Source organism: Enhydra lutris, unplaced genomic scaffold (assembly GCF_002288905.1).
Source record: "Enhydra lutris kenyoni isolate GAN:26980312 unplaced genomic scaffold, ASM228890v2 scaffoldscaffold56, whole genome shotgun sequence".
In the NCBI taxonomy this organism is placed as follows: Eukaryota; Metazoa; Chordata; class Mammalia; order Carnivora; family Mustelidae; genus Enhydra; species Enhydra lutris.
The window spans coordinates 7,753,788-7,805,287 of NW_019154140.1; the positions used below are offsets into that span (position 1 = coordinate 7,753,788).

The 51,500-nt window shown below is 47.7% G+C and overlaps 3 protein-coding genes across 6 annotated transcripts; all 3 read right to left on the reverse strand.

Moving 5' to 3' along the window:
* Positions 1 to 1,162: 1,162 nt before the first annotated feature.
* Positions 1,163 to 5,992, reverse strand: LOC111158000 (desert hedgehog). The gene is made up of 3 exons (XM_022519772.1): positions 5,398 to 5,992; positions 2,446 to 2,707; positions 1,163 to 2,166 (listed from the first exon to the last, which is right to left on the reverse strand). Exons 1-3 carry the CDS (start codon positions 5,698 to 5,700, stop codon positions 1,541 to 1,543), a joined length of 1,191 nt encoding a protein of 396 aa, XP_022375480.1. The 5' UTR covers positions 5,701 to 5,992; the 3' UTR covers positions 1,163 to 1,540.
* Positions 5,993 to 8,112: 2,120 nt separating this feature from the next.
* LOC111157868 (limb development membrane protein 1 like) lies at positions 8,113 to 21,625 on the reverse strand. 4 transcript variants are annotated; one of them, XM_022519568.1, is made up of 17 exons: positions 21,134 to 21,623; positions 17,656 to 17,740; positions 16,541 to 16,574; positions 15,378 to 15,517; positions 15,074 to 15,177; positions 13,871 to 13,997; positions 12,848 to 12,916; positions 12,643 to 12,707; positions 12,253 to 12,325; positions 12,078 to 12,161; positions 11,905 to 11,981; positions 11,053 to 11,130; positions 10,863 to 10,936; positions 10,537 to 10,627; positions 10,369 to 10,435; positions 8,897 to 9,058; positions 8,113 to 8,693 (listed from the first exon to the last, which is right to left on the reverse strand). In XM_022519568.1, the coding sequence occupies exons 1-17, from the start codon at positions 21,203 to 21,205 to the stop codon at positions 8,626 to 8,628; spliced, it is 1,470 nt and encodes a 489-aa protein (XP_022375276.1). In that variant the 5' UTR covers positions 21,206 to 21,623; the 3' UTR covers positions 8,113 to 8,625. The 4 variants fall into 4 exon arrangements, with proteins under 4 accessions (XP_022375276.1, XP_022375278.1, XP_022375277.1 ...); XM_022519570.1 differs by having other exon boundaries at positions 8,115 to 8,693; positions 10,863 to 10,876; positions 21,134 to 21,625; XM_022519569.1 differs by having other exon boundaries at positions 8,115 to 8,693; positions 16,541 to 16,571; positions 21,134 to 21,624.
* An 11,408-nt stretch (positions 21,626 to 33,033) lies between these two features.
* LOC111157712 (tubulin alpha-1B chain) lies at positions 33,034 to 36,660 on the reverse strand. The gene is made up of 4 exons (XM_022519350.1): positions 36,419 to 36,660; positions 34,812 to 35,034; positions 34,521 to 34,669; positions 33,034 to 34,192 (listed from the first exon to the last, which is right to left on the reverse strand). The coding sequence occupies exons 1-4, from the start codon at positions 36,419 to 36,421 to the stop codon at positions 33,212 to 33,214; spliced, it is 1,356 nt and encodes a 451-aa protein (XP_022375058.1). The 5' UTR covers positions 36,422 to 36,660; the 3' UTR covers positions 33,034 to 33,211.
* Between the last annotated feature and the right edge of the window lie 14,840 nt (positions 36,661 to 51,500).

Sequence of the window (51,500 nt, forward strand, 5' to 3'; positions counted from 1 at the left end):
GGCACCCCCCTCGGAGCTTCCTTTCTGGCTCAGGAGCACCTCACTGTCTGAGTTCCTGCCTATCTGCTGCATTGGAACCTGAAGGTTCTCGGAATACCCAGCCCGGGGAAGCAGAGCCAGGAGAAGAGGATAGGAAAGAGGAGGGATGGGGTGTGGGGTGGAGGAAGCCAGTAGAAACAACAACTAGGACAGGCGATCAAGAAGAAGGTTCCAGGGGTGCCTGGGTGGCTCAGTGGGTTAAAGCCTCTGCCTTCGGCTCGGGTCGTGATCCCAGGGTCCTGGGATCAAGCCCCACATCGGGCTCTCTGCTTCGCGGGGAGCCTGCTTCCTCCTCTCTCTCTGCCTACCTCTCTGCCTACTTGTGATCTCTGTCTGTCAAATAAATAAATAAAATAATTAAAAAAAAAAAAAGAGGGTTCCAGTTGTAATGCCTATATGCTCCTTGCTTGGAGAGCCTCCCTATCTTCCCCTAAACACACACACCAGGGCTTGAAGCTGTTCTCTGCCCCCAGCCCTTCAGGAGAGATAGGTTCCAGCCCCCTGATCCCATTCTTTCTCTTGACCAAGAGTGTGTGGGGACTATCAGTTATAAATTAACTGGGGATTCCCACGGATCACCAGTTGATCCAGTGACATCCCAGAATAAAACATCACCCCCATTTAGACCCTGGCACCTGATTCAGGGCCTTCAGGGAGGGACCAAGACTGCAGTCTACCAATCATGGGCCAGAATTCTCTGAGTATCAGTAATGCAATAGCCTGTGACCTCGCTGGAGCCTCTGTAAATGAGAAAGGACATGTGCAGACCCTCTTGCTCCTTCAACAACCCTGGCCCCTCCAACATTCGGTATGCAAGCATGCGGACAGAATGCTGGTCCTCTCTGGGTGGGAGAAGGGACCAGCAGCCTAGAAAAGCACACGACTCTGGGCTCTCTTTGCTGATCACTTGGGACGCCCCCTCCGATGGGAGGAAGCAGGCAGGAAGACCTGCTGGGCAAGGAGGGAGGAGTCGGAAGTAAGGTATTGACTCAGAGTTGGTCCCCTTCTCCCCTCCTCTCGAGGTGAATCCCCCTCTGAACAGAGATATTTTCCAATAAGCTCCTGCAAGCCTTCCCTTTATTAGGCCACCTGTAGGAAAATGTCAGACATCAGATTGGCTGGCTGTGTCAAACAGTGTTAACGCCGGGCCCTGGACCCTCACCTTGCCAGGCGGGGCAAGCAGATCATTATATTACAATTTATATAAATAGAAAATAAAATAAAATAATTGGTTGGGGCTGAGGCACTCGGGAAGAAGAGGTGAAATAGTCCTCTTCAAGGAGTATCCACCATCGACCCCAACTACCTATGACCGGGGATCTCCTCTCCGCTCCGATGGAGGTTGCCCCTAAACCAAGCAGTCCGGTCTCGCGTCCATTTTTCTCCCTATCCCCTCCTCCCTGCCTTCCCGAGTCAGCATCCTCTGCTGCCCACACCGCCAGATCTCAGCCCATACGGCCGGGTTTCCGCAGACGCCTCGAGGTTTCTACGTCGGACGCATTCAGCCCAGTAGCTCCTCCGCCAAGCGATAGAGGAACCGAGAGTACCAGTGCATGCCGGTGGGCTGGACTGCCCCGCCCGGAAGCAGCGCCCCCAGCGCGTGCAGCAGGCGCAAAGGAGCGAAGGCGCGGTGTGCCCACTGGTGACTCTCTAGAACCGCGTAGCACGAGGCCAGGACGTCGTTGACCAGCAGCGTCCCGTGTGCTGTGAGTGGCGCGAACACGCCCACGGCTTCCTCGCGCGCCACGCGGGCCACGCGCGCCGGCCGAAGCGCGTCCCCGCCGGGCGCCAGCACCGAGTCCCCCGCGCGCAGCCGGCGTGCGAACACCGGCGCAAAGTCGCCCGGCGCGGGCGCGGGCCCTCGAGCAGCGAACACCAGGTGCCAGGGCGTGAGCAACAGCTTGCGCGGGGGCCGCTCGGTCTCCACAGCCACGAAGGAGGCCCGGCGCTGCAAGTCCCGGTCCAGGAAGAGCAGAACGGGCGTGGGCACCACCCGGCCTGCCGCATCTGCCGCCAACACCCAGTCACCGCGGTGCAGTTCTCGAAGCCCCTTCCGCTCGCCGCTCCGCAGGCGCACGGTGGCGTTTCCCGGAAAGCAGCCGCCTGCCCTGACGGCCAGGGAGTTATCTGCAAGGAACAAGCACAGCGATGATTGAATCAAGACCGGAGGTTCCGGGATGTTGGTACGGATTCTCAAAGATGTGGGTCAAGCCCAGAGCAGACCTCGCCAGTCCTGGGATATGTAATTTCTCACGGATCTGGCCCCAACATGGGCAGAGATACAAGGATGGTTTACAACACTAACGGCCACTTGGTCTCCCCTAGGGTCGCACCAGAGCTACGCAGCCTCAGTTTCCCGGAAAGAGCCCCCTTTGGGCGGACTTCACCACCCACCCCCTACTGTACCGGCTTTGACCGACACGTGGACGTGGTTGCGGGACTCGTAGTAGACCCAGTCGAAGCCGGCTTCCACTGCCAGGCGCGCCAGCAACCCATACTTATTGCGGTCGCGGTCAGACGTGGTGATGTCCAAGGCACGACCTTCGTAGTGGAGAGAGTCCTGAGCATGGTGGCCGTCCTCATCCCAGCCCTCGGTCACCCGCAGGCGCACTCCCGGCCACATATTCATCACGGCAATGGCCAGCGCGTTCACCCGCTCCTTACAGCGCTGGCGGGGAATCAAAGAGTCAGTCTCCTCACTACCACGACCACCGCAGGGGCAAAAGGGACCTGAAAGGGAGGGTCGATTCTTCTTTGTTTTCCTGGCCCCACACCACTTCCTCCCAGCTTTTTAGTGTCCTGGAGAAGTGAGAACCCGAAGAGGTGGCGTCGTCAATACCCACTCCCGTTTCAGAGCATTGTGGGAGAACTGTGGGGTCACCTCAGAGATTGAGAGGGCTCCGGTACCTAACTCTTTCCCTACTTTGAACCCCTGCCCCTCACTCGTTATGGGATCTCGGCTCAACCGGGGAGAGGGCAGGAGTTGAGAGGGCGGGTGGAAGCTCTGTCAGGGAGGGTTGAGATGCCTGGCTCCCCGAGAGGAGCCCCTGTTTGGGCCTGGCCCCCGCCCCAAGCCCCGGCTGCCCTCCCTCCGCCTGATTCATCTTTTGTTTCGTTGCCTTCCCTGGCACCGGGCATCGCTTCCTTCCTTCCTTCCTCCTCCTCCTCCTTTCGGCCCCTAGCATTAACCCCTTCGTGGTGCGAGTACCCTCCACAGAGGTGCCCAAAGCGTAGCCGTGCGGGATCAAGGCTACTGGAAAAAGGGTTTGGATGGCGGGGGCTGCGCGAAGTACAATGGCCATTCTCCGGGATGACTTAACCGAGCGAGAATCCCGGGCCGAGGCCGGGGACGCGCCGGGAGAAGCGGACTCAGCAGCTCCATCCACAAAGGCGCTTTTCAGCCGCCCCGGCTCCGGGAGAGGAAAGGGCAGAAAGCCGCGCCCCCCATGCCTGCTCCCGCCCGCCAGGGCCCCCTCCCCCAGTGCGACCAGCCCTCCCAATTCCAGCTCAGGCTCTACCAGCCCTGAGTCCCCGTCTCTCCATCTCTGTTCCAGATGCAGCCCAGAAAGGCGTGGTAGTAGCACCTGAGATTAATGGGAGCTGCCCTAGCGCGGAACTGGGGGGCCCCCTGCAGGGTGGGAGTGGAGAGGAGGAAAATCAGCGGGCTGGAAGCCTGAACCCGGGGGAGTGAGACCGCGGTTATCTGGGCAGCTCTAGCCTGCGAGCCGGAGACCTTGGCGCGCACCATACCACGGACGCTGCGGGAGGAGGCGCAGAGAGGACAGTTTCCTTTTCTTCTACCCGCTCCGACCTCTCACCTCAGACTTGGTTTTCTCCTAAGTGCCAGAGGGGCATTTCCCTCCTTCCCTTCTTCCCGCGTTTTGTACACCTCCGCAGGGTTGGAGAGCAGGGGAGGGGAAGACAGGAAAAGTGGTAACTTCATCCAACTTTTTGTCGTTTTGTCCCCTAAGGAGGCCCTGAGGCCTTGACCTGCGGGGGCAGCAGCCCAGTGCAGAGCCAACTCAATGGAGGCCTTTTGCAGCCAGGGTGTGGGAGATAAGCAGGACGGAGGGGTTCCCAGGCCTTGTCAGAGCCCCTACAAGGCCTGTCCCTTGTTCTGGCCCCTCTGCTGCAGGTGGCAGCCAGGGAAAAGGGCCACAATATTCCATGGCCAAGGAGGGAAGGAGTGTCCCCTTCCCAATCTCTGAGTAGTAGTAGAAGGAATTCTTTCTCCCCTGGACAGGTTTTCCTAACAAAGTAACCTGGAAAACTATGGCAATTAATCAGAGGAAATCCGTACCCCTCCCTCTCCCCCCACCTTTCCACTCCATACACAATTAGGTGGTGTAATGGAAAGTGTATAGACTTAGAATCAGGAGTCCTGAATTCTAGTCCCAGCCATGCCACTAATTAGTTTTAAGACTTTGATTAAATCGCTTTTCCTCTTGGGGCCCAGCTCTCAGCCGCAAAATTGAAGTGAGGAGGTGGAAGAATGTGATTTCCAAGTTTCCTTCCAGGTCTGACATTTGAGATCACTGGCCAGAGGTGGTCCTTCACTCCCAAGGCATTGCTCACCTCATCCTAGGTCAGCAGGGTTCTAGTTGCCGTAGATGCTCAATACATGCTAGTTGAATTTAATTCCAAGGAACACCTCTGAGCTAAGCTGAACTTGAAGGATGTGGGAACACTTTGATTCTCAGGTGGGCCCATCTGTTTTTCCCACTGAGAACTACTTTTCACCCAAAACAGTCATTTAGACTCTAGAATAGTCTTGCCTTGGTTCTAGGATCCCCCCCCCACCCCCATGCTGAAGACAATTCCTGCCCGGCCCCTTCTCAGGTACATGGCCTGGTGACCTAACCCTTGGCCACCTCTTTCCCAGCCTCCTTCAATCTCTTTAGCCCACAGATCTTTTCCACAATCAGGTCAGGAGCCAGGCTAAGGGTAGAGCTTTCTGTCTGCTGCCTCGCCAGCTCCTGGCCCCCAGCTCACCCCAGCCCTTCCTGCCTGGCTCGGTAGCTGACCCCCGGTCCACGCCTCAGCCATTTCCCGTCTCGCCTGCCGCCATCCTCTTTTCCCCGCCCTCGCTGTCTCTCCCAGCTTCACTCTCACTAGTCCCTCCTCCCCTCCCCATTCCAGCTTCTCCCCGTTGGAATCTCTCCTATCACTGAGCCCAGTGAGCACAGGTTTAGGGTTTTTTTATTTTTTTGTTTTTGGTGGGGGAGAGAGGGATGGTGGAAAGGTAGGGAGAGGAGATCTTTGGAATTAAGGTGTCTATAGATGAAGCCCAGCTTACCCTCCCAGGCTGCCACAGGAGTTGGCAATGCCCTGGCGCAGGTGGGAAGAGGTCCTCCTTACCTCGGTCATCAGGCGGTCTGCACCACTATTCTCCTCATCCTTGAAGATGATGTCGGGGTTGTAGTTGGGCACCAGATCCCGGAAGCGCTCAGAGCCCCTTGCCACTCTCCCCTCGGCAGGCCCACTGGCGCCCAGGGTCCGCTCGGGCACGCTGGGCACAAATTGCTTGTAGAGCAATGGCACCAGCTGCTTGCGCACGTAGCGGCGCCGGCCAACCGGTCCCCGGCCCGGCCCGCAGCTCTGGGCGGGCAGCGCCAAAAGTGCCAAGCAGCACAGGGGCACCAGCCTGGCCGTCAGCGCCATGGATGCAGAGGACTCGGGCCAAAGGGGACGTTCTTGTCCTCACCAGCTCGCCCGTCAGTTGGGCATTTCCCCAGGCACCAGAGAGTGCAGCAGGCAGAGCTGCCCCCAGAGTGCCCTGGAGCTCTTGTGGCTCTGCGCACCTGGCTGCCGCTAGCTCAGCCTACATGCTCCCGGGGGGTCTGGAACCTGCTACTGACGGGCCATCATAGCAGGGAAGGGGGGTCGTGGGTGAGTGCCAGCCCAGCCTGGCTCTGCTGCCCGGCTCCTGCGCTGCCAGAACCCGGCTCCGCCTTAAGTGGCCCCTGGCCCCGCCCCCCGCCCTTCTCCCAGGACCGTCCCGCCCCCTCCCACCGGGGCGGGGGCTCTAGCCGGTGACCGCTGGTCCATTTCACGACTGAAGCGTGTTCCATCCTAGAAACCAGGCAGGCACCTGTCTAAGAAATCCTAGTAGCTTTTCAGTCCTTAGCTGCCTGGATAAGCATCCTTCTACTTCCAAGCCTAAGCTTGGCACCAAACCACCCTCCTCTGATACTTGAATTGGATCTTTACTCTCCCAAAGCCTATCCTGGCAGGCCATTGTCCTCTGCTCCCCTTCAGGAAGTATGGGTTCCAGTTTCCACCCAAGGCTAGCCAATCCCTTTGGGCATACAACCAGAAACTTTCTTCTCTGTGGTCCTCCCAAAGCCTCCCCCACTTTCAACTCTCTTTGTCAGTAGTAACCAGAACTGCAAGGGGTGGGTACCAGGGGACCATTTTCTCTGGTAACTTTGCAGCCTTCTTCTGAGAGCTTCCCCCAGAATCAGGGACAGCTCTCTGTAGTTATAATCTGGTTCTGGACTTCAAACGTCTGCCCCCTGTCTTGTCCTTGCCAGACATCCAATGGCTACTTCTTTTCAAATGTATAACCTGTCAACTGGAAGATTCTGGAGGGCAGTGGATAATTAAGGTCATAGTCTTAACAGGCTAAGGGGCTCTTCCCTTCACCTTCCATCTAGGCACCTCTCTAGCTTTCTCCCTCTGGACCTCCTGGGGCTCTGCTTCCAACCACTCAGGTCTCCTCTCAGAGGCCTGGAGCCTGCAATACTTCACCCACCAATTCACTATTGTTCAGAGGCTTCTGCCTTTGGCTTGGGTCACAGTCCCAGGTCCTGGGATGGAGCCCCACATCGGGCTCCCTGCTCAGTGGGAGGCCTGCTTCTCCCTCTCCCACTCCCCCTGCTTGTGTTCCCTCTCTTACGGTCTCTCTCTCTGTGTCAAATCAATCAATCTATCTATCTATCTATCTTTAGAAAAAAAAAAATCACTTTCTCAGGGGGCCTGGGTGGGCTCAGTCAGTTAAATGTCTGCCTTCGGCTCAGGTCATGATCCCAGGGTCCTGGGATCGAGCCATAGATTAGGCTCCCTACTCCACGTCGGGCCTGCTTCTCCCTCTCTCTGTCTGCTGCTCCTCCTGCTTGTGCTGTCAAGTAAATAAATAAAATCTTAAAAAAAGAAATCACTTTCTCTAAGAAGGCTTCCTTGATGTCCTGACACTGCCCAGCTGTTTCCCTGAGAACCAGGAATGAACTGCCAACCATCGTGGTGTTAGAATTATGTCACCCTTACTAGACAAAGCAATTCTTAAATATGAAACTGTTTATCATGAATCCCTACAGCTAAGTGCCTGGTCCATAGTAGGTGCTCAGCTAAGTATTTGTAGCATCCACACTTTTTTGCTGTTCAATACCCACCCCCCAGCTCCATGGCTAGCACTTACAGCAACTTTGTGTACATTAGAAAAAAGTGTTCCTTCCTCAAGACACCTAACTGCCATCTCCAAGAAAATAGTCATAGCAACTGTTTATAAGACTACAAGGTGAACGATACCCCTCCAGAAGTTGCACAATACACAAATCTGTATCCTCTTGAGCAGAAACTTTGTCCTTGCCCCCCCCAGCACAGCAGGGGGGCTCACACAATCTTCTAGGCACTGACAGCCTCTGGAAAGACGGAGTTATGTTCTTTTCTGGGAACTACAAACCCATGTCAGCCAGCCTTCTTTTACTTTGTGTCCAACCCAAGCCAGGGAGGAAAGGGCTGAGGATGCTGTGTGCATACAGGAAGAAGTTATCCCATTCCTACAGCCATGCCCACTTACTGCCAATAACCAAAGCACAGAAACAAGCTGTGAGTACAAAAGTCAGGGGACCAGCCAGCTTTAAGCAAGGCTAAAGGAGGAGGAGGTTCTCACTGCCTAATTGTATGACCTAATACTAGACCCAAGTCCCTAAAAGGTACTAAGAATGCAGATGGAAGAAAGGGGAAAGGATGGTAGGCAGGATCTCTCTGTTCTTCTCAGCTGGTAGACTCAGAATTGGTGGGAATAAGGCTGTTCAACAGACACAGAGACAGGCCCTTTAAAAAACCAAAGCAAACCCTGGGATCAACTTTATTGCTGATGGTTGTGGTCTCTTCTTCCCTACACCCTTGTCTCTCTGATGGTCCAAAGCCCCTAAAGGATAGCACAGTGCTTAGGCTCTGCTGGGCCAGAGGCAAGGGAGACAAGCTGCCTTCCAAGTCTGCCCCCAGCTCAGTTTCTCCCCTGTCCCCACCCCACCCTATTGCACATCAAATAATGTAAACATGGCTACGGGCATGGCCCTGAACAGCAGTGAGGCAGATTGATGTGTAAACAGATTTGGGACCAGGAGCCAGACCTAGTTACCCAGCCCCACCCCATGCTGAGGCCCTCAGTTACATTTGGAAAAGCAGGGGGGCCTGGTCCCAAACTCTGGCTCAGATTATGCAACAGTGCAGACAGCTCAGCTCCCCTCTACCACCCTCTCAGATTCCAGGTTCTGAGGTCCACCCACCCTTGGGCACCCCTCCAGGCCTGGGCAGCAGATGGCAGTGTCCAGTTTTCTCCCTCCCACCCCCAGCTGGAAGTCATTGGTGCTGGCTCTTCCGAGATGCCCGGGGAAAACCGGAGACAGGCAACGGCAATCTGTCCAGCCCTGGAGAGGAGGGAGGGTGGGCAGTCAAAAGCAGGGCATAGGCCCAATCTCAGGGAATAAGACAACCAAGCCACAGAAGGGGTATATGAGGTATGTAACAAACAAAGCAGACAGCATGCCACCTCTCCTGCTTGGATGACCCCAGTTCCAGAGGGCCCCACCTCACAACCACCCCATTAGCCTGCGCCCCCACTCTCTCTCACCAAAGGCCCGGATCAGCTCTGCCCGCACAGCTGCAGTAAAGGTCTTCACCAGACAGAGAGTGGTGAGGCCTGCGAAGCCTGCGTTGTAGAGGAACACGATGTAGAAATTGCCCAGCCAGTTGAAGCGTCCAAAGTCACCCAGCAGGTCAAAGCGAGTGAGCCCTGAAGTACAAAGGCCGGTATGGGAATGGGCTCCCCAGCTCCAACTTGGCTCAGAGCCCCGTTTTCTGCTGCCTCCTAGTGGCCACATCTCAACACTGCAATTGACAGGCTGGCCTCTCCTATGTATTAATTCATTCCTCCTTCCCAACTTGTTCTCATAGGGTGTTATGGCTGTTGAAGAAAGTGTCAGCAGCTAGGCTTGCTCCAACTTCCCTTCCAGAGTTCAGCATCTTCTCCAGTGGGACCCTCTCTGGCACCATGTGTCCCGAAGAGCAACCAGGGCCCGCCACTTGTTCCTGGGCCAGAAACCTAAAAGCTGGTCACCCTATGTAGAGGCTAAAGAGCTTCGACTCAGATCAGGCTGGTTTGGTTCAGATAAAACTCCACCCCTAACTGATTGTGTGATCTGCAGCAGATTCCATAAATTTCTGTGCCTCAGTTTCTTTGACTATAAAGTAGGGAAAATAATGGGACTGTGAGAATTAAATGAAACAACACATACAAAGCACAGTATGCAGGCACTATTCTAACACTTGAGTCCTTAATCATCATAATAATGTTATCACAAGTCCAAATTTTGGGGCCATCCCCCACTTAAAAAATATTCTTACCTGCATCCAATCTAAAGTGGACCGATAAGCCTAGTTTCCTACTGAAAACCCATGGCATAAATACAATGGTACAGTGGAGACAGTATGAACAGAAAAGAACCAAACAAAACTGATGTAAATACTAAATCATTTAGGAAATGTGGTTCATGATGTGGTGAAGGGAGAACTCCCATACTACCCCAGGGGGAACTATTACTTTTGAACTTTTGAACATTTTTACCAGGAAATTCTAGATGATAGCTCTGAACGTGGGAGAAGGACTGAGTGTGTTGTTCATGTCCCAGTGTGTAGAAAAAGCACTGGACTGGTGTTTAAGAGACAAGGGTTCTAGCCTGACTTGAGCTGTATAGCTAGGTAAATTGATCAGCTTCCCTGTTTTTTGTCTTTAGAAGATGAGAATGTTTATCGAGGATCCAGTTCACAGGAAGATTTGGGGGAAAATGGTGCTTCTCCACCAAAAAATGGAAATAAACAGGGGAAGCTGTGGGATATAGCTAATGGGAAGATATGAGCTTTATAGCAACACTATTCTGAAGCTCAACACAGGCATTTTACAGAGCCTCAATTTCTCCATCTCTATAATGGGGGTAATATCTCCTCATAGGTTGTTGTGGGAATTAGAGCATATATATAAAATGTATGCTTAGCACCAGTAGGTACTCAAGAAAGCCAATTCCCTTACCTCCTCTTGCTACTTACCCAGGGTTCGAGAAAAGACAGGAAGCGCTGAGCTTAGGACCAGGAGACAGACACAGTTCCCAATTATCTAGGTGGGAGTAAGGAAAGGGGAGGTGAGGGTAGCAGAGCTGTCAGTAACTCGCACCCATGCCCGCCCTCAAGAGGCTTCCTTTATTCCCGCCTAGCTACCTGTGTCATGGCTGTGTCGTGCCATCTGGGCCGCAGGCTCCGGAAGAATGGAGAGCTGTAGAATCCCACAACTGAGGATACCATCAGGTAACTGCCACGAGGTTAAGGAAGAACTGGCCAGGCCCTAAGGATGAATGCCTCATCTCAAAGGGAATGGACCTCTCCCCTAACCTTCCTTTCAAATAAAGTCTTTTTTTCCTTCTTCCTGAACTGTAAGGTGGGTAAAGACTTGCCCCCTTCCCCATCATTCCCACCACACCTCCCCACCACAATCCCAGGAGACAGGTTCAGTGAACAGAGGCAATGGTGGGTTTCCAGAAGGATACAAGATGAGTATAACCTGAATGACGGCACCAAAGGAGCCCAGCTTGGAGAAGGAGACCTGGCCCAGGGAGGCATCCTGAGAGAGAGTGGCGCCACTATGGAGTACTCCCTGCCAGGAGCACCACCCAGCACCCAGCCTTCCCTCCGGTCTCAGCTTCTTAAGCCCTCCCCAAAAGATACACAGTCCAGTACCTGCATGCCCCGGGGCATGGCAGCCTCATCAATGAGCAGCTCCAGGATGTGGATGGCCACAATGAGCACAGAGAGGCCCTGTGGGAAGCAAGGTCACAGACTCTCATTCCTGCCCCAGCCCACAGCTATACTGAGAGCTGAATGTTAAGAACAGGCACTCTAGGGGCACTTGGGTGGCTTAGTGGGTTAAAGCCTCTGCCTTCGGCTCAGGTCATGATCCTAGGACCCTGGGACTGAGCCCCGCATTGGGCTCTCTGTTCAGCGGGGAGCCTGCCTCTCTTCCTCTCTCTCTGCCTGCCTCTCTGCCTACTTGTGATCTCTGTCTGTCAAATAAATTAATTAAAAAAAAAAAAAAAAAAAAAGAACAGACACTCTAGTCCAACATTTTCTTTCCCACTAGCTGTATGGGACCTCTTCAAGGTTATTGTTAGCAGCAGAGCACCTTGGAGGGTAGTGTAAGACACACCCTTTCCAGGTGGGAGGATGGCAAGAAGTTTGACTAGAAAAACATACCTCCTCCCCCAGATCGATGAAACTTATTTCCAAGTCCAGAACATGGCAAGTGGAGGGATGGACTGATTTCAACCCTTATTTTCACCCCATAGAAAACCTGTGTAACTACTCAGTGGCCATCTATGACCTTAGGCAAACTCCTTCAGTCCTGTTTCTTCATCTACAAAATGGGTATCAGTGGGCTCAGTACAGGGCAGGACACAAAGGAGGCAATAAGGGAGAGGCAACTACTATTACTGATGATAACTGGGTCCCTGCATCTCCTCCCTCCTCCCTGAGAAGACCTACAGTAGTCAAGAGCCTGCCATTCCTCACCCCCACCAGAAATGGAATACCTACCGTCAGCACCAGCAAGCACAGCATGGCCAGCGGGTAGCCCAGATTCCGCTGCCAGGCTGAGGCCTTCCGCCGCTTCTCTGCACGGGGATGGAAAGCTGTTAGCGAGGGCCTAGACTGACAGGCTACTCTCCCTGGGGAAACACAGGTATCCTCATCCCTACCAATCTACATACCCAGCAGGACCCTCTGTGTCTGCAGAGCCAGGACCTGTCTGTGCAGCAGCTCCATATCCAAATGCAGCCAGCAAGAGGTGGGATCTGAGGACAGAGAAGATGGGGTGGCCTCCTAGTCCTGTAGCCTCCACCCAAGCCACAGCCCCTATCCCAGCCAGGGGGAACCATGACTCACTGCAAATCCTGCGGGTTAAAGCTGCCTCCTCAAAGGCTGAGCAGTACAGCTGCTCCTCTAGGTCTTCTAGCAGCTGGGGACAGGGGAAAGGGAGGGACTAACTGTCAGAGGCTCCCCAATCCTGAGGGCACCAAGGAGACCCCTGCTCATCCCAGGCTCCATAGTCTCATTCACCACCCTGTGGCCAGAAGCTTGATCCAGGCCCTCCCAACTGCCTTTTGCTCTGCCTTGCATGTCTGGTGACCAGCCCCAGATGGCGGGAAGGGGTGAAGGATACAGGAGCCAGCAAAGGCTGTGGACTTCCACAAGGTGTGTACTACACAACTGTAGGGTAGCTTCACTATCTGGCTCCAGCTTTGCAGGAATCAAAGGGCAAAGAGCACTACATACCCGAGGCTTGACCAGTAGCTTCCCAGTGACCGAGAACATGCGGGCGAGACCTAGTGGAGTACACACTGTGGGGACAGAAGCCAGTTACCTCCCAGACCCTTCTCGCTACCACTTCCCCTACCCACCCTTCCATTCCCTCTCCTTCCACCCTTGTTACTTTGATCCACGGACCTTGCCCATTGCCTCCAAGACCCTCAACACTCACCCAGGAGCAGCAGGACCCCAAGAAAGGAGATACAGGAGTAGAGGTAGGGGAGGTAGTACTCCCAGAAGTCTAAGGGTAAAAAAGAAGTACGTCAGTTTTTCTTCCTGGGGACTGCTGGGCCTCAGCAACTAGCAAGGACACCACACATAAGCCTACAAGGGTTAGGCAAGTAATGGTGAATGAGGAAAGCTGGCCTAGTGTCAGCAGAAGAGGGAGCAGTGGGGCTACAGCAAACTGGAGGCCCTAAGTCGTATCTAAAGAACACAGCTACAAGGGCACCAGGTGGCTCAGCCAGTTAAGTGTTTGCCTTTGACTCAGGTCATGATCCCAGGGTCCTGAGATCAAAGAATGTATCGGCCTCCCTGCTCAGTGGGGAAACTACTTCTCCCTCTCCCTCAGGCCCTTCCCCTTCCATTCATGCTCTCTCTCTCTCTCTCACATAAATAAATAAAATCTTTTAAAAATAAGATGGGAGGGGTGCCTGGGTGGCTCAGTGGGTTAAAGCCTCTGCCTTCAGCTCAGGTCATGATCTCAGGGTCCTGGGATAGAGCCCCGCATCAGGCTCTTTGCTCAGCAGGCAGCCTGCTTCCCTTCTTCTCTCTCTGCCTGCCTCTCTGACTATTTGTGATCTCTGTCTGTCAAATAAATTAAAAAAAAAAAAAAAAAAAAAAAAGATGGCGGGGGAGGAACATAACTGCTATTAGGCCCAGTCCCTAGGGTCTAGTGAGGCTGGATCCTCAACCCTGTCAGGCAAAGCCACAAATCTGGATTTTAATGTGAAATCTCTCAACTTTTACATGTCAGCAACTGACTCATTTATATTTTTAATCATTGCGTGGGCCTGAGGGATCATTTCTGCAGGTTGGATTTGTCCTGATGTCCCTCAGTTTGAAACTTCAGTCGAAGAACACGGTCCCAACCTTCCCCACCTGAGAGGGATACAGTTGTTCCAGGCAGGGGAGCGCATCAGCCAAGTGCAGAGCCACTCAGCCTGGAGGGAGGGGAGGAAGCCGGCCCTCTCACCATAGAGTGACTCCCTGCTGGCCTTGTTGTTGTCCACAATGGCCGATGCCACCCATACCATGCCCAGCACCAGTAGGGTGAGGAGCATCAACATCACCACCGTCTCGTAGACCCGGCCCAGGACACCCTATAGGAGGAGGCAACACGTGAGGGGCAGGATCAACACCAGGGGAAGGAAGGAGACATGGACTGGCATGGGCTAGGGAAACCAGAGACAGCTGGATTCAGGAGATAGGGAAGGGCATCTCCCTCTTATTGCGCCAAATTGCTGTCCTCTGACCCTACATCTAGGGCCAAACCTCATACCGGACAGTCCTCATGGGCAACCCCCACTCCCCAGATCCCTTCTGCATCCTGCATCCTGCCTTGCTGTGGGAGGCTGACCCCAGAGGGCTGCATCACACAAGCTCTTTGCCCTCTGGTTCAGCCTGCCCAACAAGAAGGACAGGCAGGGCAGTGGAATGTAGGAAGAGAAAGGGACTGGGGTAGTGCTTCAGTTTCCTTCAATCTCTGTCACTATGGTTTGGCAGTAGCTGTGAAGCACCTCCCAGCTTCAACTATCAGCGGGCTCCAGAAACTATGTCCTCCTTTCGCTCCCACAGGCCTAGGGGTGGTAATGACTTCCAGCTAACAGTAGCACCTCAAATTCCTTGTTGATCCCCTTAACTCTGACTGAACCTCTGCAAATAGTCTTTGTTAAAATCTCTTCAGTGGGGCACCTGGGTGGCTCAGTCAGTTAAGTGGCCGACTCTTCTTTCGGCTCAGGTCATGACCTCAGGGTTGTGAGACTGAGCCCCATGTCAGGCTCTGCACTGGGTGTGGAGCCTGCTTAAGACTGTCTCTCTCAGGGGCGCCTGGGTGGCTCAGTGGGTTGAAGCCTCTGCCTTCGGCTCGGGTCATGATCCCGGGGTCCTGGGATCGAGCTCCGCATCTGGCTCTCTGCTCAGCGGGGAGCCTGCTTCCCCCTCTCTCTCTCTGTCTGCCTCTCTGCCTGCTTGTGATCTCTGTCTGTCAAATAAGTAAATAAAATCTTTAAAAAAAAAAAAAAAAAAAAGACTGTCTCTCTCCCTCTGCCCCTCCCCCTCCCTCTCTAAAATAAATAAATAAATAAGATAAAATAAAATAAAGTAAATCTCTTCAGTTGACCCATCTGAGTAGAATTCTGTTTCCTGCCTAAATTGATTGATATATTCCCCCACTCACCTTTCTGGAGCCAGCGAAGCCCTCAGACTCAGTGAAGAAGTATGCAAAGGGCATGAGGAAGATGAGGGACAGGTTGGAGAAGAGAAAAACGAGGTTCCAGAGGCCTAGAGCAAAAAAGGAAAAGCAGAGTTGGCTGGGCGGGGGGCAGGGGGGAGATGGGGTGACGACTTATGGGGGACTGACCATGTGGTGGAGGAGGGGCAAGGATGGGGTGATATAGGACTCATTAGCCGAGGCTGCCCGTGTCTGCATAAACCTAGGCTGTTCCCTATCACCACCCCAAGCTGCAATCTGAGCCACGTACCATGGATGAGGGAGCCATTAAGCCACTGGATATAGTAGTTCCGAGGCAGTGAGAGGAGCACCTCGTTGCTGATAATGGAGAAGGGCAGGAGCAGGACAGCACCCAGGGCGACTGCCAGGGTAAAGGTGCAGAGCTCGAGCCTGGGCAGAGAATGGGCAGTGCCCTTGCTTAGTTCAGACACTCACTTCCCTGGGCCCAAGAAGCCCTGCTCATCCCCCTCGGCACTTATGGTTTCTCCTGGAACTACCTGTAGCAGCGACAGACTGAGGGAAGGAGCCATGCAGCTGAGGCTCTATCGACTGCCCCTTAAACTCCCCCTCCAGCAAAGTCTGGCCACAGGGACGGGCACACCTTAGGCATTCATGTCATGGGTCATGACACTTGCCCAGACTATCCCCAGGAATGCGGTCCTCCTACACATGCCTGCCTGGTGCAGTAGGCATGCCAGGCTAAGGGGCTTGTCTTCTATTCTCTGCTCAAAGATATGGGTTTCTGAGTTTGCTTTCTCTAGCCTAAATAAGAGCAGGGTCACCCCATATGGCTAGGCCTTGCACGAAGGCACCAGGCAAAGGGGGAAAAGAAGAACCTGAAACCCAGCTTCATAGCCAAGACCTGTGTCCATGGCTGCCTCAGGTGAAAAGAAGAGACACTTTTACTTAGTTGGCCCACCAAGGCGGGAAGGTTGCCTTCTTTTAATCTGCTGACTGGAGGGGTCGTCTCTGTATTTTCCCTGTATGTGCTAAAGAATAATAACAGCCTGCAGCAAGGGCCATCCTGTCAGAACCAAGCCCCCCTGCCCCTGAGGGTTCCACCTTCCACATCCCCTGCTCTAGTCCATTTGTCTACGTCCCTGCCCCACTCCTTCCCTGATGACCAATGGGAAGCGAAGCCAAGCTGGAACCATTTCCGGTGACTCAGGCCCCAGCTCACAGTTCCTGGCCAAGAGGCTCCCAGAAACTCCTGGCCTAACTGGGGAGACAGGAACAACAACTTTTCCAAGCGTCCCCAGGGTGAGGTAAAGCCGGAAGAAGCCAGAAATAGGGTGGAAGCAGGAACCCTCTCTTCACTGTGTGACACCCCACTCTCTCCCTAGCTCCAAGAGTCAAACTAGATCCCAGCTTCTAAAGCCTCCTAGTGCCAGAAGCTGGGGCAGCAACACTTACGCAATCTTGTTGACTGTGGCATCTTCATCGTCTACTACGAGAGAGAGAGAGAGAGAGAGAGAGAGGCATGGGGAAAAGGCAAGACATCAGTGGGCAGCTCTGGGGACCATCTGTGCTGCCGTGTGCCCTCCTGTCCCCTCCCTGCCCCAGAAGAAGGGCCTGGGCCACACAGGCAGAGTTGGCCTGAGGCTCTGGGAGAATTCACACTATGAACCCCACAACATATTCTCTGGCCAAGGTGGCATGTTAAAGATCTGTGTCCCAGGTGGAAAGAGTACAGGCCTGAAATTCTCTCACTTCCGTCCCTCCCCATGATCTCTCTCTTTGTAGGTTCCTCTTTGTAAGCTGGAAATATCAGAAACAACCAGTCTGGGCAGCTGATGACATCAGTGGCTGGGGGCAGCAAAGGGAAATGAGGCAGTTGCGGGGGGGGGGGGGGGGGGATTCACAGGGAAAGTCCTCAGGAGAATTATACTGAGGAGTAGCTGCCTTCTTGGGTGGGGGTTCATGAAGCCTTCTGGAGGGGAGGAAAGACTAAGGCCAGGACAGAATGATCTGGACAGGCTGGGGCTAGGAACTGGGGCCAGGAACTGGGGCCAACGTGTCCCCCCAAATCGCACAATGCCTACGGAAGGAAAGCTCCAATCTGAGCACATTTATGCCCTCTATAAAGAGAAAGGCCACCATCACCAGGTACTAGGGTCCCCAGTGGTCAGGTAGGTCTCTGTTCCTGGGTGTAAGTGCTCTAGTTGAGGCCAGAGTTTGTGCCCATGATTACACTGTCCATTTTAGGTTCCCAGAGGGTTTTCACATTAACTATCTCACACGAGGTCAGTGAACTGGTTAGAGACTATTAGGCCCATTTTGTAGAGGATGGAACTGAGGGTCAGGAAAGTTACAGGACTTTCCCGGGGGCTTTATTCGTTGCAGACCCTTCTGTCTAGAATACCACCTTGCCCCAGACTGTGGAAGAAGTGAAGCAGAAGAGGCGAAGTTTCCAGAACAGCCATCCTTCCTTTCCCAGCAGGCACCATGGGCCCACTCCCCTGAGGCTGGCCCCATGGCAACAGGAACACCGGCAAAGAGCAGGGAAAAGGGAGGGCAGTCACAGGTACCTGTGGTGAACTCAGCAGGCTTCTTGAAGTGGGTCAGGGCGATGTGGCAGAGGATGTAGAGTGTCGCAAACAGAAGTGTTGAGATCTGCGGCAGAGTGGGAGCTGGGATGAGAAGCTCTTATCTCCAGCATATTCCAGAGCCCCACTGTCCTCTCTGTTAATTCTATGGAGTCACTTTCCCAAAACAAGGCTCCACACTTCTAGGGGTTCCATCTTTCTCCCCAGCATTTCCTTCTAGTCAGGGTCCTCAGGGACCTCTAAGAAGCAGCAGACAGAGGATAGGGAGACAGTACTATGTCCTGCCCTATGAAGCTTTGCCCTGGAGAAAACAGCTTCAGCTGAAGCCTGGTTGGTAAATAGGCAGAGAAAACTCTTAGAGATGCACACACACACATACCTGAAACGGGCCACAGAATCAGAGGGAATTTACTCCTGGCACATTATTGAAAAGAGAAGTAGGTTTCAGGGAAGAAGGGGATGTGTGCACTGTCCTGACACTCTGCTCCTCCTCCCATTCCCCCCTTGCCCCTGTTGCCACTCTGACCCAAGCTCCAGGGAAGAATAAGTAGGAATCATGCTCCTAGATGAAGTCAGAATTTCTAGGGGTGCCTGGGTGGCTCAGTCGGTTGGGCGTCGTCTGCCTTTGGCTCAAGTCATGATCCTGGTGTCCTGGGATCAAGTCCCGTGTTGGGCTCGCCGCTCCATGGGGAGTCTCCTTTTCTCTCTCCCACTGCCTCTCTCGCCAGCTTGTGCTCTCAATCTCTCTCTTTCAAATAAATAAAAAAAATCTTAAAAAAACAAAAAAAAGAATTTCTACTCTGTGTTTATTCAGGGGCCCTGAAAGATCAGGTCTGCTCTGGGCCAACCCAGAGCCTCATTTAATCCCCCGCCCCTAAGAGTAGACCTTAGTTGGGGCCCAACATCTAAAATCTACAATGTTTCTACAGCCACATCAGACCTTTTAAAGGCTGTCAATTCCTGGTCCTTATTAAGTGACTTCCAGCTCTAGAGCCAGGCTGTCCTGGGCAACTGGACTTCCAATCCACAGTCCCGGCAGGACTTGGCCAGGTTAGTCTGCACATGCATGCATCCCTACGCTGCCCCAGGTAAGCTGCTGTTGCCCAAGGGAGGAGTCGCCGGTCAGCCTGGCCCTACAATCAGTGCCAGAGAGCCTTGCGATATTATTGCATGTATTTTTTATTTTTTTAACTAGTTTATTTAAGTAGTCTCTACAGTTGACATGGGGCTTGAACTCACGACTCCGAGATTAAGAGTTGCACACTCGGGGCATCTGAGTGGCTCAGTCAGTTCAGCGTCTGCCTTCAGCTCAGGTCATGACCCCAGGTTCCTGGTATCGAGCCCCATATTGGGCTCCCTGCTCAGCAGAGAGACTGCTTCTCCCTCTCCCTCTGCCTGACGCTCTGCCTACTTGTGCTCTCTCTCTGTCAAAAAAAATAAATCAAATCTTTAAAAAAAAAAAGAAAAAGAGTTGCACACTCTTCCAACTGAGCCAGCCAGGCACCCTGCTATGTTATTGCATATAAAGTATGCCAAGAGGAGCGCTGGGTGGCTCAACTGGTTAAGTGTCTGCCTTTGGCTCAGGTGATGATCCCAGGTTCCTGGGGCTCCCTGCTCAGCAGGGAGCCTGCTTCTGCCTCTCCTCTGCCCCTCCCGACCCCTGCTCCTCCTTTCTGTCTCCCACTCTCTCTCATTCAAATAAATACATAAAACCTTTTTTAAAAATGAATAAAGTAAGCTAAGAAAGCAGGATCAGTCTCCTGGGTCCTACAGTCTCCAAGAGGAGTTGACCCCACAAGGAATCTGCACACATATCTACACATGGAAGGAAAAAGTCAAAGAGACCCAAGGAGAGTGACAGGTCTAGAACAAAATTTTAGCTTTTAGCATTAGGGAAGTGGAGTAGAATGAGTTACTCAAATTGTACTGAAGATTTTCTACTGCCTAGTGCTCCCTCTGCCCTTGGGCTTGCGTAATAGCCAGGAAGGTGGGAGGGCTCAAAAGGTCAGGCTGGAGCTCCACGCCGTTCCAGCAGAGGCTAGGTCATTCTCTAGAGCAGGGGATGGGAGCCAGGTGGGGGAGGCACCAGAAGTCTACAGGCTGCCCTTGGCCAGCACTGATGTCCTCAGCTAAAAGGACTAAAGAATGGGGGGACATTTAGGAGGCTGCTTCTCTGTCCAAGGTCTCATCCCTCCCTGTTCTCTAGGAATGTGGGCCTCTGTCCCCACAGTGTTTCAAGGCCTGGGCGTGTCTCCACAACATGCCCAACCTTACCATGTGGGACTATGCATTAAGGATCACACAAGGAAAGTTGATCTGAGTTCCACACATGGACGGATACATTCCCTACTTTTCAGTCCTCCCAGATAAGAACAGACCCAGTTAGGTGGTGGCTCACTTTGCCCCTCCTCCAGTCTGAGGCTGCAGGGCAGACTGAGGAAAAATAAAGGATGATCCTATCAGTGGGTTCCCCCTACTCATTAATACTTCTGTCCTTCCAAACCTTTCCTTTTTGCCTTCCATTTAGTGTTTGGGGGTGAGGGTTACTCTGGGGAACTCCGAGGAAAGACATAGGGGAGAGATGAGAATTGAAAGCAGGCCTGAGAAACCTGCAGCTCCTTAAGTACCCCGCCCGGGGGGGTTCCCCTGGGCCCCAGAAACAAGGAGTCCATCGCTGTGTGGCAGGTTCAGCTGTTGCACAAGGTGGCAGTGGGGGAGTGGGGAACGCAGCCTGCTGCCTCTGGAGCTCTGGGAAGGAGGGGACCACTCAGAGGGTAAATCCCTGAATGGCTGGGGAGCTAGAAACCTCGGCTTACGGAGTTTCCAACAAGCATCAATGAGGAGGGAAAGAAGGAGATAACTTAGTTGTTCTCCATCTCTACACAGTAAAATCCACCCCACAAGAGGCCTTCCTTCCGAAGTGGGAGACCCACCAAAGTGCCCCGTTCCTCTGGCATGCCACCCCTAAACCTCCCAAGTCTTTTCTGGAACGTAGTTCAGAGTTTGGACGTCTCCGCTTCGTCAAACATCAGCGGAATTTGCGGGGTCTCCCCCAAATAAGCCCATCCCTCTCAGACTATCCGATTACGGTCGAAATCACTCGACTCGCAGACCCACCGCCGGAGGCCCCGCAGGCCCTGCAGGCCCCGCAGGGGTGGGGGACTGGAGGGCGGGCGGGGGGAGGGGCGTGCAGAAGGGAGGAACGGAAACCGACCCGCGGCTTTGTTTATCGCGCAGCTCCCCAACTGATCCGACCTAGAGGTTCACCAGCCCGGGCACGGGTCCTTCTGACACGCCGGGGCCATCCGTCGCTCGCCCCTGGACCACGCAGGACCTGACGGCGCTCTGAGCCCGGGTGGTCGCACTCCGACCCGAACTTCTCCCTCTTCCGCGACACCCGCACCCGTGCTTCTCCCCCGCTCGGTCCCAGGTACCGTTCCTGCCCAAGTCCCGTACTCACAATGCACTCGCGAACCCTCTCGTGGAAGAGCTGCTCTCGCACGGATAGCACTTCGTAGTCAGCTGCTTCCATACTCCGTTCAGCATGACTGGGGCGGGGGTGTCTCCGGGCCCGGGGAGGACGAGCGGGGATGAAGCCGCCGCCGCCAAGCACCCGGACCCAACCAAAGAGCCTTTCCTTGCAGCCTGCGACGGAAACTCAGGGTAATCTGGAGCTCAGATTCAGTTGTCTGGACGCCTTAAAGGGGCAGGTACCACGCGCCTCGTTTTAAAGGGCCCCGGCCCCCTCCGCTCCCTCCCCTTTAAGGTCCTGACTCCTACAACTTTAACGCAAACACCCTCCAACAGGCTCTCAACGAGGAAGCGCAGGTGCTGGTTCTATCTACCCGAGATCCACTGACGCCACAAGGGATGGGCGGGTTTCTTCCAGCGAGCGGGGTTCATTCGCTCCTAAGCGCTGCCGCTCATCGCTAAAGGAACGTTGATTGGCTTGCCGCGAGGAGGGAGGCGGGATCCTTGGGGCCTTTGAGCTCTCGCTCTAAAACTAAGCAGCCGTCTCCTTCAGCTCCTACGGTTGGGAGAGGAGGGTTCCTGCATTTTCGGAGCAAGCAAGATTTTAATTTGACTGTGGTTAAATGAACCATTTGGAGCCGGCCAGTCAGGCAGGATGTGAGGGCACCAGGGGGCTTCCGAAAGGTACTGCTGCTCAGTAACCCAAGGCCTGTAGCAGCATTTTCTGAAACCGAGTTTCTGTTGGGGTGGGACCCCTCCCCTCCACTGCTGGGAGTTTTCACGCAGTCACTTTTGTGGGAAGCCTAGTGCTTGCTGGAGCAAATACTGAAGAAAAGTGGGTAGAGAACCACAGGAATATCCTTCTGAAACTTTGAGGAAATACCCCTGGGGGACTATTGCTTAATGGGGCTGAGTCAAATGTTAGCTGACCTCCTACTCTGTGCCACTCACCTTACAGACTTTTATCTCCTTTGGACATCACCAGCCCTTCAGAGGAAGGTATGATTAGCATTGTAGAGATTAGAAAATGGTGAGACGTTGTCATGTGCCAAGGCCACACAATTAAGGAATGCCAGTTACCTTCCTGAGACCTTGGAATATGTACCGTTGGGGAGGTTCCACCTTTACGACTTGAACGCCTTCCTCTAAATTGGATAAGCAAGGGAAACTCAAGAGAAGGACAGAGTTTTGCAAACTGCCCCAGCGAAGGGTAAGAGCCCAATTGTAAAGGCGTAGAGCGCATCCAGTTATATCTGAACAAGAGTCAGAAGCCAGAATTAACAGCTGAATTCTGTACCCTGGTAACTTTTCCAGAGCAAGTTATTTTTGTCCCTTTTTCGCTTCCCCACTGATTTGCAGCTGAACCATGGGAAATAAAAAGCATGTACGTGTATATACGTATATGTACACAGATATATATCTGTGTATACACATTTGTCTTTGGTGATAGCAAGATAATGAGAGGAGGTAAAGAGCTGATTTCCCTCTTAGCAACCAAGCTTGGGGTGAACTGAACTCCAGTGGGAAGAGTGGGTAGTTACAAAGAGATGAAGCTAACTAGCTGGGTCCTGGGATCTGCTGCAAGGAAGAAAAGGAGAGCACAGGGAGGCAGCTTGGGCCTATCGAGTGTGTTTTAGGAATAAATATACTGTGTTTCATTTGGCTTAAGGTTTTTGGGTTTTTTTTTTTTTTTTTTAGATTTTATTTATTTATTTGACAGGCAGAGATCACAGGTAGGCAGAGAGGCAGGCAGAGAGAGAGGAAGGGAAGCAGGCTCCCCACTGAGCAGAGAGCCTGATGTGGCTAGATCCTAGGACCCTGGGATCATGACCCGAGCTGAAGGCAGAGGCTTTAACCCACTGAGCCACCCAGGCTTAAGGTCTTTTTAACAAATCAGAACAAACATTTAAAAATCAGGATACCTTAGGGGCGCCTGGGTGGCTCAGTGGGTTAAAGCCTCTGCCTTAGGCTCGGTCATGATCCGGCTCTCTGCTCAGTGGGGAGCCTGCTTCCTCCTCTCTCTCTGCCTGCCTCTCTGCCTGCTTGTAATCTCTGCCTGTCAAATAAATAAATAAAATCTTAAAAAAAAAATCAGGATACCTTAAAAATTCAGATTTCTGTCTCTTAGAAGATTCGGCAGAACTGGGCAACAAGGACATATGGCCCAGTAGATGGGGCAGGATGTGCTCCGGTCTTCCACAGTCCCTATCACTTGGGTAAAACCTCTCCAGTTTTTCCATTTATATTGTCAGCCCAGCTGTGCATTGGAGGTTGTGACCTATGCTAACTCCTCTCTACTGCTTCAACTTGCTGCCATCTTCACCCCGGCCTTTGGTCACTTCTCGGTGGATCCTGCCAAGCTCTTTCCTTCCTTAAAGTTCTGTACTTGGTATTTCCTCTTCCCCTTCCCCTTCCCAGTTTGTTTTGGCTGACTTCAGTCGCTTTCAGGTTTGAGCTTAAATGATACCTGTTCAGTCTTCCCCCACTACATTATCTAAAGCAACCTAATTTTGTCACATTATTTATAACAAGTTACCATAACTTAATTTGCTTGCATTTGTTTGTCTGCCTCCTCCATATAGGCTTGTAAAGGGAAACAATCTTATTTGTCTTTTTATTTTTTTCAAAGTAGGCCCCAGCATGGAATCCAATATAGGGCTTAAACTCATGACCTTGAGATCAAGGCCTGAGCTGAAATCGAGAGTCAGATGCTTAACAGACTGAGCCACACCGGCACCCCATATATGTCTTGGTTGTAGTTATTTCCCTAGACCTTAGCCTGATACACAATACATGTAGACACTCAAATATTTACAGATGTGATTAGAAAAGATAGCAGGCATTGCTGGTAATCAGAAGAGCTGGGTTCTGGTTCTAGCACTGTCCTCCTGGACTACACTTAATGTCATTTGCAAAGCTAGAACACCCTTCAGATTGCTTCTAAATCTAAAAATCAAATGTTCACAGTCCTTTGCAGTTTACAAAGTGCTGTGACATCACCAAAGCCACAGACAATTAAATCGGATTCTTACAACAACTGGTTAATATAGACTCTGCTTAGAGATTTATCATCCAGAATGTACAGTGATGTACAACTGAAGTAAACTTTAAAAGGCAAAATATCAATAAACATATGAACTTGGAACTGCATAATAGAAGACAAGCTCAAGGTTAGAACAGAGAGAAGGAATCTAGAATACTTTCTAGAGAAAGTAGTTTTGAGCCCAGTGACAATCTGATTTATTTGCTCACAAGTCCTTGAGCCCTTGTTTACAAATCCATTGGAAGCCCAATAACTTTCTTTTCAATGCCTATGTTTAGGGGTGAGAGATTTTCTGGTTACTGTGTTACTACTCAAAAACTATGCAAAAAGACACTCCATAATAAATTTTTAAACTTATCACATCTCACTTCATCCAAATCCTATCTACTTGCAAGGCTCAACACCAATAATGTCTTCTCTTCCATTCTTTCCTGAAGGGATTTCTGCCTGTATAGTTTCAGTTATTTAGTTCGGTGAACAATTAGGCATATATGCGCTGTTTCATAACATTATCTTGAGCTATTATTTAAATCATTTGTATTGTTTAAATTTACCTCCTCCATTTATATATTTTCTCCTTTCCCCTCTCCTTCAAGAATTGGAAACCTGTATTTGGCTTCTAATTAATTAATCCCTTTCCTGCCAACCTCAGTGCAGTGCTCATAGTAAACACTCAATGTTTGTGGATTCAATCTGCTTATGAGATTAGTAACCCATTCTTCATAAGGAAGAGGCTACCTTGATTATGGAGGGTTAATTTCAACTTCTTCAAGCAACACAAAGAAGGGAATTAATCCATACTGAGCCTCCACCAAGTGCTAATTATTTTTTTTTAAAGATTTTTATTTATTTGACACACAGAGAGAGAAAGCACAAGTAGGCAGAGAGGCAGGCAGAGAGATAGAGGAGGAAGCAGGCTCCCCGCTGAGCAGAGAGCCTGATGCAGGGCTCAAAAAGACCCTGAGATCATGACCCAAACCGAAGGCAGAGGCTTAACCCACTGAGCCACCCAGGCGCCCCCCAAGTGCTAGTTATTAATAGATACTTTACATAGATTATTTTGTTCAGTGTCAAAAGGACCCTAGAAAATAGACTTTATTGTTTTTAGAGATGAGGAGTCAGTTCAAAGAGATTAAGTAAGGTGTACAAGGGCCAACAACACCAGGTGGTGGAGCTAGGGTTTGAACTTGGCCTGTCTGATTCTAAAGCCTTCCTTTTTCCTGGTATTTTGCTGTTGCCTCTTAGTGGATATATTCCCCACTTCTGTATTCTCCTCATTACTATATTGCTTAGATATTCAGTGCAGTAGAAAGCTAAAACTTGAATTTCAATACCTTCAAGAGGCCTGGAACCCTTCCATCTGTATCTTCGAGACCACTTTTGAGCTTCCAGAGATTTACTGCTGAACAGCAGCGTGAGAGGAGCAGATAGAAGGCCAGAGGCATCCACTCCCCAAGGTGACTGGGGCAGGAGAGGGACAGAGAGGAGGATTAGGAAAGGTTGCCCTTTTCTTTAAACAGAGATTTCACAAACTTTCCAGATTATGGATTATCTTCATTTGCTCTTTGCTTACCTACATTTCCTAATTTTTCCCCATAACTTCCTGGGTCCTCAGGAAGAGTTCCTCTGGGGTGAAAATGCTATAGGCTGTGCTATTTTGTGTGAATTTTGTTTCCAGGTGTCCCAAATTAATGGTAGTCAAATTATACCGCAAAAAATTCATATTTTTAAAAATATTTTATTTATTTACTTGAGAGAGAGAGAGAGCGTGAGAGGGGAGACGGTCAGAGGGAGAAGCAGACTCCCCGCTGAGCCAGGAGTCCGATGCAGGACTCAGTCCCTGGACTTCAGGACCATGACCCGAGCTGAAGGCAGCTGCTCAACCAACTGAGCCACCCAGACGCCCCCCAAAATTCATATTTTTATATCATCACAAAGTGATGATATTAGGAGGTGGGGCCTTTAAGAGGTAATTATGTTTAGATAAAGTACACCTCCCTTGATGGGATTAATGTCCTTCTAAGAAGAGAAAGAGACTAGAGCTTTCTCTCTCGGTCCTGTGAGAGTAGAGCAAAAATGCAAGCCAGGGAGACCACTCTCACCAGACACTGATTCTTAGACTTCCCAGCCTCCAGAACTGTGAAAAATAAGTCTGTTGGTTAAGCCATCCAGTCTATGGTATTTTGTTGTAGCAGCCCAAGCTAAGGCTGTAAACCTCCTCCTTTCTCTCTGATGGAAATTGGACCAGTTCCTAGAAATGGACCAGCAACTTTGGGATTGCCTTCCTCTCTAGGGTGCCAGGGAAGCCAGAAAACTAGAGGCTTCTTTTAGGTAAGAACTACCTGGATCTGAGAGCCTGTTGTTGTCAGCAGGGGTTGGGCAAGGGTTTAAGAAACATGCTTTGAGAGATTCTGTTCCTTTGTCCCTACCTATCTCTGACTTTTCAAAAAATATTTGAGAGGATAGTTGTAATGAAAGATAGGCTTGAAATAGCAGAAAAATTTGAAATCCTGGACTCTGGGAATGGAGAGGGATCTTAGAAATCTTCAGTTCTACCTGTTTGCCATTCACGACATGGATGGCACAGTGGCCCACTGTTGATCCTAGCTGATTATTAGAATGTGAGATGCAGTGTTTTCCCCCCATCTGTTGCTTGCCCTCTGGGTTTTTGAGGAATGAGGCTGCTGCCGTTTCTGGATAGCAGATCTTTACTGGGTTTCTCGATTCCAATCTAAACATCCTCAGTTCTCTGAGTTCCTCTACCCAAGGCTATTTAGCATTCCACTCAGCCCTTGGAGGGAACTCTCTTGCCTTTCTGTATCTTTTTTGAGGTGCCCAGAACTGCATAAACAGTTTGCATAGCAGGACAAATAGTGAAGAGGATTGTGGGAGTGCTCAGCTGCGTAGCTTTGCATACTGATGTAAAGATGGAATGTCTAAGGTGACACCTGCCTGTTCTGGCAGCTGGGCCAAACTTTGGCCCCTGGCACACATTCATTTAGTCAGTGTGAGCCTGCAGAAATTCCTGCATGCTAGTATCATAAGATACTTGAGAGGGTGAGGGGTCTTATTTATGAAGAATCTTTAGAACAGATCTTATTTATGAAGAATGTTGGGAACAACTTTCCCTTCTACCTTTATTTGATATCACTGTCTACCCTGTGGTATCTTCCTGAGGCATCTTAGATCTTTGGGCCTGGGAAAAGGGGGAAAAAGTGGAGGGGCAGTCATCCCTAGCTTGCAGTTAAAAGTTTGAATCTTGGGGCTGGGTGGCTCAGTCGGTTAAGCAGCCACCTTCAGCTCAGGTCATGATCCCAGGGTCCTCGGGTTGAGCCCCGCATTAGGCTCCCCGCTCCACAGAGAGCCTGCTTCTCCCTCTCCCTCTGCCTGCCTCTCTGCCTACTTGTGCTCTCTATCTCTCTGTCACATAAATAAGTAAAATTTTAAGGAAAAAAAAAAAAAAAGGTTGAGGGATGCCTGGGTGGCTCAGTCGGTTAAGCGGCTGCCTTCAGCTCAGGTCATGATCCCAGTGTCCTGGGATTGAGTTCCACATCGGGCTCCTTGCTCAGCGGGGAGCCTGCTTCTCCCTCTGCCTCTGCCTGCCACTCTGCCTGCCTATGCTCTCTCTCTCTGACAAATAAATAAAATCTTAAAAAGGTTGAATCTTTGTTCTTGCCCCAAATTAATTCTTAGAATATTTATTGAGGGGCGCCTGGGTGGCTCAGTGGGTTAAAGCCTCTGCCTTCAGCTCAGGTCATGGTCCCGGGGTCCTGGGATCGAGCCCCACATCGGGCTCTCTGCTTGGCGGGGAGCCTGCTTCCTCCTCTCTCTACGCCTGCCTCTCTACCTACTTGTGATCTCTGTCTGTCAAATAAATAAATTAATTAAAAAAAAAGAATATTTATTGAGTGCCAGTTATGCACTAAGCACCAAGCTAGGTACTGGCCATAGAAGGGTAAACACAATAGACATAGAGCTTATAAAATCCGACAGGGGGAAAATATATTAATTAAATAATCACACAAATAATTAAATAACTCCAAAATACGATTAATGCTTTGAGAGAAAAAGTGGAAGGTTCTATGCAAATTTTTAATGGGGACTCTGAGTCTGACCTATTCTTTAAATCCTTGAAGAGGTAATACTTCAGTTTCCATCATCAAAGAAAGAGTATGAGAAAGTGGGCAAAGATGGAGGGGGCAGTTATGGCTGTAAAAGGTATTACATAGGTGGAGGGAAGAGTGAAGGCCCCAGGCAGGAATGAGATGAGCTCAACTCCATCACAGCTGGACACAGTAACATTTGAAAAGTTGTTAGTTGGGAGATGGGTTGGTCAGTTGAGGGATGGGTGGGAAGGGCATTTATTTTGATGTATGGACCAAATGGCAGAGAGGAAATAGCTGGGCCTCACAACACAAAGATATCAGTATCTACATGATAATGTCTACATCATCAGATGGTTATTGACTTTGTGTCAATGAGTTCAGATTGATCTGGCAATCTCCCTTCCTACATGTTGACCCAAGACCATGTTTTTATATCCATCCCATCCTGAGGAGTAGAGGCAGGAGCTGAAGTTAAGAGCTTGAGTATGGGAGTTCCTAAATCCTGTGGCTGCCTGATTCATAATGGCCTAGCATGAGGCTAGGTGCCTCTAGGGATGGACAGAACAACAACAACAAAAAAAACAAAAAACGACAAGCCAGAGATGCCAAGTCAGTTACTTCCTGTTTGTTGTATATCTTCTAGGCTCAGCTCCAAGGTGACAAGGGCAGAGTTCACAAATCTGAGCTCTGCTCTTCGGGGCAGAGAACTCGTTGTCAGTGGTGCCATCTGCAGGGCATTAAGGAATTTGCCAGGAATTTGATGGGATTGGGAGGGGAAAATGCCATCTCTCTTCTCTCTCATTCGAACCTCTTAATCTGACCATGTACCTGGTCCTCCATAGGGCTGAAAGACTCCTATTCCTTCTGAACTTTTAGCAGGCAATATTTAAGGCCCTTGGTTCTATAAGACAGGACACAGGGCTATAGTATCACTTCCCTTCTTCCCTGACAATTAAAGCTGTCATTTGTTTAAAAAAAAAAAAAAAAAAAGGCACTGGGCTCCTCTCGTTTTAAGGTCATCTCAAGGAGGTTAGGAATGCTACATTGTAAAGGCATTTAAGTATTCTGGTGTTTAAAAAAAGGTGGGTGGGAGTAAATCCAGTCTTGATGTGCTAAGGTTAATTATCATCATCATCTTCGCCATCTGTACATAAACCCTCCTTGGGCTTTACTTATTTCTATTTCTTTTCTAAATAAATTGCACGTTTTTCTTTGGCAGTGGCTTTGGTATCTCACTGAGTAGAGCTGTCAAGTCCTGGGGTGCCTGTCCCTCGTTTCCGAAGCTTAGATGCACATTGCTAAGCTTCAAGTCCTTCCAGACTTGATTGTCCTATTCGCCACCCTCTTCTGAAAAAGGCAGAATGGGAATCCGGAGTGCAAAAGGGAAGATAGGCCGGGGTGCCTGGGTAGCTCAGTCATTAAGCATCTGTCTTCAGCTCAGGTCATGGTCCCAGGGTCCTGGGATGGAGCTTGGCATCAGGCTCCCTGCTCAGGGAAAAGCCTGCTTCTCCCACTCCTCCTGCTTGTGTTCCCTCTCTCTCTCTGTCCAATAAATAAATAAAATCTTCGGGGGAAAAAAAAGGGAAAATAGGCCTAGAAGGTTAAGAGAGCCTAATGACAGAAGAAAGAGTCAAGTGACTCAATCTGTTTCCTAGGCCTCTCTACCCTGAAACTCAACTCAGAAGGTGCTTAAAGAGACCTGGGCCTGAAAAGAGAGTGAATATCTTTTACAAAACGCTCAGGTTCGATGTTTGTAGTGAATAGAATAATAATCTGTCCTAAGAGGGAAATAAATAATCCTTGTTTTTACTTCCATTAGAGCAATCTGTGGGCCATAATCATACCAGGAATTGTGTTGCTGCCAGGTATCAGACCTCGGGGGCCCCCAGAGGAATGCTTCGTGACATTTCCTGGCTGCCTTGGCATTTCATTATAGGCAGCCCCTTCCTCCCCACCCCAGTCCCACACTTGATATTTCATGTCACCAAAGGTTTTGACTATTAGTAACTACTAATCATCATGTTGCATATAGGATGATTAGGAACAGAGGGGACAGAGGGAATACTGAATTCAAGCAGCCGGTTGGATCAATAACCAAATAATTAGAGAATAAAGAGGATTGGATAGTTCAGGAAGAAGGTAGATAGGAAGTGTCTCTTCTGAAGATAGCTTAAATTAAAACAACCACAAAGGTTGAAATTTGAGTTTATACTATAGAAAATGGAAAATCTTTCTAAATTACAGGTTTCCTCCCTTTTATTTATTTTTAAGATTTTATTTTTAAGTAATCTCTATACCCAGCATGGGGCTCAACTCACAACCAGGAGATCGAGTCGCACGCTCCTCTGAGATAGCCAGGCATCCAGGTTTCCTCCCTTTTAAAAAATGAAATATATCAAGTGTACTGGGAAAAAAAGATTAATATAACCATTATTGTTCTATCCTATAAAAACATTAAATCTTGGGGTTTGTCTGTAACTCCCCCTGATTCTTGCCTCCTGTCAATGTGAAGTTTTCTCGCAGACTAAACAGGACTGACGTGTAACAAATGGGATATTGTAGAAATGAGACAGTGTGACTTACAAGGTTAAGTCATAACATTGCGGTTTCCAACTTACCTTCTCTTGGATCACTCACTCTGGGGGAAGCCTGCCCCCATGTTCTGAAGACACTCAAGTAGCCTTATTGGAGAGAGGTCCACGTGTGAACTAAGCCCACCTGCCAACAACCAGCACTCACTTGCAAGGCAGGTAGGTGAACTGCCTTGGAAGAGAATCTTCCAGTCCTAATGAAGCACACAGGGAACTGTAGCCTCAGTTAACCTTGACTTGCAACCTTATGAGAAATCCCGAGACAGAACTAGCCAGCTAAACCACTCCTGAATTCCTGACCCTCAGAAACTGCATGAAGTAATACATATATATTGTCTTAAACCACAAAGTTTTGGGGCAATTTGTTGTGATAATCAGTAATAAAATTCCAAACAACTATGTGCCTTACACCAGCCTGTCATCTTATTTTGCCTTATTACAGATTAATCTTCTTAAAAATACAACCCCCACCCCACCACAACACACACACACAAAACCCAAACAAAATAAAACATTGGGGGCACCTGGATGGCTCAGTTGGTTAAGCAGCTGCCTTGGGCTTGGGTTGTGATCCCAGGGCCCTGAGGTGGAGCCCCAGATCAGGCGCCTTGTTCAGTGGGGAGACTGCTTCTCTCTCTCCCTCCGCCTGCTGCTCCCCCTGCTTGTTTGCTCTCTCCCTACCTCTGTCAATTAAAATCTTTTTTTTAAGATTTTATTTATTTACTTGACAGAGACAGAGATCACAAGTAGGCAGAGAGGCTGGCAGAGAGTGGGAAGCAGGCTCCCTGCTGGGCAGAGAGCCCAATATGGGGCTCAATCCCAGGACCCTGAGATCATGACCTGAGCAGAAGGCAGAGGCTTAACCCCTTAAGCCACCCAAGTGCCCCTGTCAGTAAAATCTTAAAAAAAAAAAAAAAAAATCAGATGCAGTTGAAATGCTGGCTTCTTGATCCTGTCCCTGCCTTTTGCCTCAGAACTCTGAAAATGCGCATGGCACGCTGCACACTGAATGTGTGCTTCCCTGATTTCAGGCACTCAGGACATCTTCCTGAAAAGCAAGCTCTTCTCCGCATTACTTTGCTGCTGTTCCCGGGCTCTAGTGTAGCTACCTTTCCCTCTTATTTTGCAGGAAGGAAGAGAGGGATAGATCAGAGGGTTTTCAGACATCTCTCAAGACCTCCTTTGTAATCAGCACTAACTCAAAACCTTCAGTCCCCCCATTTGGTCACTAATGCAGTTTAGGATTTCCCCGTAGCACTTTACAATCCTGGCATCTGCCTTCCCCAGAACCTGTGGTGGCTCCATTTGTGTTGCTATGCTCACAAATCAGTTTCAGGAGCCAAGAATGCTTCTGTAAATTTGTAGGGGAAATAACTGGGAGAACTTTGGTTTTTAAACAAAGGACCATCTCCAGCAGACCTTTAGTCCCTGTACTTCTGTTCCACTGTGCATTTTCTCTGCGCTAACACTATTTGCATCCTGTTTTCCTGTCTACTACAGTAATTTAGATGTAGCGAAACTATATACTTGAAAGAATGTAAATGATGCCAAAGGCCCTAAATTGTAAACTCTTACCCTAACCTATACAAGTGTTGCCACTTCACCCTCCAGTAGTGTTTTCTACTAACATCCTCAGCCTTATTTTAAGCATACAGCTTATTATTTGGTTTTCTTTTAGGATTTTTGCTCATCAGCAGGAATTATGATCCTGCAACTTATGACAGGGCTGGAAACAGCTTTTACCTCATCATGCTCAAATCTCTCTATCCATGTTTTCCTGTAGAAGGGACATTTTGAAACTCTTAGTTACATTGGTAGGTTAGCAAACTCCTTTAAAGAGCAGTCATGGGTTTGTAGGACATTTAAAACTTCCCTGTATCTGACCAATAAGAAGCTAGATTAGCTCTGAACTAACATTTTTCTAAGCTCCTTTCAGATTCTAACACTGGTTGAGGTGATATTAACAGATCAGTGTTAGAATCCAGCTCTCCTGCTTTTCTAGTACAGTGTGCTCCCTTGTCCCCAGAGGTGGCTACACAGGAAATAGGATTCTTGGTATTACTACCCTACAGCTATTTTCCAGACATGATGAATGGTAGGACATCCTGAATTGGAGAAAGCAATTTAGAAGAAGCACACAAGTCAAACGTTCTTTCTTAAAGCCTTTACTTTGAGACATGATGGAGAAATGCAACAGGTACACATGGAAAAGACATGATCACAGTTAAAAGTGAAGACAATCTAGCCAGAAAGCTTTAACGCCTGTCAGCTAATGTTGAAGCTTAAGTTCTGAGTGTGACATGCTGCAGGGCTGAAAGGAATGGTAATTAGTATTCCTCGCCTTCTTCTTCACCCTCACCTTCAACAGAATCCACACCAACCTCCTCATAATCCTTCTCAAGGGCAGCCATGTCCTCACGGGCCTCAGAAAACTCTCCTTCCTCCATGCCCTCCCCCACATACCAGTGAACAAAGGCACGCTTGGCATACATCAGGTCAAACTTGTGGTCCAGGCGAGCCCAGGCCTCAGCGATGGCTGTGGTGTTGCTCAGCATGCACACAGCTCGCTGGACTTTGGCCAGGTCTCCACCGGGCACCACAGTGGGAGGCTGGTAATTAATGCCCACTTTGAAGCCAGTGGGACACCAGTCCACAAACTGGATGCTGCGCTTGGTCTTGATGGTGGCAATGGCGGCATTGACATCTTTGGGAACCACATCGCCACGGTACAACAGGCAGCAAGCCATGTATTTACCATGGCGAGGGTCACATTTCACCATCTGGTTGGCTGGCTCAAAGCACGCGTTGGTGATCTCTGCTACAGAAAGCTGTTCATGGTAGGCTTTCTCAGCAGAGATGACAGGGGCATAGGTGGCCAGAGGGAAGTGGATACGGGGATAGGGCACCAGGTTGGTCTGGAATTCTGTCAGATCAACATTCAGGGCTCCATCAAATCTGAGGGAAGCGGTGATGGAGGACACAATCTGGCTAATAAGGCGGTTAAGGTTAGTGTAGGTTGGGCGTTCGATATCGAGGTTCCTACGACAGATGTCATAGATGGCCTCATTGTCTACCATGAAGGCACAATCAGAGTGCTCCAGGGTGGTGTGGGTAGTGAGGATGGAGTTGTAGGGCTCAACTACAGCTGTGGAAACCTGAGGGGCTGGGTAGATGGAGAACTCCAGCTTGGACTTCTTGCCGTAATCGACAGAGAGACGTTCCATCAGCAGGGAGGTGAACCCGGAACCAGTTCCCCCTCCAAAGCTGTGGAAAACCAAGAAGCCCTGAAGACCTGTGCACTGGTCAGCCTGGTAGAAAAAAGAAATAGAGAAAACGTATGATTACTGCTCTTTGCAATATATCCCAAGTAAATATATTGTCACTTTTCATACAAGTCCAAGAATACAGATCTTATCTTGACAAGAAACTCTTACATGGAGACCTTCCTAGAATTACTAAGCATTTCTTACTTAAATGACACCAAATAGTTCATGCTTTAATTGGATTTTTAAAGAAGAACTATAAAGGAATAGTTTACCTCACTCCATTACACTTTAATTCTGTGTCTGAGATGAAAAGAACCTATTTCAAGTGTCTTCCTTAGGATCATTATTTACTTCTTGAGAATAAACATACCAGCTTCCGAATTCGGTCCAAGACAAGGTCAATGATCTCCTTGCCAATGGTGTAGTGCCCTCGGGCGTAGTTGTTGGCAGCATCTTCCTTGCCTGTGATGAGCTGCTCAGGGTGGAAGAGCTGGCGGTAGGTGCCAGTGCGAACTTCATCTGGAAAAGGCAAACACAGCAGCCCCCCATCACTCACCACCTGCACAAGCCCGCTCAACCTCACGGGGTCCCTGGAGCCTCAAGACAGACCTCCTGTCCCAGACCCCAGGGGGAGCTCACCGGGCTACAGAGGCCAACTCACCAATGACTGTGGGTTCCAGGTCTACAAACACGGCCCGGGGCACATGCTTGCCAGCGCCCGTCTCACTGAAGAAGGTGTTGAAGGAGTCGTCTCCTCCCCCGATGGTCTTGTCACTTGGCATCTGGCCATCGGGCTGAATGCCGTGCTCCAGGCAATAGAGCTCCCAGCAGGCATTGCCGATCTGGACACCAGCCTGGCCGACGTGGATGGAGATACACTCACGCTGTGAAAAGTAGATTAAAAAAAGATAATTAGTACTAAGCTAATCTAGTAAAGACTGTAAAGCAGAACAAAATAATTTATATAATCAATCTCACAAACTTCCCCTTCTAAAATGAACTAAAATTTAATACTCTTCTAGGAGAGAATCACTATAGTTTTCGATCTGCATTGCTTTTAACGAATTTCTTCTCCGTATCTAAATTGGGAAGGCCTCTTTCCAGACCAAGAGCGCTTAGTCACAGCTTCCTCCTTTGAAGAGGAAGATAGGGAGGCCATTCATTCAGTGCTCAGGCCTCATAATTCCATTTTAGACTAGGCGGCCAGATTTCCGGGCAGCTACCATCGCAGGAAGCACGTGGCCAGAACAGTGCAGAGGAAATGCCTGGCCGCAGGGACAAAGGGCGGGGCTTTGCGGCACAGGATGAATGAGCAATTCAGGGTGAGCGCGCGTCCGCGCCCCTCTGCGGCCACCGGGGCCGCGCAGCTGCAGCCATACGCAGCAGCCACACGCAGCAGCCACGTCTGCGGAGGCGCCTGCCATGGCCATCCATCTTCTGCTCCCCCAGGCGTTGGGCTAAGCCCAGCACCTTCACATCTGTCAGGGCACAGCAGGGGATTATCGGCGGCCCAGATCTGGACCAAGATCCGATTTCTGTCCCCTCAAAATCCCTCACCGCCACCACCTGCTCCTCCGCGCATTCCTAACTCTGACCAAGGAAAGACAGATGGCCTCTTGAAGCTGTTGGGAGCTAATTGTCCTAATACTCTGGCGTAGTGCAACATACCCAACAAGGAGCCGTTCTTTACATTCACCTTATCGCTCTCGTTAAAAAACAACAAAAAAACCCAAAACTGGGGCTAACAGAGACACGCCCTACAGCAGTAGACCCGCAGCTCCCCGGCGCGCACGCGCAGACTGCAGGGGCGGGCTCCCGCCACTCCCTGGCGGGAAGGTAACGGTCGCGCCTGCGCTTTTGTGTTGGGCTCCTTCCCGCCTCCGCGCTTCTGGCAGAGAGGAAGTGAGGGCGTGGAGAGCCCGCGCGCGCGCGCCCGCCAAAAGCTGGGGAAGGAAAGGGGGATGGGAACGCGCGGGAAAAGACTGTAGGGTCTCGGGTCTCGCGCCCAAGAAGGGCTAATTGAGAACCCCAACCACGGTGTGGGGAGCCGGCGCCCGGCCAGGCCCTCCCAGAGTCCGAGAAGAAAACGCGGCGGCCCCCCTTTCGGGCCCCAACCATTCTCACTATTCCCACCCTCGCCTCTCGCCTCGCTTTTCTAGCCTTCCAAAACCAGAGCGCTAATCCCTTACTAAAGGCCCACGCGAGACGGTCCGGCTCGCTTTTCCCGGTTTTCCAGAACGAGGGCGGCGCCTCGAGCGGCCCACTCACCATGATGGCTACGGGTTAGCAGGCGCAGGCGACAGAAGCAGACACCGCGTCCCGGTTACCGTCCCCGACAAGCTAAGAGTCGAGGTAAGTAACGCACTGAGTCGCGGGCGGTGCTGGAGCCCCTTAAGTAGCGGTCCGGGGAGGGGCGGGCGGGCCCAGGCGGTGCCACGGCCGCGGGCCCCTCCCTCGGCTCGGCGCGCCCACTCGGCGCCCGGCTCGGCCGCCGCAGAGGCGGGTTCCTGGCTCAGAGCCCCCTCCCCGCGCCGGCCCTACCGGGCGGGGTCCACCGCGCCTGCGGACAGCGAGCTCGGGTGCTGCAGTCTGCGGCGCATGGCCGCCAGGGCCTGGGCGTGGGGGCGGTCGCAGGTTCAGAAACCAACCAACATGGGAACGGGAAAGGAAGCTTGCCTTAATTTGGACGAACCCTAAGACTTAAGAAGTCTGTCCAGTTTTAAGATGAAGCACCATGAGATGCAGAAAATTCTGGTCCGGATAGCTCAGCTGATTATTTTCATGTTGCCACAATTTGTCAGTGAGTTTTCCCTTTTTTACCCCCCTCAGTTCTTTTAAAGGCAGTGCATTCTTTACCTACCTGATAATGTGGAGGATGCAAGGTTTAGAAAACAGACCAGCTTTATTTGGTTTATTGTAATGACTTGTTCGTTAAACTAATGTGCCAGAGGTTGGAAGCAGAAATATTTCAGTCATTCAAAGAGTAGTACCTAAGCATTGAACATCAAAGCTGTTAAAAGGGCCCACTAGGCCCCATTTTTAGACATAACCAACAACTATATGAGACAGTCCCAGGGACTTTTAAAAAGGGGGATACAAAGATACGTTTCAAATTTGGTAGCTGAATTGTAGAAGTGAGGACAGAAACTTGGGTAGTGAGGAAATTGACACTAAAGGAGATTAGGAAGTAGGGAATCCTTGTGTTATACAGAGCTTTGTAAAACTCAATAAAATAATTGCTTTCTGTTACATCATGATAGATCAATTGGTTATAGCCTCCTTCTAGGAGGCCCAGATTGTAGCTGATATCCTCCTTCCCATCTCTGCCTTTCAGGAGACTCTATTCCAAGATCATAAACTTTGTAAACCCTTGGAAATGCATGAAGTGGTTAGTTAGGGTTAAAGTGTGGCTTTAAAATGGTCTAGCAGAAACCTATTGTTACACTATTCAAAATATCCTCCCACTGATAGTATGTATCAAAAAAGTAAATGTGAAACTAACAGTTCACAGTTCATATTCAGTTATTACTATGCTCAGATTTGGTGAGGGCTTCACCCTCCATATCAGACAAATAACAGATTTACACTGTTAATATGTGTGTTTGGCTTGTAAGGATATGTATGTGTATACCACACACAAACACACACACACGTTTACTTTCTTGTATATGTAAAATTTCCACTCATATGAACCTGGAATACAAACAAGGAGGTTTCCTTTTATTTCTAATAAATATATTTTTTGTACTCCTTTTTTTTTTCTTGGTATGATGATTTTCTGTTAAAAGGTTTTCAACTCAAGATAAAAATTTGCACATATTTTCCAAACTAGGTTACTGGAAACAGGAATATTTTTGAATATTGTCTCACTTATTCTTAAAGAAGATGGAAAATAATTAGTTTGTCTGGATCAGGAAATGAATGTTAGGGAACCACCCTGCTTCACTCCATTTTGCTGTCTGCTCTGGATGAAAGCCTTTGGAAGCAGGCACCTCCCTCCTTCTAGCTCTCCGCAGAACCTTAGAGCTTTCACTGCAGAGATTTGCTCCTGTGGGCCTTTATGTGTCCCCAGATATCTCCCTAAAATCATTAGCTTTGCTAGCCTTGTTTCTGTGAATTCCCCTGTTGTGAATGAGGAAGTATTTGAGGGTTTTTTAGGTCCCTGATGACACCGTACTTTTCAGAGAGTAATTTAGATCCAAATGGACTTTTAAATATAATCTAATCTGGTATCTTTATGCCAGAAAAATACTGAATAGTGGTAAGTTTATTTTGCTACCTCTTTAGTACCTGAGAGGAAAGGTTGACATTTTTTTCTTTTTTTACCCATATTAATTTACATAGGTTTATTTGTTTATATCATATATAAGATGCATATACTTTGTGTATATTTAACAACTAAATAGTAGTTATCACATTGCTGGAATATAAACACAGTATTATCCACTGTCTTAACATTTTAACTGATTATTAGGTATTTGTTTTGTTGGACTGTTACAGGGCCTGTAACTATTTCTTTTAAGTCTTTGGTGTAATGGGAAACCCTGTGTTGCTATTTGAGCCACTCCCATTTTTGCTACTTAATATCATGGCCATTTGCTACTGTTCTACTCAGTCAGCAACATTTTTAATAGTTCCATATTATGGTTTTGACACAATAGTTCATAACATATTTTGTTCCTTTAACCAGCTCTATAGGGAAAGAAAAAAAATAAGTAGCAATAACTTACCAAACATCAAATATTTTCAAATATTTGACCTTTTATTCTTATTTATTGCAGTGTTTTAAATTTACATACTGTTTTGTGTTCTCTCTCCCTCTACCCCCTACCCCCTACCCAAGTCGATGGTATAGGGGAAAGAAAATGGATTTTGGTTTCAGATAGTACTAGATGCAGTTTTAACTTTGTCAGTTAATAGTGGTATGACTTTAGACCCTTAAATATCTTTCTCCAACTTTATTTATAAATGGGAATCAGTGAATTTGAATCATCTTTTTCTCATACTGTCACATTCAAACCCATTAGTAAATTTTATCAGTTTTATTTTCAAAATATGCCCATCATTTTTTTATCACATCTCCTTATTTTGTAGCATTTATAGAACCTGAAATTATCTTCTTTGTATATTTATTTACTTGTTTAAAATTTCTCCCTAATTACACGCAAACTCCATGTCTGTTTTTATGGAAACCAATCTTGGTTGCCCCTCCAAAAAACACCTTCTTCCATTCTTTGCCAAGATAACCTCTCTCTCTCTCTCTCTCTCTCTCTTTTTAAAGGATATTTATGTGCTCAATCCCAGGGGATAAATCAAGGGAACCCTATTTCCCTTTACCAAATTTTTACTTGCTTTTTCAGTCTCTTTCATAATTGGACCTAGTTCTGGGAAGTGGCTAGGGTATTTCTGCAAATGTATTTGAAAGAGGACTTTAACTACCTCCATTTTTTAGAAAAGATTTTATTTATTTATTTGACAGAGATCACTAGTAGCCAGAGAGGCAAGCAGAGAGAGAAGGGGTGAAGCAGGCTCCCCGATGAGCAGAGAGCCCAATCCAGGGCTCTATCCCAGGACTCTGGGATCATGACCTGAGCCAAAGGAAGAGGCTTTAACCCACTGAGCCACCCAGGTGCCCCTCAACTATCTCCATTTTGACCTCAGCCTTTACTTTTTTTTTTTTTAAAGATTTATTTATTTATTTATTTGAGAGTGAGAGTGAGAGAGAGAAAGTGAGAACATGAAAGGGGAGAAGGTCAGAGGGAGAAGCAGGCTCCCTGTGGAGCTGGAAGCCCAGTGTGGGACTCGATCCTGGCAGTTCCTGATCACGACCCAAGCCGAAGGCAGTTGCTTAACCAACTGAGCCACCCAGGCACCCCAGTCTGTACTTTCTAAGGGATTAACTTCTTTTTTCCAAACTTATCTCTCTCTCTTTTTTTTAGGATTTTATTTTATTATTATTTTTTTAAAAGATTTTATTTATTTGACAGACAGAGATCACAAGTAGGCAGAGAAGCAGGCAGAGAGAGGGGTGGGGAAGCAGGCTCCCCGCTGAGCAGAGAGCCAGAGGGGCTCGATCCCAGGAGCCTGGGATCATGACTTGAGCCCAAGACAGAGGCTTTAACCCACTGAGCCACCCAGGTGCCCCTAGGATTTTATTTTTAAGTAGTTTCTACACCCAATGTGGGGCTCAAATTTATAACCCCAAGATCAAGAGTCACAGTCAGCCAGGTGGCCCATACCAAACTTATCTCTCTCTTTTTTTTTAAAGATTTTATTTATTAATTTGACAGACAGAGATCACAAGCAGGCAGAGAGGCAGGTAGAGAGAGAGGAAGGGAAGCAGGCTCCCTGCTGAGCAGAGAGCCCGATGCGGGGCTCATCCCAGGACCCTGAGATCATGACCTGAGCCGAAGGCAGAAGCTTAACCCACTGAGCCACCCAGGTGCCCCCCAAACTTACCTCTTAACTCAGGCAAAACACCTTGTGGGCAAAGCATCCCCTGATGGGAACCCAAACTACCCTTTTCAGCAATAAGGACTGCCTGAGCCAGCAAGACCCCTCATGACTGACCATAAGACAATGGTCAGTTTAACCTTCACTGCGTACCTCCAAGTACCCACCAACCTTTGTTCCACACTTTCCTTATATATACATGGAAATATTTTTGACACTTTGGAGTCAGTCTTTGAGATGCTGGCCTGCTGTCTTCCTGGTGTTGGCCTCACTGAAATGAATTCCTTTCTTGTTTCACCACCACTCTTTCCTCTGCCTTTGGATTTTGTCAGTGATGAGTGGCTGAACTTGATGTGTTTGGGACCCCCAGAGCCAGGTGCTCTTCCACCCTTGTGCCCTGGCTACAGTTTTCCTCCCTGATCAAAAGAGATTGCATCTTCGAGGACCTTTTGTTTCACTCCTTCCCCTTCCTTTCTGCTTTTGGAAATGTTTTGTGAAGGTGTGTTGCCTATAGCCAATTTAAGATTTTCAGGGTCTTAATATAAAGGGAATCAAAGAGATGGCAACTCAGTGCTCTGACACTCTGAAGCTGCTGAGCCAACCTTGAAACCAGCTACTTCCAGATTTTTATTTATTTATGAAAATATTTTATTTATTTTAGAAAGCATGTGCACGCTGCATGGGGGAGATGAGCAGAAGGGGGAGAAGGAGGAGGAAAGAATATCAAACAGAACCAACCCCCGCCCCCCGGCTGCCCCACCTCCCATACACAGGGCTGGGTCCCATGACCCTGAGACCATGACCTGAGCCGAAACCAAGAAGAGTCAAGAGTCAGTCCTCAATGGACCGAGCCACCCGGGGCCCCCAAATTTATTATTACAGTAAGTGCCTAATTTGTTGTTGAATGTCAGACTTGGTGATTGGATACAGGATTTGAAGGAAACTGAGCAATGGAAGTTAATTTTTAGTTTGGGGGGGTTAAATAGCTAATTGAATGGTGCGTTTTTTGTTGTTTTTTTTTTTACTGATATCAGAATACTGAAGGAAGAAGTGGATGGGAACTGAAGAAGAGACACAGGAGAAGCTAACAATTCAGCTTTTGACATGTCTTGAGCTTTAAGTGTCTGTGATACAGGTACCTGGAGAAGTCCATTAGTTAGTCATATATGCAGATATGAAGAGAGGAGTGGGATAAAGATTTGAGAGTCTTCAGCATAAAGATAAGTAAATGATGGAGATGGATAAGACCACTCACGGGGGATGCACTGAGCTTGGAGAGTGGTGGTCTTAGAGAACTTGGCCTTAGTAGGGAATCTGAAGAATGGTCATATTTAAAGCAGAGAAAAGAAGCCTATAAAAGAAGTCTGAGAAGGAATGATCAGAGAGGGAGTACTGGGGGTTTCACAGTCCGAGGAAAAGGAGAGTTTCCTGAAGGAGAACTGGTACAATGCCAAATGCTGCAGAGAAGTTAAGTAGGGTAAAAACTGGAAAGTGTCCATTGTGTGTGTATAGAAAACAATATCTTTTTTTAAAAATATTTTATTTATTTATTTGACAGAGATATCACAAGTAGGCAGAGAGGCAGGCAAAGAGAGAGGGGGAAGCAGGCTCCCCACGGAGCAGAGAGCCCGATACGGAGCTCGATCCCAGACCCTGGGATCATGACCGGAGCAGAAGGCAGAGGCTTAATCCACTGAGTCACCCAGGCGCCCCACAATATCTGTTTTTATTTATTTATGGGACAAATTTATTGAGAGCTTACAATGCAAATATTCCTTTTAAGTGTTGGGTGGATATAACAATGAACAAAATATGTCCTTCCTCTCATGGAATTTATATTTTAGTGAAGGAGAAAGAAAATAAGTATATAACAAAGAGATGTGAAATATAATGTCAGGTGCTTTGGGGTGCTATAAAGAAAAATAAAGTATGGAAAAGAAATTAAAGTTACAGAGGAAGGCTATTTTAGTTAAAGTGACCTGAGACTGTCTCTCTGAGGAGGTAGCTATTTGAACAAAGACCTGGATTAGGTGGTAGAGTAGAAATTTCAAGCAGAGGAACATCAGGAGCAAAAGCCTGAGGTTGAGTGTGTATGTCTTTTTTAAAGCAATATTAAAAGTCAGTGAGATAAGAGCAGAGGAAGTGATGGAAAGGGTATTTTGAAATGAGATCAGAGAAGTATCAATGTCTAGATCATGTAAGTGTCTTTCTTATTAGTCATGGGAAGACTGGTTTTATTCTAAAATCAGGGAAACCATTACATAGTTTTGAGCATAGATGTGACACATTCTATTTTGAGATTTTAAAAGGATTATCTAGCTGTTATGAGAATAAACTATAAGAGGTTAAGAGTGGGATAAAAAAGGGGCACCTGGATGGCTCAGTTGGTTAAGCGTCTACCTTCAGCTCAGGTCATGATCCCGGAGTCCTGGGATTGAGCCCCACATCGGGCTCCTTGCTCAGTGGGGAGCCTGCTTCTCCCTCTCCTTCTGCATGCCACTCCCCCTGCTTGTGCTTTCTCTCCCTCACTCTCTCTGTAAAATAAGTAAATAAAATCTTTTTTTTTTTTAAAAGAGTGGAATAAAAAATATGAGTTGGAAGGGAATTGTAGTAATGCAGATAAGAGGTTGTAATTGCTTGGACCAGGGTGGACCAGTGGTGGAGGTGGTAAAAGGAGGTCAGTGTATGGATATATTTTTGAAGGTAGTATTGGTAGAATTTATTAATGAATGGAATGTAGAGTGAGAAACAAAGAGAGGAGTCAAACATGATCCTAAGGTTTTTGGCTTGAGCAACAATGGGGAATATTGAAGGAGGAACAGGTTTAAGGAAATAGAGGGAATCAGGTGTCAGTTTTGGACATGTTAAGTTTGAGATGTAGGGTATTAGTCATCTGAGTAGAAATAATGAAGCAGTAGGCTAAAGTGTAAAGAAGTCACACTGGAGATAAATTTAGGGAGTCATCAGCATAGAAACTGGGTAACATCACCTAGGAAGAAAGTGTAGATTAAAAGAAGACCAAAAAATAAAAAATAAAATAAAAGAAGACCAAGGATTGAATGCCGGAGCACTTCAGCTTTTAAAAATTAGGAAGTGCATCCTGGAGTCAAAGTGAGAAGGAGCAGCCAGCAGTGTAAGAAGAAAAACATGAGGAGTGTGGTGTCCTGGAAACCAAGTGAAAAAAATGTTTCAAGTAGGAAAGTGATAACTGTGTCAAACTCTTTTTTTTTTTTTTTAAGATTTTATTTATTTATTTGACAGAGAGAGATCACAAGTAGGCATACAGACAGGCAGAGGAGGGGGGGGGAAGCAGATTCCCTGCTGAGCAGAGAGTGGATGCGGGGCTCAATCCCAGGACCCTGAGATCATGACCTGAGCTGAAGGCAGAAGCTTAACCCATTGAGCCACTCAGGTGCCCCTCTTTTTTTTTTTTTTTTTTTAAGGTTTTATTTATTTATTTGACAGAGAGAGACACAGAGTGAGAGGGAACACAAGCAGGGGGAGTGGGAGAGGGAGAAGCAGGCTTCCCACTGAGCAGGGAACCCAATAGGACTCCATCCCTGGACCCTGGGATCATGATCTGAACCAAAGGCAGACCCTTAATGACTGAGCCACCTAGGCACCCCCAAAGGAAATATTTTTTTTTTTTTAAAGATGGGAGATACTTTAGCATGTTTGTTTGCTAGTGAGAATAAACAAAAGGGAGGGGAAAATTGATGATGTGAGGAAAAGGGAATGAATTCAGGAGCAAAGTTTTAGAATAGTGAAATGGGAAGGGATTCAGTGAGCCACTTGAAGGGTTAACATTGGAAAGGAGTATGATAGTTTAGCCACTGACACATAGGAGGAAACCAGAGGATGAGCACAGATTCAGGCTGGCAGTTAGATTTGGTGGTAGGAATGTTGGAATTTCTCTTCTGGTTGCTTCTTTTTTCTTCTAGTGAAAGAGGAAAACAGGTAATTTGTCCTTATTCTCTCTCTGTTTGTTTGAGAGGGAGAGAGACAGGGGTGGGGAGTGGCAGAGGGAGAGGGAAAGAGAGAATCGTAAGCAGGATGCACACCCAGTTCAGAGCCCAACATGGGGCTCCCCTGATCTCACAACCCTGAGGTTATGACCGGAGCAGAAATCAAGAGTTGGAGGCTTAACAGACTGAGCCACCCAGGTGCCCCTCTCCCTGTTTCTCAATAACAACAGAACCCTGATTTTGTTGGGAGCAGGGTACCAAGCTTCTATTCCGACTACAGAAGGGATGTCTATGTGACTAAGTTCGGGTGAGTTGTTAGTGGTAGTTGTCTTGTGGGGCTTCTGAACTGGTTTATGTTTTTGGTCTTTTTTTCTTGCTTAGCATGTAAACATGATAACTGAAGATCAACCATCTTATGACAATAAAGTATACCTAAACCATTGCTAAGGGTGAAGGAAGATAGAGTCTAGGTCCCTTATGACATTGTGGAGCTGTAGCACAAGTCCAGATTGCCTATCTCTGAACTTCTCATTATGGGAGGAAATAAAACAATTTGTTTAAGTCACACTGATCTTTTCCCCTTTTTTTTCCTTTTTCTGGGATGTATGTGTCTGTAATTTGCAGCTGATTGAATTTACAACTGATGTGGTGGTGGGATCTTGTGGAATTTTTCTTCTGTATTTAAAATTTTTTTCTTTTTTTCAGAGATACGGTGATGGGGAAGGATCATTGGCTAAATGTGAGGATTGGGGAGGAAGTGTGGGAGGTCTGAAGAGAGTAAATGTATGAAATAGTCATCTCTGAGAGAGGGACACTAAATCAACTAGGGAAATGTAGTAGAATTTCCAAGTATTGTTGAAGGCATAGTAGGTTTTTCAGACATTTGTGGCTGTAAATATAAAATAATATCAGTCATCCTGGTTATGTTTTTTTCTAGTTAGTTCAGCTGCTCAGGTGAGGTATGAAATAGATGGAGATGGATTTAACCAGGATTGGTATTTTGCTGAAACTGCTGGATCACACTGTAAAGTAGAAGACAAAGTAGATGTTAGTCACTGAGAAGACAATTGAATATCTGAATGGATTTTAAAAAACATGTAGTAAAAACAATAGACTTGAAAGCAAAACTTAAACACATTTTGTGACTAGTTAAAAATTCTCATGGTTCGGGGCGCCTGGGTGGCTCAGTGGATTAAAGCCTCTGCCTTCGGCTCAGGTCATGATCCCAGGGTCCTGGGATCAAGCCCCGCATCGGGCTCTCTGCTCGGCGGGGAGCTTGCTTCCTCCTCTCTCTCTCTCTGCCTGCCTCTCTGCCTACTTGTGATCTCTATCTGTCAAATAAAATAAAATCTTAAAAAAAAAAAAATTCTCATGGTTCAAAAGGTGAAGAGAGGGACAACTGGGTGGCTCAGTCAGTTAAGTTAAGGTTAGGGTTAGGGTTAGGCTCAGGTTGTGATCCATGGGTCTTGGGATCAGGCCCTGCATCAGGCTCCCTGCTGAACCTGCTTCTCCCTCTCCTGCTCCTCCTGCTTGTGCTCTCTTTCTCTGTGTCAAATAAATAAATAAAATCTTTAAAAAAAACAAACAAACAACAAGTTGAAGAGGGGTGCCTGGGTGGCTCAGTGGGTAAAAGCCTCTGCCTTCGGCTCAGGTCATGATCCCAGGGTCCTGGGATCATGTGGAGTCAGGCTCTCTGCTCAGCGGGGGGAGCCTGCTTCCTTTCCTCTCTCTCTGCCTGCCTCTCTGCCTGCTTGTGATCTGTGTCTGTCAAATAAATAAATAAAATCTTAAAAAAAAAAGTTGAAGAGATAAGCAGGTATACATTGAGAAGTTTTGTTTCTACCTTGTGATGGTTAATTTTATGTGTCAGCCTGACTCGGCCAAAGGATGCTCAGATAGTTGGTTAAATATTATTTTTGTTTATGTCTGTGAAGGTGTTTCCAGAAGAGATTAACATTTGAATTTGGTGGACTGATAAAGCAGTTGGCCCTCTCCCGGGGGAGCAGACGTCATTCAAACCATTGAGGGCCTGGGATTCCTGGCTAACTCAGTCAGTAGAGCATGTGAGTTCAAGCCCCATTTGGATGTAGAATTTACTTAAAACAAAACAAAACAAAAAAAGTTGAGGTCCTGAATAGAACAAAAAGGCAAAGGAAGGTTGAATTTACTTTCTGTCTGACTATCTGAGCTAAGACATCGGTCTTCTGTCCTCAGTGCTCCTGGTTCTCAGGCTTCAGATCCAGATAGGAATCTAAACCATTACCTCTCCAGCCATTGAACTACATGACTGGCTTCCCTAGGTCTCTAACTTGTAAACAGCACCTAGTGGGACTTCTCAGCCTCAATAATCATGTGAGCCAATACTTTATAATCTAGATAGATAGATAGGTAGATAGATGATAGATAGATAGATAGATAGATAGATAGATCGATCGATCGATCTATTGATTGATCAATCCTGTTGATTCTCTTTCTCTGGATAACCTTGCCTAGTACACACTTCTGTGCTCATTCATGCCATTCCTCTCCACTAGCCCTACAGATAAGCATTTGTATTAGTTTGTTGTGAATTTGTTCAATGTTTGTGACAATATAAACAAATATTGATTGATTAATCTATTCTTATTTCACCCCTTTCTTATGTACAAAAGTGTATCAAATTATGGTGCCTGCTATTTTATACCTTGCTTTTTTCACTTTTTTCACTTATTTTTCCATATCAACAACTCCTAAAGAGTATCTTCATTACTTTTATTTTTATATTCCATCTACAAAATGTTGATGAAAAATGAACAAGCCTTTTATGATCTCTAAACATAAGAAAGAAAGTGTTATTTGAGGGGCACCTGGGTGGCTCAGTGGGTTAAGCCTCTGCCTTCGGCTCAGGTTATGATCTCAGGGTCCTGGGATTGAGCCCCACATCGGGCTCTCTGCTCAGCAGGGAGCCCGCTTCCCCCTTTCTCTCTGCTTACCTGTGATCTCTGTCAAATAAATTAATAAAATCTTTTAAAAAAAGAAAGAAAGTGTTATTTGAGTCCAAGTTAGGACAGCTGCCCAGGAAACATGATCTTCACAGGGAAGGTGCTCTGAGAATGAATAATTTTTACAGGGTTATATACTTTTTACATCTTGTGAAAGCTGAAAGGATTATAGATAAGCATATAGGCAGGAATCACAAGTTTTATCATAAAAGAATGCAGGGAGTAGGAGCATTGATGGATATCTCAAGGACAAGATGGTTTTTCTTTAGGCTAGTTGTTCACAAAGCAGATGTACAATGCATCCGTGGCAGGTCATAAATCAGGCTTTTGGTTTGAAAGCAGTTTATGTACAGTCATGCTGACTTAGAAAAAAAAGCTAAAATGGCTTCTTTTGTGTATCAGGCCTTTAAAGAGTTTTTCTCTCATTAAGAGTATTCTTTTGTGGGGCGTCTGGGTGGCTCAGTGGGTTAAGCCGCTGCCTTCGGCTCAGGTCATGATCTCAGGGTCCTGGGATCGAGTCCCGCATCGGGCTCTCTGCTCAGCAGGGAGACTGCTTCCCTCTCTCTCTCTCTCTGCCTGCCTCTCCGTCTACTTGTGATCTCTCTGTCAAATAAATAAATAAAATCTTAAAAAAAAAGAGTATTCTTTTGTTATAGATGTATCATGATTTATTTAATGAATATTTTGAAAGCAAGGCCTTTTTTTGAAGGAACTTTTTTTTTTTTTTCCAAGGCTTTGTGGTTTCTAAGGAGTCAGTACAGCAAGACTTCATGTTTAAAGTTCATGCCGGGGGTTGGGGGGGAGTGGGGCGCCTGGGTGGCTCAGTGGGTTGAGCCTCTGCCTTCGGCTCAGGTCATGATCTCAGGGTCCTGGGATAGAGCACCACATCGGGCTCTCTGCTTGTCGGGGAGCCTGCTTCCCCTGCCCCCTCTGCCTGTCTCTCTGCCTACTTGTGATCTCCCTCTCTGTCAAATAAATAAATAAAATCTTAAAAAAAAATAAAGTTCATGCCAGGATCCATAGAATTGTGAAGAACATGTGATGATGAACAAAATCATTATCTCTCCAAAAAGAAGTAAGGATTCAATCAACAGACAGGAAGTGGTAAATCTAAAGCAGAATGGTTAAAGTTTAGCTGCTTGTGGGTTCCTAAAACCAGATCCAGATTCTCATATCTTAAGATTTTCTTTTTTTTTTAAAGATTTTTTATTTATTCATTTAACAGATAGAGATCACAAGTAGGCAGAGAGACAGGCAGAGAGAGAGGAGGAAGCAGGTTCCCTGCTGAGCAGAGAGCCCGATGCGGGGCTCGATCCCAGGACCCTGGGACCACGACCAGAGCCGAAGGCAGAGGCCTTAACCCACTGAGCCACCCAGGCACCCCAAGATTTTCTTACTTTACTTCACTAGGCCTTGGTCCTGGCACTTGAGATTAGGGTAGATCAGCCAGTTGAGGAGATAGTCTAAGTAGAGAAATCTTGTGTTTCACTTTCTCTGGTATAGGTTGGAGGACTGTAAGATTCTTTTTTTTTTTAAGATTTTATTTATTTATTTGACAGAGACAGAGATCACAAGTAGTCAGAGAAGCAGGCAGAGAGAGAGGGGGAAGCAGGCTCCCTGCCGAGCAGAGAGCCCGACTCGGGGCTCAGGCCCAGGACCCTGAGATCATGACCTGAGCTGAAGGCAGAGGCTTTAACCCACTGAGCCACCCAGGTGCCCCAGGACTGTAAGATTCTTAAAGAAGCCCAACATCTGACATAGTGCCTGAGTAGTTGAGTAGCCTTGGCTATAAGGGGGCATGCCTAGGCAGCTGGGACTAAAAGCAACCACACAAAAATTTTCCCTACACGCCACCATGATGATGGGCAAAAGAGAGCAGAGAGCACCCAAGTACCTAGTGAAATGCAGAATTTCTGAGAAGGCCGGCAAACTGAAAAAGACTTTGAATTAGAGTAAGGACTCTGACTAGAAACCAAGGCAGAAACTTAGATACCAGTACAAGTCAGAAGACAAGTGAGGTGAACAACTCATCAGAGGCCATCAAGGTTGGAAGAGAATATAGGGATCAGATTCTGTTCGTCCATTCAAGAACAATACCTAAGCCCCTCCAGGAACTTAGATCACTTTAGAGAAGATAAGAGGAGAAGGGGAAAGAGTTTAAATCTTGATTTAGACTAAATATTTACTCAAATGAGTCCATTTTAAACAAGAAGTAACTGATTTACCTTGAAGTAGTGTTTCTGTTTTCTGTCCTTGCTGAGTGTTTGTGAGATACTGAATTTCAGCTATTGAGAAGGGAAATCCAAAGGAACAAGAACAAAAATGTAATTAATACCGCTAATGGACTTTTGGCAGAGAGGTGGGAGCATTTGGAAAATTTTATATGAAAAATCAAGCAAAGATTGAAGCAGTTATGAGGTTCAGGAAAAATAAAAATTTGTATAAGAAAGGAAGTATGATTATAGTGGACTATTTGCTTCAGCAATGAATAATATTTAAATAATCACAATAATACAAATGCTCATTTCTGTTTATTTATTTATTTATTTATTTATCACTGGCTGATTTCAATTAAAACTATGTTTAGATAGGAGGTGAAGTGTGAAGAGTATAAAAGAACTAAGTTCTCAACTGACATGGTGAAAACTAAGTAGATAATGTCTAAAATTGATAAATTAAGGAATAGCAGCATAGGGGTACCTGGGTAGCTCAGTGGGTTAAAGCCACTGAGAAGGAGACTCCCCTGGAGCTGGAAGCCCAATGAGGGACTTGATCCCAGTACTCCAGGATCATGACCTGAGCGGAAGGCAGTTGCTTAACCAACTGAGCCACCCAGGTGCCTGAGAACTATTATTTTAAAACAATATTATTTGATTTTTGGTTTTTGTGAATTTTTTGTTGAACTCTAAGGTATATGTAACAACCTATATATAGAAAAGAGTGTAACTCACAAATGTACAACTTGATAAATTAAACATACCTGTGTAAATTAGCACCCAGATCAAGAGTATTTTATTTATTTATTTATTTAAATTTAAATTTTTTATTTTTTATAAACATATAATATATTTTTATCCCCAGGGGTACAGGTCTGTGAATCGCCAGGTTTACACACTTCACAGCAAGAGTATTTTATTTTTAAATCATGTACATGGATTCTTTGTTATATGTTTAAAATTAATAATAAAGAGTTCAGATATCAGGAGTGATTAAACGCTTTTTTAAAAGATTTTTTTTTTTATTTGACAGACAGAGATCACAAGTAGGCTGAGAGGCAGGCAGAAATAGAGAGGAGGAAGCAGGCTCCCCGTGGAACAGAGAGCCCGATGTGGGGCTTGATCCGAGGACCCTGGGATCATGACCTGAGCTGAAGTCAGAGGCTTAACCCACTTAGCCACCCAGGCACCCCTATTTTTATTTATTTTATTATTATTTTTTAAAATAAGCTCTATGCCCAATGTGGGGCTCAAACTCATGACCCTGAGATTGAGAGCTGAATGTTCTTCCAACTGAGCCAGGCAGTTGCCCCTTGAATTTTAATTTTTATTGTTGAGTTATATTTCTTTATATAGTTTGAATAGAAGTCCTTTCTCTGATAACTGATTTGCAAATATTTCCTCCCATTAAAAAGGGTTTTCACTTGTTTGATGGTGTCTTTTGGAGCACAAAAGTTTTAAATTTAATGAAGTTCAGTGTGTCTTTTTTTTTCTTCTGCTGCTTGTAATCTAAGACCATATTTACTCTAATGTTTTCTTCTAAGAGCTTTACAGTTTTAGCTCTTATATCTAGATCTTTGATCCATTTTAAGACCATAATTTACTAAGACCATATTTACTCTAATGTTTTCTAATCTAAGACCATATTTACTCTAAGACCATATTTACTCTAATGTTTTCTTCTAAGAGCTTTACAGTTTTAGCTCTTATATCTAGATCTTTGATCCATTTTAAG

What these genes read in the sequence shown, in the direction of transcription:
- LOC111158000 (XM_022519772.1), bottom strand. Translation starts at nt 5,700, where the DNA reads ATGGCGCTGACGGCCAGGCTGGTGCCCCTGTGCTGCTTGGCACTTTTG. An exon ending in CAGACCGCCTGATGACCGAG is followed by an intron (nt 2,708 to 5,397) that starts GTAAGGAGGACC and finishes ATTCCCCGCCAG; the next exon opens with CGCTGTAAGGAGCGGGTGAA. An exon ending in CCACGTGTCGGTCAAAGCCG is followed by an intron (nt 2,167 to 2,445) that starts GTACAGTAGGGG and finishes TGTTCCTTGCAG; the next exon opens with ATAACTCCCTGGCCGTCAGG.
- LOC111157868 (XM_022519568.1), bottom strand. Translation starts at nt 21,205, where the DNA reads ATGGAAGCAGCTGACTACGAAGTGCTATCCGTGCGAGAGCAGCTCTTC. An exon ending in TGGGGTCCTGCTGCTCCTGG is followed by an intron (nt 12,708 to 12,847) that starts GTGAGTGTTGAG and finishes CTGTCCCCACAG; the next exon opens with TGTGTACTCCACTAGGTCTC. An exon ending in ACGACACAGCCATGACACAG is followed by an intron (nt 10,436 to 10,536) that starts GTAGCTAGGCGG and finishes ACTCCCACCTAG; the next exon opens with ATAATTGGGAACTGTGTCTG.
- LOC111157712 (XM_022519350.1), bottom strand. An exon ending in CCTGGAACCCACAGTCATTG is followed by an intron (nt 34,670 to 34,811) that starts GTGAGTTGGCCT and finishes TGCCTTTTCCAG; the next exon opens with ATGAAGTTCGCACTGGCACC. An exon ending in TGGACCGAATTCGGAAGCTG is followed by an intron (nt 34,193 to 34,520) that starts GTATGTTTATTC and finishes TTTTTCTACCAG; the next exon opens with GCTGACCAGTGCACAGGTCT.